The following is a 72089-nucleotide window of genomic DNA, read 5'->3' on the forward strand; positions in this document are numbered from 1 at the left end:
AGAGTCAATGTCACTGTTAGGGTCAGGGTTAGGTTTATGGTCTATGCCCGGGTCAGGTTCATGGTGAGGTTTAGCGCCAGTGTCAGGTTTACGGTCAGGATCAAGTATTGGTTTAAAGTCCACATTCGGGTCAGGGACAGTGTTATGTAGTGGTCATTGTTAGGGTCATGGTTAGGTTTAGTCTCAGGGCCAGGGTCAGGTATATGGTCAGGGTCTGGTATAGGCAAAGTTCTGGGTTAGGCTTATGATCATAGTCAGGTATAGGGTCAGGGTTATTGTGAAAGTTTAGGGTTAGTGTTAGGGTTAGCGTTTGGTTGACGGTTAGGGTTAGAACTTGTTAGGATCAGGGTCTGTTGTAGGGTTAGGGGTTACTCTTATGGTTAGGTTCAGCGATAGGATTCGGGGGATGGCCCGTGTTAGTGTCAGGGTCAGGGTTACATTTAGGGTTAGAGTTAGGGTCAGGCTCACAGTCAGGGTCAGGTTTGTTGTTCAGGTCCTGGTCGGAGTCACTGTTAGGGTCAGGGTTAGGTTTATGGTCATGGTCTGGGTCAGGGTCAGGGTGAAGTTTAGTGCCAGTGTCAGGTTTAGGGTCAGGTTCAGGTATTGGTTTAAAGTCCACATTCGGGTCAGGGGCAGGATTGTGTAGTGGTCAGTGTTAGTGTCATGGTTAGCATTAGGGTCAGGGTCAGGTCAGGTGAAGTTCAGGGCCAGGTTCAAGTTTAGGGTCAGGCTTTGGTTTAGGGTCAATGTTCGGTTCAGTGTCACAGTTGGGTTTTGGCGGTAGTGTTTGGGATTGGGGTTAGGGTTAGAGTTAGAAGTAGGGTTATGGTAAGGCTTAGACAGCACAAGGTCAGGGTTAGGGTTTGGTTTAGGGTAGGGGTTAGTTTTAGGGTCAGGGTCAGCGTTAGGTTCAGGTTCAGGGTCTGTATTAGGGTCATGGTTAGAGTTACCTTCAGGTTTAGGGTTAGGATCAGGTTCACAGTCACGTCAGGGTTAGGGTTAGGGTCAGATTTAGGTCAGCATCAGGGTGACGATTAGGGTCAGGGTCATGGTCAGGGTTAGGTATGATTCTTGGTTACGGTAATATCAACGTTAGGTTTAGCTTCAGGGTCCACATCAGAAACATTGTCAGGCTTAGGTTTAGGTTTAGGGTTCAGGTCAGGATCACAGACAGGGTCAGGGTCAGGTTCAGGGACAGGGTTTGGGATAGGGTTTGGGGCAGGCTCACAGTCAGTGTCAGGGTCAGGGTTAGTGGTTACTGTTAGGGTTAGCCCCGCTCCTGGGTCATGGACCCATCCGGTCAGGGTCTCAGGATAAACCCTGGGCAGAAGGGTGTAGACCCTCCACCCGATCCCACCTAACCAGCCTTAAACTTGGGTGTGAACATGACTTGCCCAACAGACACTTAACCCCTCATCAGCCTGATCCTGCCTGGGGCATCTCCACCCACGATTGCATGGCCAGGTCCTCTTTACACACAGACACACAGACACCAAGAGGAACACACACCCACACACATGCACACACACAGAGAGACGGGGAGGAGACCTAGGGCTACACCCGTGGATCAGAAGGTGTGGGACTCTCTGACTCTGAGCCCCCTGGTGTCACCTTTTGATTTTAGTAGCCAAAGGGCCTGAGGCGTTGGGGAAACCTGATATGACCGGCCAGGGAGGGGACGTGTCTGGCGGGCGAGCTCTCTTCTCCCTACATCCTCTCGGCTTCAGTACCTCAGAAGAACATGTCGCTTCCTTTAGGATGTGCCTAGAAATGAGTTGGGCAGGGGGTTTTTCTCTGTAATGGGTTGCCTGGATACGTGGGTTCCAATTCTGTTGGGCTCTGTCGTCAGGGAAGTAAGGTCACCACTGCCTGGGGGCTCCTTACCGAACTTCCTGCTGTACCAGAGCTCCCTGAGCCACCGGTCCCCAAGCTGCTCAATGCTCACCCTCCACTCAATGCAGTGCCAATCCAATGGCCCCCATACAGCCTCCCCCCAGCCCCTGGGAGGCCTGGGTGCAGCTGTTGTCCCCTCTGGAGGGAACAGAGCTGGGTTTAGACTAGGTTAGTGTTAGGGTTAGGGTTAAGAAAGACTTAGGATCAGGGGTAGGGTTAGACGTGCTTGGGGTCAGGGTTTGCGGAAGGCTTAGGGTATGGGTCAGGGTTAGGGTTAGGTTCATGGTTAGGTTTAGGTTCAGGCTCACAGTAGGGTCACGGTTACCGTTACCATCAGAGACAGGGTCAGGGTCAGTGTAGGGTGACGGTTAGGTTTAGGGTCAGGTTCAGGGTATGGTCAGATTTAGGGTCAGGTTCAAGTTTTGGTTTGGGGGCAAGGTTCATATCAGGGTCAGGGTTAGGAGTGGGTCAGGTCTAGTGTCAGGGTTAGGGTCAGGGTCAGGGTTAGGTTCATGGTTATGGTAAGGTCAGCTTTATGTTTAGGTTTTGTTTTATGAGTAGGTTCAGATTCAGGGTTGGCTTAAGGGTTAAGATTCTGTTCAGGATCACGGATTGGGTCTGAGTTAGGTTTTTATTCAGGGTTAGTGTCAGTGTTACAGTCAAGGCCAGGGTCAGGTTTAAGGTTAAGCTCTGACATAGGCAAAGTTCAGAGTTAGGGTTATGATCAGGGTCAGGGAGAGGGTCAGGATTATTGTTAAAGTGGGGTTAGGGTTAGGGTTAGAGGTAGGTGGAGGGTTAGACCGGTTTAGGGTCAGTGTCAGGGATAATGTTAGGGGTTAGTTTTAGGGTTAGGTTCAGCATTAGGTTTCGGGTCAGGGCCCGTGTTAGTGTCATGGTCGGGGTTACGTTTAGGGTTAGAGTAAGTGTCAGGCTCACAGTCAGGGTCAGGGTTAATTTTAGGGTCAGAGTCAATGTCACTGTTAGGGTCAGGGTTAGGTTTATGGTCTATGCCCGGGTCAGGTTCATGGTGAAGTTTAGCGCCAGTGTCAGGTTTACGGTCAGGATCAAGTATTGGTTTAAAGTCCACATTCGGGTCAGGGACAGTGTTATGTAGTGGTCATTGTTAGGGTCATGGTTAGGTTTAGTCTCAGGGCCAGGGTCAGGTATATGGTCAGGGTCTGGTATAGGCAAAGTTCTGGGTTAGGCTTATGATCATAGTCAGGTATAGGGTCAGGGTTATTGTGAAAGTTTAGGGTTAGTGTTAGGGTTAGCGTTTGGTTGACGGTTAGGGTTAGAACTTGTTAGGATCAGGGTCTGTTGTAGGGTTAGGGGTTACTCTTATGGTTAGGTTCAGCGATAGGATTCGGGGGATGGCCCGTGTTAGTGTCAGGGTCAGGGTTACATTTAGGGTTAGAGTTAGGGTCAGGCTCACAGTCAGGGTCAGGTTTGTTGTTCAGGTCCTGGTCGGAGTCACTGTTAGGGTCAGGGTTAGGTTTATGGTCATGGTCTGGGTCAGGGTCAGGGTGAAGTTTAGTGCCAGTGTCAGGTTTAGGGTCAGGTTCAGGTATTGGTTTAAAGTCCACATTCGGGTCAGGGGCAGGATTGTGTAGTGGTCAGTGTTAGTGTCATGGTTAGCATTAGGGTCAGGGTCAGGTCAGGTGAAGTTCAGGGCCAGGTTCAAGTTTAGGGTCAGGCTTTGGTTTAGGGTCAATGTTCGGTTCAGTGTCACAGTTGGGTTTTGGCGGTAGTGTTTGGGATTGGGGTTAGGGTTAGAGTTAGAAGTAGGGTTATGGTAAGGCTTAGACAGCACAAGGTCAGGGTTAGGGTTTGGTTTAGGGTAGGGGTTAGTTTTAGGGTCAGGGTCAGCGTTAGGTTCAGGTTCACGGTCTGTATTAGGGTCATGGTTAGAGTTACCTTTAGGTTTAGGGTTAGGATCAGGTTCACAGTCACGTCAGGGTTAGGGTTAGGGTAAGATTTAGGTCAGCATCAGGGTGACGATTAGGGTCAGGGTCATGGTCAGGGTTAGGTATGATTCTTGGTTACGGTAATATCAACGTTAGGTTTAGCTTCAGGGTCCACATCAGAAACATTGTCAGGCTTAGGTTTAGGTTTAGGGTTCAGGTCAGGATCACAGACAGGGTCAGGGTCAGGTTCAGGGACAGGGTTTGGGTTAGGGTTTGGGGCAGGCTCACAGTCAGTGTCAGGGTCAGGGTTAGTGGTTACTGTTAGGGTTAGCCCCGCTCCTGGGTCATGGACCCATCCGGTCAGGGTCTCAGGATAAACCCTGGGCAGAAGGGTGTAGACCCTCCACCCGATCCCACCTAACCAGCCTTAAACTTGGGTGTGAACATGACTTGCCCAACAGACACTTAACCCCTCATCAGCCTGATCCTGCCTGGGGCATCTCCACCCACGATTGCATGGCCAGGTCCTCTTTACACACAGACACACAGACACCAAGAGGAACACACACCCACACACATGCACACACACAGAGAGACGGGGAGGAGACCTAGGGCTACACCCGTGGATCAGAAGGTGTGGGACTCTCTGACTCTGAGCCCCCTGGTGTCACCTTTTGATTTTAGTAGCCAAAGGGCCTGAGGCGTTGGGGAAACCTGATATGACCGGCCAGGGAGGGGACGTGTCTGGCGGGCGAGCTCTCTTCTCCCTACATCCTCTCGGCTTCAGTACCTCAGAAGAACATGTCGCTTCCTTTAGGATGTGCCTAGAAATGAGTTGGGCAGGGGGTTTTTCTCTGTAATGGGTTGCCTGGATACGTGGGTTCCAATTCCGTTGGGCTCTGTCGTCAGGGAAGTGAGGTCACCACTGCCTGGGGGCTCCTTACCGAACTTCCTGCTGTACCAGAGCTCCCTGAGCCACCGGTCCCCAAGCTGCTCAATGCTCACCCTCCACTCAATGCAGTGCCAATCCAATGGCCCCCATACAGCCTCCCCCCAGCCCCTGGGAGGCCTGGGTGCAGCTGTTGTCCCCTCTGGAGGGAACAGAGCTGGGTTTAGACTAGGTTAGTGTTAGGGTTAGGGTTAAGAAAGACTTAGGATCAGGGGTAGGGTTAGACGTGCTTGGGGTCAGGGTTTGCGGAAGGCTTAGGGTATGGGTCAGGGTTAGGGTTAGGTTCATGGTTAGGTTTAGGTTCAGGCTCACAGTAGGGTCACGGTTACCGTTACCATCAGAGACAGGGTCAGGGTCAGTGTAGGGTGACGGTTAGGTTTAGGGTCAGGTTCAGGGTTATGGTCAGATTTAGGGTCAGGTTCAAGTTTTGGTTTGGGGGCAAGGTTCATATCAGGGTCAGGGTTAGGAGTGGGTCAGGTCTAGTGTCAGGGTTAGGGTCAGGGTCAGGGTTAGGTTCATGGTTATGGTAAGGTCAGCTTTATGTTTAGGTTTTGTTTTATGAGTAGGTTCAGATTCAGGGTTGGCTTAAGGGTTAAGATTCTGTTCAGGATCACGGATTGGGTCTGAGTTAGGTTTTTATTCAGGGTTAGTGTCAGTGTTACAGTCAAGGCCAGGGTCAGGTTTAAGGTTAAGCTCTGACATAGGCAAAGTTCAGAGTTAGGGTTATGATCAACGTCAGGGAGAGGGTCAGGATTATTGTTAAAGTGGGGTTAGGGTTAGGGTTAGAGGTAGGTGGAGGGTTAGACCGGTTTAGGGTCAGTGTCAGGGATAATGTTAGGGGTTAGTTTTAGGGTTAGGTTCAGCATTAGGTTTCGGGTCAGGGCCCGTGTTAGTGTCATGGTCGGGGTTACGTTTAGGGTTAGAGTAAGTGTCAGGCTCACAGTCAGGGTCAGGGTTAATTTTAGGGTCAGAGTCAATGTCACTGTTAGGGTCAGGGTTAGGTTTATGGTCTATGCCCGGGTCAGGTTCATGGTGAGGTTTAGCGCCAGTGTCAGGTTTACGGTCAGGATCAAGTATTGGTTTAAAGTCCACATTCGGGTCAGGGACAGTGTTATGTAGTGGTCATTGTTAGGGTCATGGTTAGGTTTAGTCTCAGGGCCAGGGTCAGGTATATGGTCAGGGTCTGGTATAGGCAAAGTTCTGGGTTAGGCTTATGATCATAGTCAGGTATAGGGTCAGGGTTATTGTGAAAGTTTAGGGTTAGTGTTAGGGTTAGCGTTTGGTTGACGGTTAGGGTTAGAACTTGTTAGGATCAGGGTCTGTTGTAGGGTTAGGGGTTACTCTTATGGTTAGGTTCAGCGATAGGATTCGGGGGATGGCCCGTGTTAGTGTCAGGGTCAGGGTTACATTTAGGGTTAGAGTTAGGGTCAGGCTCACAGTCAGGGTCAGGTTTGTTGTTCAGGTCCTGGTCGGAGTCACTGTTAGGGTCAGGGTTAGGTTTATGGTCATGGTCTGGGTCAGGGTCAGGGTGAAGTTCAGTGCCAGTGTCAGGTTTAGGGTCAGGTTCAGGTATTGGTTTAAAGTCCACATTCGGGTCAGGGGCAGGATTGTGTAGTGGTCAGTGTTAGTGTCATGGTTAGCATTAGGGTCAGGGTCAGGTCAGGTGAAGTTCAGGGCCAGGTTCAAGTTTAGGGTCAGGCTTTGGTTTAGGGTCAATGTTCGGTTCAGTGTCACAGTTGGGTTTTGGCGGTAGTGTTTGGGATTGGGGTTAGGGTTAGAGTTAGAAGTAGGGTTATGGTAAGGCTTAGACAGCACAAGGTCAGGGTTAGGGTTTGGTTTAGGGTAGGGGTTAGTTTTAGGGTCAGGGTCAGCGTTAGGTTTAGGTTCAGGGTCTGTATTAGGGTCATGGTTAGAGTTACCTTTAGGTTTAGGGTTAGGATCAGGTTCACAGTCACGTCAGGGTTAGGGTTAGGGTCAGATTTAGGTCAGCATCAGGGTGACGATTAGGGTCAGGGTCATGGTCAGGGTTAGGTATGATTCTTGGTTACGGTAATATCAACGTTAGGTTTAGCTTCAGGGTCCACATCAGAAACATTGTCAGGCTTAGGTTTAGGTTTAGGGTTCAGGTCAGGATCACAGACAGGGTCAGGGTCAGATTCAGGGACAGGGTTTGGGTTAGGGTTTGGGGCAGGCTCACAGTCAGTGTCAGGGTCAGGGTTAGTGGTTACTGTTAGGGTTAGCCCCGCTCCTGGGTCATGGACCCATCCGGTCAGGGTCTCAAGATAAACCCTGGGCAGAAGGGTGTAGACCCTCCACCCGATCCCACCTAACCAGCCTTAAACTTGGGTGTGAACATGACTTGCCCAACAGACACTTAACCCCTCATCAGCCTGATCCTGCCTGGGGCATCTCCACCCACGATTGCATGGCCAGGTCCTCTTTACACACAGACACACAGACACCAAGAGGAACACACACCCACACACATGCACACACACAGAGAGACGGGGAGGAGAACTAGGGCTACACCCGTGGATCAGAAGGTGTGGGACTCTCTGACTCTGAGCCCCCTGGTGTCACCTTTTGATTTTAGTAGCCAAAGGGCCTGAGGCGTTGGGGAAACCTGATATGACCGGCCAGGGAGGGGACGTGTCTGGCGGGCGAGCTCTCTTCTCCCTACATCCTCTCGGCTTCAGTACCTCAGAAGAACATGTCGCTTCCTTTAGGATGTGCCTAGAAATGAGTTGGGCAGGGAGTTTTTCTCTGTAATGGGTTGCCTGGATACGTGGGTTCCAATTCCGTTGGGCTCTGTCGTCAGGGAAGTGAGGTCACCACTGCCTGGGGGCTCCTTACCGAACTTCCTGCTGTACCAGAGCTCCCTGAGCCACCGGTCCCCAAGCTGCTCAATGCTCACCCTCCACTCAATGCAGTGCCAATCCAATGGCCCCCATACAGCCTCCCCCCAGCCCCTGGGAGGCCTGGGTGCAGCTGTTGTCCCCTCTGGAGGGAACAGAGCTGGGTTTAGACTAGGTTAGTGTTAGGGTTAGGGTTAAGAAAGACTTAGGATCAGGGTTAGGGTTAGACGTGCTTGGGGTCAGGGTTTGCGGAAGGCTTAGGGTATGGGTCAGGGTTAGGGTTAGGTTCATGGTTAGGTTTAGGTTCAGGCTCACAGTAGGGTCACGGTTACCGTTACCATCAGAGACAGGGTCAGGGTCAGTGTAGGGTGACGGTTAGGTTTAGGGTCAGGTTCAGGGTTATGGTCAGATTTAGGGTCAGGTTCAAGTTTTGGTTTGGGGGCAAGGTTCATATCAGGGTCAGGGTTAGGAGTGGGTCAGGTCTAGTGTCAGGGTTAGGGTCAGGGTCAGGGTTAGGTTCATGGTTATGGTAAGGTCAGCTTTATGTTTAGGTTTTGTTTTATGAGTAGGTTCAGATTCAGGGTTGGCTTAAGGGTTAAGATTCTGTTCAGGATCACGGATTGGGTCTGAGTTAGGTTTTTATTCAGGGTTAGTGTCAGTGTTACAGTCAAGGCCAGGGTCAGGTTTAAGGTTAAGCTCTGACATAGGCAAAGTTCAGAGTTAGGGTTATGATCAGGGTCAGGGAGAGGGTCAGGATTATTGTTAAAGTGGGGTTAGGGTTAGGGTTAGAGGTAGGTGGAGGGTTAGACCGGTTTAGGGTCAGTGTCAGGGATAATGTTAGGGGTTAGTTTTAGGGTTAGGTTCAGCATTAGGTTTCGGGTCAGGGCCCGTGTTAGTGTCATGGTCGGGGTTACGTTTAGGGTTAGAGTAAGTGTCAGGCTCACAGTCAGGGTCAGGGTTAATTTTAGGGTCAGAGTCAATGTCACTGTTAGGGTCAGGGTTAGGTTTATGGTCTATGCCCGGGTCAGGTTCATGGTGAAGTTTAGCGCCAGTGTCAGGTTTACGGTCAGGATCAAGTATTGGTTTAAAGTCCACATTCGGGTCAGGGACAGTGTTATGTAGTGGTCATTGTTAGGGTCATGGTTAGGTTTAGTCTCAGGGCCAGGGTCAGGTATATGGTCAGGGTCTGGTATAGGCAAAGTTCTGGGTTAGGCTTATGATCATAGTCAGGTATAGGGTCAGGGTTATTGTGAAAGTTTAGGGTTAGTGTTAGGGTTAGCGTTTGGTTGACGGTTAGGGTTAGAACTTGTTAGGATCAGGGTCTGTTGTAGGGTTAGGGGTTACTCTTATGGTTAGGTTCAGCGATAGGATTCGGGGGATGGCCCGTGTTAGTGTCAGGGTCAGGGTTACATTTAGGGTTAGAGTTAGGGTCAGGCTCACAGTCAGGGTCAGGTTTGTTGTTCAGGTCCTGGTCGGAGTCACTGTTAGGGTCAGGGTTAGGTTTATGGTCATGGTCTGGGTCAGGGTCAGGGTGAAGTTTAGTGCCAGTGTCAGGTTTAGGGTCAGGTTCAGGTATTGGTTTAAAGTCCACATTCGGGTCAGGGGCAGGATTGTGTAGTGGTCAGTGTTAGTGTCATGGTTAGCATTAGGGTCAGGGTCAGGTCAGGTGAAGTTCAGGGCCAGGTTCAAGTTTAGGGTCAGGCTTTGGTTTAGGGTCAATGTTCGGTTCAGTGTCACAGTTGGGTTTTGGCGGTAGTGTTTGGGATTGGGGTTAGGGTTAGAGTTAGAAGTAGGGTTATGGTAAGGCTTAGACAGCACAAGGTCAGGGTTAGGGTTTGGTTTAGGGTAGGGGTTAGTTTTAGGGTCAGGGTCAGCGTTAGGTTCAGGTTCAGGGTCTGTATTAGGGTCATGGTTAGAGTTACCTTTAGGTTTAGGGTTAGGATCAGGTTCACAGTCATGTCAGGGTTAGGGTTAGGGTCAGATTTAGGTCAGCATCAGGGTGACGATTAGGGTCAGGGTCATGGTCAGGGTTAGGTATGATTCTTGGTTACGGTAATATCAACGTTAGGTTTAGCTTCAGGGTCCACATCAGAAACATTGTCAGGCTTAGGTTTAGGTTTAGGGTTCAGGTCAGGATCACAGACAGGGTCAGGGTCAGGTTCAGGGACAGGGTTTGGGTTAGGGTTTGGGGCAGGCTCACAGTCAGTGTCAGGGTCAGGGTTAGTGGTTACTGTTAGGGTTAGCCCCGCTCCTGGGTCATGGACCCATCCGGTCAGGGTCTCAGGATAAACCCTGGGCAGAAGGGTGTAGACCCTCCACCCGATCCCACCTAACCAGCCTTAAACTTGGGTGTGAACATGACTTGCCCAACAGACACTTAACCCCTCATCAGCCTGATCCTGCCTGGGGCATCTCCACCCACGATTGCATGGCCAGGTCCTCTTTACACACAGACACACAGACACCAAGAGGAACACACACCCACACACATGCACACACACAGAGAGACGGGGAGGAGACCTAGGGCTACACCCGTGGATCAGAAGGTGTGGGACTCTCTGACTCTGAGCCCCCTGGTGTCACCTTTTGATTTTAGTAGCCAAAGGGCCTGAGGCGTTGGGGAAACCTGATATGACCGGCCAGGGAGGGGACGTGTCTGGCGGACGAGCTCTCTTCTCCCTACATCCTCTCGGCTTCAGTACCTCAGAAGAACATGTCGCTTCCTTTAGGATGTGCCTAGAAATGAGTTGGGCAGGGGGTTTTTCTCTGTAATGGGTTGCCTGGATACGTGGGTTCCAATTCTGTTGGGCTCTGTCGTCAGGGAAGTGAGGTCACCACTGCCTGGGGGCTCCTTACCGAACTTCCTGCTGTACCAGAGCTCCCTGAGCCACCGGTCCCCAAGCTGCTCAATGCTCACCCTCCACTCAATGCAGTGCCAATCCAATGGCCCCCATACAGCCTCCCCCCAGCCCCTGGGAGGCCTGGGTGCAGCTGTTGTCCCCTCTGGAGGGAACAGAGCTGGGTTTAGACTAGGTTAGTGTTAGGGTTAGGGTTAAGAAAGACTTAGGATCAGGGTTAGGGTTAGACGTGCTTGGGGTCAGGGTTTGCGGAAGGCTTAGGGTATGGGTCAGGGTTAGGGTTAGGTTCATGGTTAGGTTTAGGTTCAGGCTCACAGTAGGGTCACGGTTACCGTTACCATCAGAGACAGGGTCAGGGTCAGTGTAGGGTGACGGTTAGGTTTAGGGTCAGGTTCAGGGTTATGGTCAGATTTAGGGTCAGGTTCAAGTTTTGGTTTGGGGGCAAGGTTCATATCAGGGTCAGGGTTAGGAGTGGGTCAGGTCTAGTGTCAGGGTTAGGGTCAGGGTCAGGGTTAGGTTCATGGTTATGGTAAGGTCAGCTTTATGTTTAGGTTTTGTTTTATGAGTAGGTTCAGATTCAGGGTTGGCTTAAGGGTTAAGATTCTGTTCAGGATCACGGATTGGGTCTGAGTTAGGTTTTTATTCAGGGTTAGTGTCAGTGTTACAGTCAAGGCCAGGGTCAGGTTTAAGGTTAAGCTCTGACATAGGCAAAGTTCAGAGTTAGGGTTATGATCAGGGTCAGGGAGAGGGTCAGGATTATTGTTAAAGTGGGGTTAGGGTTAGGGTTAGAGGTAGGTGGAGGGTTAGACCGGTTTAGGGTCAGTGTCAGGGATAATGTTAGGGGTTAGTTTTAGGGTTAGGTTCAGCATTAGGTTTCGGGTCAGGGCCCGTGTTAGTGTCATGGTCGGGGTTACGTTTAGGGTTAGAGTAAGTGTCAGGCTCACAGTCAGGGTCAGGGTTAATTTTAGGGTCAGAGTCAATGTCACTGTTAGGGTCAGGGTTAGGTTTATGGTCTATGCCCGGGTCAGGTTCATGGTGAGGTTTAGCGCCAGTGTCAGGTTTACGGTCAGGATCAAGTATTGGTTTAAAGTCCACATTCGGGTCAGGGACAGTGTTATGTAGTGGTCATTGTTAGGGTCATGGTTAGGTTTAGTCTCAGGGCCAGGGTCAGGTATATGGTCAGGGTCTGGTATAGGCAAAGTTCTGGGTTAGGCTTATGATCATAGTCAGGTATAGGGTCAGGGTTATTGTGAAAGTTTAGGGTTAGTGTTAGGGTTAGCGTTTGGTTGACGGTTAGGGTTAGAACTTGTTAGGATCAGGGTCTGTTGTAGGGTTAGGGGTTACTCTTATGGTTAGGTTCAGCGATAGGATTCGGGGGATGGCCCGTGTTAGTGTCAGGGTCAGGGTTACATTTAGGGTTAGAGTTAGGGTCAGGCTCACAGTCAGGGTCAGGTTTGTTGTTCAGGTCCTGGTCGGAGTCACTGTTAGGGTCAGGGTTAGGTTTATGGTCATGGTCTGGGTCAGGGTCAGGGTGAAGTTTAGTGCCAGTGTCAGGTTTAGGGTCAGGTTCAGGTATTGGTTTAAAGTCCACATTTGGGTCAGGGGCAGGATTGTGTAGTGGTCAGTGTTAGTGTCATGGTTAGCATTAGGGTCAGGGTCAGGTCAGGTGAAGTTCAGGGCCAGGTTCAAGTTTAGGGTCAGGCTTTGGTTTAGGGTCAATGTTCGGTTCAGTGTCACAGTTGGGTTTTGGCGGTAGTGTTTGGGATTGGGGTTAGGGTTAGAGTTAGAAGTAGGGTTATGGTAAGGCTTAGACAGCACAAGGTCAGGGTTAGGGTTTGGTTTAGGGTAGGGGTTAGTTTTAGGGTCAGGGTCAGCGTTAGGTTCAGGTTCAGGGTCTGTATTAGGGTCATGGTTAGAGTTACCTTCAGGTTTAGGGTTAGGATCAGGTTCACAGTCACGTCAGGGTTAGGGTTAGGGTCAGATTTAGGTCAGCATCAGGGTGACGATTAGGGTCAGGGTCATGGTCAGGGTTAGGTATGATTCTTGGTTACGGTAATATCAACGTTAGGTTTAGCTTCAGGGTCCACATCAGAAACATTGTCAGGCTTAGGTTTAGGTTTAGGGTTCAGGTCAGGATCACAGACAGGGTCAGGGTCAGGTTCAGGGACAGGGTTTGGGATAGGGTTTGGGGCAGGCTCACAGTCAGTGTCAGGGTCAGGGTTAGTGGTTACTGTTAGGGTTAGCCCCGCTCCTGGGTCATGGACCCATCCGGTCAGGGTCTCAGGATAAACCCTGGGCAGAAGGGTGTAGACCCTCCACCCGATCCCACCTAACCAGCCTTAAACTTGGGTGTGAACATGACTTGCCCAACAGACACTTAACCCCTCATCAGCCTGATCCTGCCTGGGGCATCTCCACCCACGATTGCATGGCCAGGTCCTCTTTACACACAGACACACAGACACCAAGAGGAACACACACCCACACACATGCACACACACAGAGAGACGGGGAGGAGACCTAGGGCTACACCCGTGGATCAGAAGGTGTGGGACTCTCTGACTCTGAGCCCCCTGGTGTCACCTTTTGATTTTAGTAGCCAAAGGGCCTGAGGCGTTGGGGAAACCTGATATGACCGGCCAGGGAGGGGACGTGTCTGGCGGGCGAGCTCTCTTCTCCCTACATCCTCTCGGCTTCAGTACCTCAGAAGAACATGTCGCTTCCTTTAGGATGTGCCTAGAAATGAGTTGGGCAGGGGGTTTTTCTCTGTAATGGGTTGCCTGGATACGTGGGTTCCAATTCTGTTGGGCTCTGTCGTCAGGGAAGTAAGGTCACCACTGCCTGGGGGCTCCTTACCGAACTTCCTGCTGTACCAGAGCTCCCTGAGCCACCGGTCCCCAAGCTGCTCAATGCTCACCCTCCACTCAATGCAGTGCCAATCCAATGGCCCCCATACAGCCTCCCCCCAGCCCCTGGGAGGCCTGGGTGCAGCTGTTGTCCCCTCTGGAGGGAACAGAGCTGGGTTTAGACTAGGTTAGTGTTAGGGTTAGGGTTAAGAAAGACTTAGGATCAGGGGTAGGGTTAGACGTGCTTGGGGTCAGGGTTTGCGGAAGGCTTAGGGTATGGGTCAGGGTTAGGGTTAGGTTCATGGTTAGGTTTAGGTTCAGGCTCACAGTAGGGTCACGGTTACCGTTACCATCAGAGACAGGGTCAGGGTCAGTGTAGGGTGACGGTTAGGTTTAGGGTCAGGTTCAGGGTTATGGTCAGATTTAGGGTCAGGTTCAAGTTTTGGTTTGGGGGCAAGGTTCATATCAGGGTCAGGGTTAGGAGTGGGTCAGGTCTAGTGTCAGGGTTAGGGTCAGGGTCAGGGTTAGGTTCATGGTTATGGTAAGGTCAGCTTTATGTTTAGGTTTTGTTTTATGAGTAGGTTCAGATTCAGGGTTGGCTTAAGGGTTAAGATTCTGTTCAGGATCACGGATTGGGTCTGAGTTAGGTTTTTATTCAGGGTTAGTGTCAGTGTTACAGTCAAGGCCAGGGTCAGGTTTAAGGTTAAGCTCTGACATAGGCAAAGTTCAGAGTTAGGGTTATGATCAGGGTCAGGGAGAGGGTCAGGATTATTGTTAAAGTGGGGTTAGGGTTAGGGTTAGAGGTAGGTGGAGGGTTAGACCGGTTTAGGGTCAGTGTCAGGGATAATGTTAGGGGTTAGTTTTAGGGTTAGGTTCAGCATTAGGTTTCGGGTCAGGGCCCGTGTTAGTGTCATGGTCGGGGTTACGTTTAGGGTTAGAGTAAGTGTCAGGCTCACAGTCAGGGTCAGGGTTAATTTTAGGGTCAGAGTCAATGTCACTGTTAGGGTCAGGGTTAGGTTTATGGTCTATGCCCGGGTCAGGTTCATGGTGAAGTTTAGCGCCAGTGTCAGGTTTACGGTCAGGATCAAGTATTGGTTTAAAGTCCACATTCGGGTCAGGGACAGTGTTATGTAGTGGTCATTGTTAGGGTCATGGTTAGGTTTAGTCTCAGGGCCAGGGTCAGGTATATGGTCAGGGTCTGGTATAGGCAAAGTTCTGGGTTAGGCTTATGATCATAGTCAGGTATAGGGTCAGGGTTATTGTGAAAGTTTAGGGTTAGTGTTAGGGTTAGCGTTTGGTTGACGGTTAGGGTTAGAACTTGTTAGGATCAGGGTCTGTTGTAGGGTTAGGGGTTACTCTTATGGTTAGGTTCAGCGATAGGATTCGGGGGATGGCCCGTGTTAGTGTCAGGGTCAGGGTTACATTTAGGGTTAGAGTTAGGGTCAGGCTCACAGTCAGGGTCAGGTTTGTTGTTCAGGTCCTGGTCGGAGTCACTGTTAGGGTCAGGGTTAGGTTTATGGTCATGGTCTGGGTCAGGGTCAGGGTGAAGTTTAGTGCCAGTGTCAGGTTTAGGGTCAGGTTCAGGTATTGGTTTAAAGTCCACATTCGGGTCAGGGGCAGGATTGTGTAGTGGTCAGTGTTAGTGTCATGGTTAGCATTAGGGTCAGGGTCAGGTCAGGTGAAGTTCAGGGCCAGGTTCAAGTTTAGGGTCAGGCTTTGGTTTAGGGTCAATGTTCGGTTCAGTGTCACAGTTGGGTTTTGGCGGTAGTGTTTGGGATTGGGGTTAGGGTTAGAGTTAGAAGTAGGGTTATGGTAAGGCTTAGACAGCACAAGGTCAGGGTTAGGGTTTGGTTTAGGGTAGGGGTTAGTTTTAGGGTCAGGGTCAGCGTTAGGTTCAGGTTCACGGTCTGTATTAGGGTCATGGTTAGAGTTACCTTTAGGTTTAGGGTTAGGATCAGGTTCACAGTCACGTCAGGGTTAGGGTTAGGGTAAGATTTAGGTCAGCATCAGGGTGACGATTAGGGTCAGGGTCATGGTCAGGGTTAGGTATGATTCTTGGTTACGGTAATATCAACGTTAGGTTTAGCTTCAGGGTCCACATCAGAAACATTGTCAGGCTTAGGTTTAGGTTTAGGGTTCAGGTCAGGATCACAGACAGGGTCAGGGTCAGGTTCAGGGACAGGGTTTGGGTTAGGGTTTGGGGCAGGCTCACAGTCAGTGTCAGGGTCAGGGTTAGTGGTTACTGTTAGGGTTAGCCCCGCTCCTGGGTCATGGACCCATCCGGTCAGGGTCTCAGGATAAACCCTGGGCAGAAGGGTGTAGACCCTCCACCCGATCCCACCTAACCAGCCTTAAACTTGGGTGTGAACATGACTTGCCCAACAGACACTTAACCCCTCATCAGCCTGATCCTGCCTGGGGCATCTCCACCCACGATTGCATGGCCAGGTCCTCTTTACACACAGACACACAGACACCAAGAGGAACACACACCCACACACATGCACACACACAGAGAGACGGGGAGGAGACCTAGGGCTACACCCGTGGATCAGAAGGTGTGGGACTCTCTGACTCTGAGCCCCCTGGTGTCACCTTTTGATTTTAGTAGCCAAAGGGCCTGAGGCGTTGGGGAAACCTGATATGACCGGCCAGGGAGGGGACGTGTCTGGCGGACGAGCTCTCTTCTCCCTACATCCTCTCGGCTTCAGTACCTCAGAAGAACATGTCGCTTCCTTTAGGATGTGCCTAGAAATGAGTTGGGCAGGGGGTTTTTCTCTGTAATGGGTTGCCTGGATACGTGGGTTCCAATTCCGTTGGGCTCTGTCGTCAGGGAAGTGAGGTCACCACTGCCTGGGGGCTCCTTACCGAACTTCCTGCTGTACCAGAGCTCCCTGAGCCACCGGTCCCCAAGCTGCTCAATGCTCACCCTCCACTCAATGCAGTGCCAATCCAATGGCCCCCATACAGCCTCCCCCCAGCCCCTGGGAGGCCTGGGTGCAGCTGTTGTCCCCTCTGGAGGGAACAGAGCTGGGTTTAGACTAGGTTAGTGTTAGGGTTAGGGTTAAGAAAGACTTAGGATCAGGGTTAGGGTTAGACGTGCTTGGGGTCAGGGTTTGCGGAAGGCTTAGGGTATGGGTCAGGGTTAGGGTTAGGTTCATGGTTAGGTTTAGGTTCAGGCTCACAGTAGGGTCACGGTTACCGTTACCATCAGAGACAGGGTCAGGGTCAGTGTAGGGTGACGGTTAGGTTTAGGGTCAGGTTCAGGGTTATGGTCAGATTTAGGGTCAGGTTCAAGTTTTGGTTTGGGGGCAAGGTTCATATCAGGGTCAGGGTTAGGAGTGGGTCAGGTCTAGTGTCAGGGTTAGGGTCAGGGTCAGGGTTAGGTTCATGGTTATGGTAAGGTCAGCTTTATGTTTAGGTTTTGTTTTATGAGTAGGTTCAGATTCAGGGTTGGCTTAAGGGTTAAGATTCTGTTCAGGATCACGGATTGGGTCTGAGTTAGGTTTTTATTCAGGGTTAGTGTCAGTGTTACAGTCAAGGCCAGGGTCAGGTTTAAGGTTAAGCTCTGACATAGGCAAAGTTCAGAGTTAGGGTTATGATCAGGGTCAGGGAGAGGGTCAGGATTATTGTTAAAGTGGGGTTAGGGTTAGGGTTAGAGGTAGGTGGAGGGTTAGACCGGTTTAGGGTCAGTGTCAGGGATAATGTTAGGGGTTAGTTTTAGGGTTAGGTTCAGCATTAGGTTTCGGGTCAGGGCCCGTGTTAGTGTCATGGTCGGGGTTACGTTTAGGGTTAGAGTAAGTGTCAGGCTCACAGTCAGGGTCAGGGTTAATTTTAGGGTCAGAGTCAATGTCACTGTTAGGGTCAGGGTTAGGTTTATGGTCTATGCCCGGGTCAGGTTCATGGTGAGGTTTAGCGCCAGTGTCAGGTTTACGGTCAGGATCAAGTATTGGTTTAAAGTCCACATTCGGGTCAGGGACAGTGTTATGTAGTGGTCATTGTTAGGGTCATGGTTAGGTTTAGTCTCAGGGCCAGGGTCAGGTATATGGTCAGGGTCTGGTATAGGCAAAGTTCTGGGTTAGGCTTATGATCATAGTCAGGTATAGGGTCAGGGTTATTGTGAAAGTTTAGGGTTAGTGTTAGGGTTAGCGTTTGGTTGACGGTTAGGGTTAGAACTTGTTAGGATCAGGGTCTGTTGTAGGGTTAGGGGTTACTCTTATGGTTAGGTTCAGCGATAGGATTCGGGGGATGGCCCGTGTTAGTGTCAGGGTCAGGGTTACATTTAGGGTTAGAGTTAGGGTCAGGCTCACAGTCAGGGTCAGGTTTGTTGTTCAGGTCCTGGTCGGAGTCACTGTTAGGGTCAGGGTTAGGTTTATGGTCATGGTCTGGGTCAGGGTCAGGGTGAAGTTCAGTGCCAGTGTCAGGTTTAGGGTCAGGTTCAGGTATTGGTTTAAAGTCCACATTCGGGTCAGGGGCAGGATTGTGTAGTGGTCAGTGTTAGTGTCATGGTTAGCATTAGGGTCAGGGTCAGGTCAGGTGAAGTTCAGGGCCAGGTTCAAGTTTAGGGTCAGGCTTTGGTTTAGGGTCAATGTTCGGTTCAGTGTCACAGTTGGGTTTTGGCGGTAGTGTTTGGGATTGGGGTTAGGGTTAGAGTTAGAAGTAGGGTTATGGTAAGGCTTAGACAGCACAAGGTCAGGGTTAGGGTTTGGTTTAGGGTAGGGGTTAGTTTTAGGGTCAGGGTCAGCGTTAGGTTCAGGTTCAGGGTCTGTATTAGGGTCATGGTTAGAGTTACCTTTAGGTTTAGGGTTAGGATCAGGTTCACAGTCACGTCAGGGTTAGGGTTAGGGTCAGATTTAGGTCAGCATCAGGGTGACGATTAGGGTCAGGGTCATGGTCAGGGTTAGGTATGATTCTTGGTTACGGTAATATCAACGTTAGGTTTAGCTTCAGGGTCCACATCAGAAACATTGTCAGGCTTAGGTTTAGGTTTAGGGTTCAGGTCAGGATCACAGACAGGGTCAGGGTCAGATTCAGGGACAGGGTTTGGGTTAGGGTTTGGGGCAGGCTCACAGTCAGTGTCAGGGTCAGGGTTAGTGGTTACTGTTAGGGTTAGCCCCGCTCCTGGGTCATGGACCCATCCGGTCAGGGTCTCAAGATAAACCCTGGGCAGAAGGGTGTAGACCCTCCCCCCGATCCCACCTAACCAGCCTTAAACTTGGGTGTGAACATGACTTGCCCAACAGACACTTAACCCCTCATCAGCCTGATCCTGCCTGGGGCATCTCCACCCACGATTGCATGGCCAGGTCCTCTTTACACACAGACACACAGACACCAAGAGGAACACACACCCACACACATGCACACACACAGAGAGACGGGGAGGAGAACTAGGGCTACACCCGTGGATCAGAAGGTGTGGGACTCTCTGACTCTGAGCCCCCTGGTGTCACCTTTTGATTTTAGTAGCCAAAGGGCCTGAGGCGTTGGGGAAACCTGATATGACCGGCCAGGGAGGGGACGTGTCTGGCGGGCGAGCTCTCTTCTCCCTACATCCTCTCGGCTTCAGTACCTCAGAAGAACATGTCGCTTCCTTTAGGATGTGCCTAGAAATGAGTTGGGCAGGGAGTTTTTCTCTGTAATGGGTTGCCTGGATACGTGGGTTCCAATTCCGTTGGGCTCTGTCGTCAGGGAAGTGAGGTCACCACTGCCTGGGGGCTCCTTACCGAACTTCCTGCTGTACCAGAGCTCCCTGAGCCACCGGTCCCCAAGCTGCTCAATGCTCACCCTCCACTCAATGCAGTGCCAATCCAATGGCCCCCATACAGCCTCCCCCCAGCCCCTGGGAGGCCTGGGTGCAGCTGTTGTCCCCTCTGGAGGGAACAGAGCTGGGTTTAGACTAGGTTAGTGTTAGGGTTAGGGTTAAGAAAGACTTAGGATCAGGGTTAGGGTTAGACGTGCTTGGGGTCAGGGTTTGCGGAAGGCTTAGGGTATGGGTCAGGGTTAGGGTTAGGTTCATGGTTAGGTTTAGGTTCAGGCTCACAGTAGGGTCACGGTTACCGTTACCATCAGAGACAGGGTCAGGGTCAGTGTAGGGTGACGGTTAGGTTTAGGGTCAGGTTCAGGGTTATGGTCAGATTTAGGGTCAGGTTCAAGTTTTGGTTTGGGGGCAAGGTTCATATCAGGGTCAGGGTTAGGAGTGGGTCAGGTCTAGTGTCAGGGTTAGGGTCAGGGTCAGGGTTAGGTTCATGGTTATGGTAAGGTCAGCTTTATGTTTAGGTTTTGTTTTATGAGTAGGTTCAGATTCAGGGTTGGCTTAAGGGTTAAGATTCTGTTCAGGATAACGGATTGGGTCTGAGTTAGGTTTTTATTCAGGGTTAGTGTCAGTGTTACAGTCAAGGCCAGGGTCAGGTTTAAGGTTAAGCTCTGACATAGGCAAAGTTCAGAGTTAGGGTTATGATCAGGGTCAGGGAGAGGGTCAGGATTATTGTTAAAGTGGGGTTAGGGTTAGGGTTAGAGGTAGGTGGAGGGTTAGACCGGTTTAGGGTCAGTGTCAGGGATAATGTTAGGGGTTAGTTTTAGGGTTAGGTTCAGCATTAGGTTTCGGGTCAGGGCCCGTGTTAGTGTCATGGTCGGGGTTACGTTTAGGGTTAGAGTAAGTGTCAGGCTCACAGTCAGGGTCAGGGTTAATTTTAGGGTCAGAGTCAATGTCACTGTTAGGGTCAGGGTTAGGTTTATGGTCTATGCCCGGGTCAGGTTCATGGTGAGGTTTAGCGCCAGTGTCAGGTTTACGGTCAGGATCAAGTATTGGTTTAAAGTCCACATTCGGGTCAGGGACAGTGTTATGTAGTGGTCATTGTTAGGGTCATGGTTAGGTTTAGTCTCAGGGCCAGGGTCAGGTATATGGTCAGGGTCTGGTATAGGCAAAGTTCTGGGTTAGGCTTATGATCATAGTCAGGTATAGGGTCAGGGTTATTGTGAAAGTTTAGGGTTAGTGTTAGGGTTAGCGTTTGGTTGACGGTTAGGGTTAGAACTTGTTAGGATCAGGGTCTGTTGTAGGGTTAGGGGTTACTCTTATGGTTAGGTTCAGCGATAGGATTCGGGGGATGGCCCGTGTTAGTGTCAGGGTCAGGGTTACATTTAGGGTTAGAGTTAGGGTCAGGCTCACAGTCAGGGTCAGGTTTGTTGTTCAGGTCCTGGTCGGAGTCACTGTTAGGGTCAGGGTTAGGTTTATGGTCATGGTCTGGGTCAGGGTCAGGGTGAAGTTCAGTGCCAGTGTCAGGTTTAGGGTCAGGTTCAGGTATTGGTTTAAAGTCCACATTCGGGTCAGGGGCAGGATTGTGTAGTGGTCAGTGTTAGTGTCATGGTTAGCATTAGGGTCAGGGTCAGGTCAGGTGAAGTTCAGGGCCAGGTTCAAGTTTAGGGTCAGGCTTTGGTTTAGGGTCAATGTTCGGTTCAGTGTCACAGTTGGGTTTTGGCGGTAGTGTTTGGGATTGGGGTTAGGGTTAGAGTTAGAAGTAGGGTTATGGTAAGGCTTAGACAGCACAAGGTCAGGGTTAGGGTTTGGTTTAGGGTAGGGGTTAGTTTTAGGGTCAGGGTCAGCGTTAGGTTCAGGTTCAGGGTCTGTATTAGGGTCATGGTTAGAGTTACCTTTAGGTTTAGGGTTAGGATCAGGTTCACAGTCACGTCAGGGTTAGGGTTAGGGTCAGATTTAGGTCAGCATCAGGGTGACGATTAGGGTCAGGGTCATGGTCAGGGTTAGGTATGATTCTTGGTTACGGTAATATCAACGTTAGGTTTAGCTTCAGGGTCCACATCAGAAACATTGTCAGGCTTAGGTTTAGGTTTAGGGTTCAGGTCAGGATCACAGACAGGGTCAGGGTCAGGTTCAGGGACAGGGTTTGGGTTAGGGTTTGGGGCAGGCTCACAGTCAGTGTCAGGGTCAGGGTTAGTGGTTACTGTTAGGGTTAGCCCCGCTCCTGGGTCATGGACCCATCCGGTCAGGGTCTCAAGATAAACCCTGGGCAGAAGGGTGTAGACCCTCCACCCGATCCCACCTAACCAGCCTTAAACTTGGGTGTGAACATGACTTGCCCAACAGACACTTAACCCCTCATCAGCCTGATCCTGCCTGGGGCATCTCCACCCACGATTGCATGGCCAGGTCCTCTTTACACACAGACACACAGACACCAAGAGGAACACACACCCACACACATGCACACACACAGAGAGACGGGGAGGAGAACTAGGGCTACACCCGTGGATCAGAAGGTGTGGGACTCTCTGACTCTGAGCCCCCTGGTGTCACCTTTTGATTTTAGTAGCCAAAGGGCCTGAGGCGTTGGGGAAACCTGATATGACCGGCCAGGGAGGGGACGTGTCTGGCGGGCGAGCTCTCTTCTCCCTACATCCTCTCGGCTTCAGTACCTCAGAAGAACATGTCGCTTCCTTTAGGATGTGCCTAGAAATGAGTTGGGCAGGGAGTTTTTCTCTGTAATGGGTTGCCTGGATACGTGGGTTCCAATTCCGTTGGGCTCTGTCGTCAGGGAAGTGAGGTCACCACTGCCTGGGGGCTCCTTACCGAACTTCCTGCTGTACCAGAGCTCCCTGAGCCACCGGTCCCCAAGCTGCTCAATGCTCACCCTCCACTCAATGCAGTGCCAATCCAATGGCCCCCATACAGCCTCCCCCCAGCCCCTGGGAGGCCTGGGTGCAGCTGTTGTCCCCTCTGGAGGGAACAGAGCTGGGTTTAGACTAGGTTAGTGTTAGGGTTAGGGTTAAGAAAGACTTAGGATCAGGGGTAGGGTTAGACGTGCTTGGGGTCAGGGTTTGCGGAAGGCTTAGGGTATGGGTCAGGGTTAGGGTTAGGTTCATGGTTAGGTTTAGGTTCAGGCTCACAGTAGGGTCACGGTTACCGTTACCATCAGAGACAGGGTCAGGGTCAGTGTAGGGTGACGGTTAGGTTTAGGGTCAGGTTCAGGGTTATGGTCAGATTTAGGGTCAGGTTCAAGTTTTGGTTTGGGGGCAAGGTTCATATCAGGGTCAGGGTTAGGAGTGGGTCAGGTCTAGTGTCAGGGTTAGGGTCAGGGTCAGGGTTAGGTTCATGGTTATGGTAAGGTCAGCTTTATGTTTAGGTTTTGTTTTATGAGTAGGTTCAGATTCAGGGTTGGCTTAAGGGTTAAGATTCTGTTCAGGATCACGGATTGGGTCTGAGTTAGGTTTTTATTCAGGGTTAGTGTCAGTGTTACAGTCAAGGCCAGGGTCAGGTTTAAGGTTAAGCTCTGACATAGGCAAAGTTCAGAGTTAGGGTTATGATCAGGGTCAGGGAGAGGGTCAGGATTATTGTTAAAGTGGGGTTAGGGTTAGGGTTAGAGGTAGGTGGAGGGTTAGACCGGTTTAGGGTCAGTGTCAGGGATAATGTTAGGGGAAGTTTTAGGGTTAGGTTCAGCATTAGGTTTCGGGTCAGGGCCCGTGTTAGTGTCATGGTCGGGGTTACGTTTAGGGTTAGAGTAAGTGTCAGGCTCACAGTCAGGGTCAGGGTTAATTTTAGGGTCAGAGTCAATGTCACTGTTAGGGTCAGGGTTAGGTTTATGGTCTATGCCCGGGTCAGGTTCATGGTGAGGTTTAGCGCCAGTGTCAGGTTTACGGTCAGGATCAAGTATTGGTTTAAAGTCCACATTCGGGTCAGGGACAGTGTTATGTAGTGGTCATTGTTAGGGTCATGGTTAGGTTTAGTCTCAGGGCCAGGGTCAGGTATATGGTCAGGGTCTGGTATAGGCAAAGTTCTGGGTTAGGCTTATGATCATAGTCAGGTATAGGGTCAGGGTTATTGTGAAAGTTTAGGGTTAGTGTTAGGGTTAGCGTTTGGTTGACGGTTAGGGTTAGAACTTGTTAGGATCAGGGTCTGTTGTAGGGTTAGGGGTTACTCTTATGGTTAGGTTCAGCGATAGGATTCGGGGGATGGCCCGTGTTAGTGTCAGGGTCAGGGTTACATTTAGGGTTAGAGTTAGGGTCAGGCTCACAGTCAGGGTCAGGTTTGTTGTTCAGGTCCTGGTCGGAGTCACTGTTAGGGTCAGGGTTAGGTTTATGGTCATGGTCTGGGTCAGGGTCAGGGTGAAGTTTAGTGCCAGTGTCAGGTTTAGGGTCAGGTTCAGGTATTGGTTTAAAGTCCACATTCGGGTCAGGGGCAGGATTGTGTAGTGGTCAGTGTTAGTGTCATGGTTAGCATTAGGGTCAGGGTCAGGTCAGGTGAAGTTCAGGGCCAGGTTCAAGTTTAGGGTCAGGCTTTGGTTTAGGGTCAATGTTCGGTTCAGTGTCACAGTTGGGTTTTGGCGGTAGTGTTTGGGATTGGGGTTAGGGTTAGAGTTAGAAGTAGGGTTATGGTAAGGCTTAGACAGCACAAGGTCAGGGTTAGGGTTTGGTTTAGGGTAGGGGTTAGTTTTAGGGTCAGGGTCAGCGTTAGGTTCAGGTTCAGGGTCTGTATTAGGGTCATGGTTAGAGTTACCTTTAGGTTTAGGGTTAGGATCAGGTTCACAGTCACGTCAGGGTTAGGGTTAGGGTCAGATTTAGGTCAGCATCAGGGTGACGATTAGGGTCAGGGTCATGGTCAGGGTTAGGTATGATTCTTGGTTACGGTAATATCAACGTTAGGTTTAGCTTCAGGGTCCACATCAGAAACATTGTCAGGCTTAGGTTTAGGTTTAGGGTTCAGGTCAGGATCACAGACAGGGTCAGGGTCAGGTTCAGGGACAGGGTTTGGGTTAGGGTTTGGGGCAGGCTCACAGTCAGTGTCAGGGTCAGGGTTAGTGGTTACTGTTAGGGTTAGCCCCGCTCCTGGGTCATGGACCCATCCGGTCAGGGTCTCAGGATAAACCCTGGGCAGAAGGGTGTAGACCCTCCACCCGATCCCACCTAACCAGCCTTAAACTTGGGTGTGAACATGACTTGCCCAACAGACACTTAACCCCTCATCAGCCTGATCCTGCCTGGGGCATCTCCACCCACGATTGCATGGCCAGGTCCTCTTTACACACAGACACACAGACACCAAGAGGAACACACACCCACACACATGCACACACACAGAGAGACGGGGAGGAGACCTAGGGCTACACCCGTGGATCAGAAGGTGTGGGACTCTCTGACTCTGAGCCCCCTGGTGTCACCTTTTGATTTTAGTAGCCAAAGGGCCTGAGGCGTTGGGGAAACCTGATATGACCGGCCAGGGAGGGGACGTGTCTGGCGGGCGAGCTCTCTTCTCCCTACATCCTCTCGGCTTCAGTACCTCAGAAGAACATGTCGCTTCCTTTAGGATGTGCCTAGAAATGAGTTGGGCAGGGGGTTTTTCTCTGTAATGGGTTGCCTGGATACGTGGGTTCCAATTCCGTTGGGCTCTGTCGTCAGGGAAGTGAGGTCACCACTGCCTGGGGGCTCCTTACCGAACTTCCTGCTGTACCAGAGCTCCCTGAGCCACCGGTCCCCAAGCTGCTCAATGCTCACCCTCCACTCAATGCAGTGCCAATCCAATGGCCCCCATACAGCCTCCCCCCAGCCCCTGGGAGGCCTGGGTGCAGCTGTTGTCCCCTCTGGAGGGAACAGAGCTGGGTTTAGACTAGTTTAGTGTTAGGGTTAGGGTTAAGAAAGACTTAGGATCAGGGTTAGGGTTAGACGTCATTGGGGTCAGGGTTAGCGTAAGACTTAGGGTATGGGTCAGGGTTAGGGTTAGGTTCATGGTTAGGTTTAGGGTCAGGCTCACAATAGGGTCACAGTTAGGGTTACGGTCAGAGTCAGGGTCAGGGTCAGTGTTAGTGACGGTTCGATTTAGGGTCAGGTTTAGGGTCATGGTCAGATTTAGGGTCAGGGTCACGTTTAGGTTTGGGGGCAAGGTTCATGTCAGGTTCAGGGTTAGGTTTGGGACAGGTTTAGTGTCAGGGATAGGGTCAGGGTTAGGTTCATGGTTATGGTAAGGTCAGCTTTATGTTTAGGTTATGTTTTGTGAGTAGGTTCAGGATCAGGGTTAGCTTTAGGCTTAAGATTCTGTTTAGGATCATAGATTGGGTCAGATTTAGGTTTACATTCAGGGTTAGGGTCAGTGTTAAGGTCAAGGCCAGGGTCAGGTTTAAGGTTAAGATCTGACATTGGCAACCTTCAGAGTTAGGGTTATGATCAGCGTCAGGATTATTGTTAAAGTGGGGTTAGGGTTAGGGTTAGAGGTAGGTGGAGGGTTAGACCGGGTTAGGGTCAGTGTCAGGGATAATGTTAGGGGTTAGTTTTAGGGTTAGGTTCAGTGTTAGGTTTCGGGTCAGGGCCCGTGTTAGTGTCATGGTCAGGGTTACGTTTAGGGTTAGAGCGAGGGTCAGGCTCACAGTCAGGGTCACTGTTAGTGTTAGGGTCGTGGTCAGGGTCACTGTTAGGGTCAGGGTTAGGTTTATGATCTTTTCCTGGGTCAGGGTCAGGGTGAAGTGTAGCGCCAGTGTCAGCTTTACGAATAGGATCAGGTTTGGTTTAAAGTCCTCATTCGGGTCAGCGACAGGGTTATGTAGTGGTCAGTGTTAGGGTCATGGTTAGGTTTAGGGTCAGGGCCAGGTTCAGGTTTAGGGTCAGGGTCTGGTATAGGAAAAGATCATGGTTAGGGTTATGAGCATAATCAGGTATAGATTCAGGGTTATTGTTAAAGTTTAGTGTTAGTGTTAGTGTTAGCGTTTGGTTGACGGTTAGGGTTAGAATTTGTTAGGATCAGGGTCCGTGGTAGGGTTAGATTTTACTCTGAGGGTTATGTCAGCGATAGGATTCGGGGGAGGGCCCGTGTTAGTGTCAGGTTCAGGGTTACATTTAGGGTTAGAGTTAGGGTAAGGCTCACAGTCTGGGTCAGGTTTAGTGTTCGGGTCAGTGTCGGGGTCACTGTTAGGGTCAGGGTTATGTTTATGGTTATGGTCTAGGACAGGGTCAGGGTGATGTTTAGCGCCAGTGTCCGGTTTAGGGTCAGGTTCAGGTATTGGTTTAAATTCCACATTCGGGTCAGGGACAAGGTTATGTAGTATTCAGTGTTAGGTTCATGGTTAGGATTACGGTCAGGGTCAGGGTCAGGTGAAGGTCATGGACAGGGACAGGTTTAGCGTCAGGCTTTGGTTTAGGGTCAATGTTCGGTTCAGTGTCACAGTTAGGTTTTGGCGGTAGTGTTTGGGATTGGGGTTAGGGTTAGAGTTAGAAGTAGGGTTATGGTTAGTTATAGGGTTAGTCAGCGTAAGGTCAGTGTTAGGGTTTTGTTTAGCGTAGGGGTTAGTGTTAGGGTCAGGGTCAGCGTTAGGTTTAGGTTCAGGGTCTGTATTAGGGTCATGGTTAGAGTTACCTTTAGGTTTAGGGTTAGGGTCAAGCTCACAGTCTCGGTCAGTGTTAGGGTTAGGGTCAGGGTTAGGTCAGCATCAGCGTTAGGATTAGGGTCAGGGTCACGGTCATGGTTAGGTATGAGTCTTGGTTACAGTAATATCAACGTTAGGTTTAGGTTCAGGGTACACATCAGGTCAGTGCCAGGCTTAGGTTTAGGTTTAGGGTTCAGGTCAGGATCACAGACAGAGTCAGTGTCAGGGTCAGGGTTTGGGTTAGGGTTTGGGGCAGGCTCACAGTCAGTGTCAGGGTCAGGGTTAGTGGTTACTGTTAGGGTGAGCCCCGCTCCTGGGTCATAGACCCATCCGTTTAGCGTCTCAGGATAAACCCTGGGCAGAAGGGTGTAGACCCTCCACCCGATCCCACTTAACCAGCCTTAAACTGGGGTGTGAACATAACTTGCCCACTAGACATCTAAACCCTCATCAGCCTCATCCTGCTTGGGGCATCTCCACCCTCGATGGCATGGTCAGGTCCTCTTTACACACAGACACACAGACACCCAGAGGCACACACACACACACACATACAGAGATGAGGAGGAGACCTAGGGCTACACCGGTTGATCCGAAGGTGTGGGACTCTCTGACTCTGAGTCCCCTGGTGTCACCTTTTGATTTTAGTAGCCAAAGGGCCTGAGGCGTTGGGGAAACCTGATATGACCGGCCAGGGAGGGGACGTGTCTGGCGGGCGAGCTCTCTTCTCCCTACATCCTCTCGGCTTCAGTACAGCAGAAGAATATTTCGCTTCCTTTAGGATGTGCCTAGAAATGAGCTGCCAGGGGGGTTTTCTCTGTAATGGGTTGCCTGGTTACGTGGGTTCCAATTCCGTTGGGCTCTGTCGTCAGGGAAGTGAGGTCACCACTGCCTGGGGGCTCCTTACCGAACTTCCTGCTGTACCAGAGCTCCCTGAGCCGCCGTTCCCCAAGCTGCTCAATGCTCACCCTCCACTCAATGCAGTGCCAATCCAATGGCCCCCATACAGCCTCCCCCCAGCCCCTGGGAGGCCTGGGTGCAGCTGTTGTCCCCTCTGGAGGGAACAGAGCTGGGTTTAGACTAGTTTAGTGTTAGGGTTAAGAAAGACTTAGGATCAGGGTTAGGGTTAGACGTCATTGGGGTCAGGGTTAGCGTAAGACTTAGGGTATGGGTCAGGGTTAGGGTTAGGTTCATGGTTAGGTTTAGGTTCAGGCTCACAATAGGGTCACAGTTAGGGTTACGGTCAGAGTCAGGGTCAGGGTCAGTGTTAGTGACGGTTCGATTTAGTGTCAGGTTTAGGGTCATGGTCAGATTTAGGGTCAGAGTCACGTTTAGGTTTGGGGGCAAGGTTCATGTCAGGTTCAGGGTTAGGTTTGGGACAGGTTTAGTGTCAGGGATAGGGTCAGGGTCAGGGTTAGGTTCATGGATATGGTAAGATTAGCTTTATGTTTAGGTTCTGTTTTATGAGTAGTTTCAGGATCAGGGTTAGCTTTAGGCTTAAGATTCTGTTTAGGATCATAGATTGGGTCAGATTTAGGTTTACATTCAGGGTTAGGGTCAGTGTTAAGGTCAAGGCCAGGGTCACGTTTAAGGTTAAGATCTGACATTGGCAACCTTCAGAGTTAGGGTTATGATCAGCGTCAGGATTATTGTTAAAGTGGGGTTAGGGTTAGGGTTAGAGGTAGGTGGAGGGTTAGACCGGGTTAGGGTCAGTGTCAGGGATAATGTTAGGGGTTAGTTTTAGGGTTAGGTTCAGCGTTAGGTTTCGGGTCAGGGCCCGTGTTAGTGTCATAGTCAGGGTTACGTTTAGGGTTAGAGTTACGGTCAGGCTCACAGTCAGGGTCACTGTTAGTGTTAGGGTCGTGGTCAGGGTCACTGTTAGGGTCAGGGTTAGGTTTATGGTCTTTGCCTGGGTCAGGGTCAGGGTGAAGTGTAACGCCAGTGTCAGCGTTACGATGAGGATCAGGTTTGGGTTAAATTCCACATTCGGGTCAGCGACAGGGTTATGTAGTGGTCAGTGTTAGGGTCATGGTTAGGTTTAGGGTCAGGGCCAGGTTCAGGTTTAGGGTCAGGGTCTGGTATAGGCAAAGATCATGGTTTGGGTTATGAGCATAATCAGGTATAGGTTCAGGGTTATTGTTAAAGTTTAGGGTTAGTGTTAGTGTTAGCGTTTGGTTGTCGGTTAGGGTTACAACTTGTTAGGATCAGGGTCTGTTGTAGGGTTAGGGGTTACTCTGAGGGTTAGGTCAGCGATAGGATTCGGGGGAGGGCCCGTGTTAGTGTCAGGTTCAGGGTTACATTTAGGGTTAGAGTTAAGGTAAGGCTCACAGTCCGGGTCAGGTTTAGTGTTCAGGTCATTGTCAGGCTCACAGTTGGGTCAGGGTTAGTGTTAGGGTCGTGTTCAGGTGAAGGTCATGGACAGGGTTAGGTTTAGCGTCAGGCTTTGGTTCAGGGTCCATGTTCGTTTCAGTGTCACAGTTAGGTTTTGGCGGTAGCGTTTGGGATTGGGGTTAGGGTTAGTGTTAGAAGTAGGGTTATAATTAGGGTTAGGGTTAGACAGGGTAAGGTTAGGGTTAGGGTTTGGTTTATTGTAGGGGTTAGTGTTTGGGTCAGGGTCAGCGTTAGGTTTATGTTCAGGGTCGGTATTAGGGTCATGGTTAGAGTTACCTTTAGGTTTAGGGTTAGGGTCATGCTCATAGTCACGGTCAGGCTTATGGTTAGGGTCAGGTTTAGGTCAGCGTCAGGTTTAGGATTAGGGTCAGGGTCAGGGTCATGGTTAGGTTTGATCTTGGTTACAGTAATATCAACGTTATGTTTAGGTTCAGGGTCCACATCAGGGTGAGTGTCAGGCTTAGGTTTAGGTTTAGGGTTCAGGTCAGGATCACAGACATGGTCAGGGTCAGGGTTTTGGTTAGGGTTTGGGGCAGGCTCACAGTCAGTGTCAGGGTCAGGGTTCATGGTTACTGTTAGGGTTAGCCCCGCTCCTGGGTCATGGACCCATCTGTTCAGGGTCTCAGGATAAACCCTGGGCAGAAGGGTGTAGACCCTCCACCCGATCCCACTTAACCATCCTTAAACTGGGGTGTGAACATAACTTGCCCACCAGACATCTAAACCCTCATCAGCCTCATCCTGCTTGGGGCATCTCCACCCACGATGGCATGGCCAGGTCCTCTTTACACACAGACACACAGACACCCAGAGGCACACACACACACACACACACACACACACACACACACACAGGAATACTATGCAGCCATCAAAAATGAAATCTTGCTCTTTGCAATGACCTGGATGGAACTAGAGGGTATTATGCTAAGTGAAGTAAGTCAATCAGAGAAAGGCAATTATCATATGATCTGTCTGATATGAGGAATTTGCAAGGCAGGGTAGGGGGTCATGGGAGGTAGGAGGGATAAAATGAATCAAGATGGGATGGGGGGAGAGAAAACATAATAGACTTAATCTCACAAAACAAACCGAGGTTTACGGGGATGGAGGGTTTATGGAGAGGTTGGCTGGGTTATGAACATTGGGGAGGTTATGTGATACGGTGAGTTCTGTGAAATGTGTAACACAGATGAATCACAGACCTGCACCTTTGGGGCAAATAATACATTATATGTTAATTTTAAAAATTTCTCCTGTGCTTCTGCAGTCTGGAGGAGGATGGGCACACATATAAACCCATATAGTGACTAGTCCACCTGACACCAATAGGACCAATCAGAGTCTCCCTGGGATTGATATGTAAATGACAGGAAGACAATGTTCTCTCTTTAGGCGAGTGACTGGCCTTGCTGGATGGGATTCAGGAGCTGGCCATGGCCATCTTCCTGGACACTTGAAGAGTCTGACCAGAGAAGAAAGCAGCCATATGGAGACTAGTAAACATGAGACATGGACAAATAGAAAACTGTTTTGCCGGTTTCCAGTCCCTGTTCTTGATTCTGAAATTTTAGTTCTGCAGCTCTTCTTTTGATTTAAAAAAAAGTTTTTTTTTAATTTATCTGACAGAGATCACTAGTAGGCAGAGAGGCAAGCAGAGAGAGAGGAGGAAGCAGGCTCCCTGCAGAGCAGAGAGCCCAATGTGGGGCTCGATCCTAGGTCCCTGGGATCATGACCTGAGCCAAATGCAGAGGCTTAACCCACTGAGCCACCCAGGTGCCCCATCTTCTTTTGGATTTTTATGAACTTCTGTGGTATCCATACCTACAGGATCCTGGACATTCCTTTGTTTCGTGTTTGTTTGCTTGCTTTTCCCTTTTGGTTCCTCCAGTTTTCTTTGGATTGCTGCCACTTGCAAGCAAAGGGTCTTCTAAAAATACCACACCAAGGAAATTCACACGTCCTTAGGAGCTATTGAGTAAGTTCCTGTAGGGGAAGGACACAGTGAGATGCACATTTTAGAGTGATCATCTTTGAATAAGTTTAGAGGATGAATTGGTGTGAGGAGGGGAGGGAAAGGGGCATATTCCTGAAGATGAGATGACAGGTTGGAAGGCCGTTATGGTCATTCTGTCAAAGTATGGTGAGTGCCTGAAACAGAAGAGAAAAGGGGGAAAGATTAAACTTACACAAGGTGAGAAGACTAATGAGACTTTATGAAATCTGAGTTTGTGAAATCGGATATTGCTAGGCTTTTAGCACACTTACTTTGGGATCTAATCTTCAAAAATATTTAAATATCTCTGGTGGTGACAACACCATCATCCTTCCAGTGATTAAGAACTCTGAAATCTTAATCTGGCCTGGGCTGTAGAATGTCAGCTGCGGCTTGAGCACAACGAAAAGCCATTGAAGGGTTTTACACTGGTGGGTGGAGGGTGGTCACGGGATTCCTTTTGCATTTTTAAAATGTCATTTTTGGCTGCTGTGTAAAAAATGGATAGAGAAAAGGCAAAAATAGAAACAAATCATTCTCCAATATTTACGGAACATCTACTATGTGTCAGGTACTGTTCTAAACCCTAAAGACAGAATAGTTAACAAGAGACAAAATAAATTTGATGTCCTCTTGGAGTTTTCATTTTAGTTGTTGAGTGAGAAATGAAGCAAATAAATATACATACATATCAGGGGTTGATGTGGGGTAGGAAGGAAACTAAGCTGAGTGAGTGGACATGGGGTGTGGGGTTTAGGGGAGCAGGTTGGAATTTTCTATGGGACTGTGTCAGGGAAGTCTCCCTCATTTGAGGAAAGACTTGGAGGAAATTAAGGAACGAGCAGTTGTGCTGTTTGGAGAAGAGCATCCCACACAAAGCAAACAGTAAGCCCAAGGTGGGAGCACATCTGGTGTGTTTAAAGAATGACACAGCGACCAATAACGCTGGGCAAAAAATGAGCAAGACGGCAAGTGGTAGTGAAAGAGCCTGGAGCCGCACCCAAGAATCAAACAGCACGCCTCCACTAGATGCAAACTGCAAGAGGTTTATTGGTTACACAGGCGCCTGCGGATGCATCAGCCTTTGTGGTCTGAGCGCGCCAGGCTAAATTGGGGAGCAGATTATATAGGAAAGGTTGGGGTAGCGGGAAGCAAGCTTACAGAAGCAGATGCATGGTTACAGGGATCTGATTGGTTAATTAGTCAGGCGTTGGGTTTAAGGCAAGGACACAGCCGTTTGTTCTGGCGGGCCTTGCCTCAGCACTCTGGAAATTCCCAGGTACACTCTATTCCTCATTTGTCTTTTCTTTTGACAGACCGGGTGATCACAGACAATAGACATCCTGGTATGTGTTTCCATCTGGCTATGGGGACAATCAAGCCTTCAGCAAGGGGAGAGGGGGTGCTGTGGGGACTTCAGGTTATTTAAACAAGCCTTTAGCAAGGGGAGAGGGGTCTTTCATTCCCCCCTTTTTCTTTATCATGGATAGAATCCTATATACATTCGCTTTGTTTATCAAGTAAGTCAGTTTGAGAGCCGGTTTGTTTAATTAGTTGATATTGCTGTGTCAGTACCATTGTCTGGATTACTGACAAGCGATCTTTTACAAACTGTACGAGTTTATTTAAGATACAAGGGCCGATTGAAAATTGGGCTATTGATAAAGTAACTTCTTTGTTGTAATCTCAAGGACATTTGCAAACCAAGGGAGGATCCTATCTTGCAGGACTGTGATCTTAGCAAGTCAACTATTTATCATTTTATGGCAGTCAGGGGTGCCTGAGGAATGCTACACATATGGAGGGGAGCGGGTGAAGGGGGGATGCAAGGCGCCAGCTTTTAAAGACCCTTAAATTTTTAAGGTGGTTGAAGGTGGAAGGTCTCATCTTCTATAACTTCTTCGTGCTGAATAGGGGCGTAGAGCTGTCCCTACCTACTGGGGCTAATATTGATCAGGGTAGGAATGTATAAGGGAGTTTCAAAAGGTGGAGGCAGCTGAATCCAGCGCTGACAGTGAAGAGGTGTTCTTGCGCGCGACAAGGATCGTCTGTCGTGGTGTAGTCATTGTAGCAATGGAGTCTCGACACCAAGTAGAGAAACATGGAACAAAGCAACATATTAAGGTTAATAAGGCGATAAGAATGAGAAGCCCAAAAAGGAGATTCGGTCATAGTCCTCCTTCAAACCAGGAACTTAACCATTTACTGAGAGAGAGAGGAGGATCTTGTAGGCCTTAATTTGGGTATTCATATCCTTTATTAGTCCTGTGACATTTCTGTGATAGTCTGGGATATACACACAACATTCTGTCTTGATAATTGCACATGTGCTACCTTGGGCTGCTGTCAGGACATCTAAGGCCATCCTATTTTGTAGGACTGCCTTGCATATCTGTGACACTTTGGTATTAAGCTGGGAGATGCTATTTAGTGAATCATTGAGTGCCTTTGTAGTATATTTATTAAGGGCTTCTTCATGCCACATGATATCCCCTAGTCCCGCAGATGGAACAAAAATGGATGCTAAGTGATCATACCATTTAAAAACAGATCGTGTCCATCTTTGTCTCAAGTAGGGGAGATTAGCTGGAGTTGTAATGGTTTTAGTAATGCGCCCATGATTCCAGGAAAATCCCCTTTTCTTCCAAATAGCTCCATGGGCATGTGGTACCAGGAAGGCATATTTGGAGTCAGTATACATGTTAATTCTTAGGCTTTGGCAATTGCAAAGTGCTAGTGAGCACTATGGCACACCTAGCTTTTCTTCTTCTTTCTATGAAAACCATTTTCATCAGAAAACCAACTGTCATTTGTAATTTTAACAGGGGCATCTTAAACCTGGCCATATAGAATAAGCTAGATTAATAATCTCTGAACATTTTTGCTCTATAGAGAAAGATGTACAGTGGTCAGGTTCAGCCATACAGGTAACTAGGTTTAAAGTTTGACAAATTTTAAGTTTTATTTCTGGCATCTCTGTTAGTGTAGCCCAGTATTTAATAAGTTGGCCTCCATCATCCATTGGTGGCCTTTGGCTACTAAGACAAATCTGGACCTGATGTGACATTATTACAGTTAGGGACTGTCCCATAGTGAGCTTTGAGGCTCTTTTATGAGGGCTGTTTTAGGTTTTGCTAAAGCATCTGTTTGCAATTGCACCTCAATGGAGGTGGCCTCTAGATAAATATGACTAAGGGATGAAACCAATAAGAAGACCTTTGAGTCATCCAACCTTAACAATATCCTAATTACAGAGGATCATTGTCAAGTGGGAGAAGGGTGCGGTATGCTGGCTGTTAGGCAATTTCATTATTCCAGTTGTTTAATCATGTGCCGTGGGGTCTGCTAATATCCCCACAAAATAATAAGATTGACTAAAGAAGCTATTGTACAAGTTCCCTGAAGTTTACCTCAAATTGTTTAGCTTAGGTAAACAAACATTTAAAGACAATCAAATCTAGAATTTAACATCCATAAAGGTGTGTTACTAAAATAGAATTTTTCTCTCTAAAATAACCCTCATTTACAGAGATAGCCAAATCAGGACTAATTCACTTGTGAAACAAGTTTAGTTTTGACAAACTTGGCCTATTATTTACATAAGCTCAGCAAGAACAATAAGTGTGATCAATAGATCTTTTAGCATCTGCTTTGCTGGAACTTTTAATAAGGAATCTCTAGGTTGAACTTTTAGTAGCCTCTCTGGGCCAGAAGCCAAGCCCTGTACTGGCCATCAGGCATGCCTTAATACCTGTCGATTTGGGCGAATTTCTCATTGGGGAATTCCTCTTCTGAGACCGCACCTACCAAGGAGTGACATTCTTTACTCACCTGGTGAGGCTGCTGGGAACTCTGTAAGCAAGGTATCAGGCCAACAGTCCCAAGGGGCTTTATGGCTCTAGGTTTTATAAAGTCAACCTTAGTTCCTTTAAACTCTCTGGTTATATCCGAGTCTTTTTAAATATGACATTCCAGCCAAAGCCTTGGTAAAATAAACCGTGTTTCCAACTCTTTCCTGTTACAAGGAGAACAGATTCTTATTGGACTTATGCAAATGACTGACTGTCATGGAAGAATGCTTACTTACTGAGACCTTTTGGTTTCAGAGGGTTCAGATAGAGAGAAAAGCTTGAATGCTCTGAGCTCTTTTATAAATGAGCACTTTTACAACTCTATAAGTTACAGATAACTAGGAGGAAGTATCCCTAGTCTGGAAGAGCAAACATCAGAGAGAATCAGCAATGTTTAAAGTAAGACAAAACATTAAGAGATATAACATTATAATTTTTTAGTTCATTTAGTCCCGTGTTACCAAATCAAGTGAATGCAGCTTTAGTCAGATTTGGAAATTTTTACCCATTTCAGTTTTAGGATTTTCAAGTATATCAAATATCTGTATTTGTCCTGAAAGTCCTTTATAGGAATCTCCTTGAAAATAAAGCTCATTTTATAAGAGAATTAAAACAATTATAAATGACCAAAACTCAGAATGGATATGGTTAAAGCTAAAGAGACACGGGAGTTTACAATTTAGCTGCAAGGAAATCAGGTTATTTTTGTGATACATAACATTTCCATAATTACAGTATCAAGCGATGATCTCTCAAAACATTAAAACTTTAGGAAGTGCATAGAATCTCTAGAATAGTTATAGTATTTTCCCAAATGTAATCCAAGGTTTATCATCGGTTCAGTAGTATTTCATGAGCAACTTCATATATTAAGGAAAAGCCTGAGTTAAAGAGATTTTACAATTTAAATCTTGTTAACATTTACTAAGATCTCAGAAAGTTTTGAAGCACATGCCTAAATATAATTAGGGATGTTAAACACCTGATAAAACAAAACATAGAAACTGGTTTTTCTGGGCAGGCAAAGAGGAAATCACTTACATTCCCGTAACAGGAGATCAATTAATCTAAGAAAACTTTGTCCTTTGAACAGAGAATTTTAGTCCTGTACTAATGTAATGTACTTTTAAAACCCATTTATTTAGTCTATTTTAGTCTGTTCTGACCATAGCTAAAATTCCTTTTCTGAAGATTTCCCTTTATAAATCTTTTATAACTTTCCTTTGCATTCAGGTCTTGTCCTAAGCCATTTCTTTCAAATCAACCATCTCATTTAGGATAAAATTACCTTCCCTTACCTTCAACAAAATGTATTCCCATTCCTTAATTTTTTTTTACTTATCATCTACTTTCCTACAGAGTTTCCCTTATTTCCATCAGTCTTAGTTACACTAAGCAGAGTTTGATACTCTTAGAAACACCTTAATCTCTAGTGAAGACTAAGTATTAACCAATTGTGAACTGTTACAACAGAATTCTTCAGGTGGCAAATTTATGAATCAGTTAAGTGGCAAACAAGTTTACCAACAGATTTAAATAAAAAATAAAAAATAAAAAAAATATTTTTTAAAAGGACTTTTGTTTAAAGGACTTTAAACAAAAGTCCTTTTTAAGAGACAGTTGGCTGTTTAAACTAAAATACAACTCACTGAGAGAATCGCTGCATTATTTATTGGGGTAGAAAGGACCTGGAATGTAGAAAGACCCATTCTGCAGAGGAAAAAAAAAAATCACTAACAGGTCTCAACCTAGCACAGCCAGTGGCTAGAATCCCTGGCTCATGAGACCCTGTGCTAGCAGGCCGCTAGAACCATCTCAACTATGTTAGTCTATCTTGGAAGCCAACAAGTGTTTGCCCAGTTAAGAGCACGGTAACAATCAGTCACGTTATGTTATAATGATTGTCGATATCTTTAAAAGCCTTGTCAAGTTCCTTTTTGAGTAACCCTCACCCCACCCTTAGAGAAATTTATCTGTGGTTCACCTCTTTGAAATATCTACTGTTGTTCCACATTTACCATAGCCAAAAAAAAAAAAAAAAAAAAAAAAAAAAAAAAAAAGCTTTCTATTAACAAAGTGTTCAGAAGGGGGCGCCACTGGAAACAATGAGAGTTTTCGCAGCTGGGACAACTTTGTTGCAGAAACAGCTGAAAGCAATCAGGTCAGACAGAGCCAAGGGCTGGAGGTATTTTTAAAATTACAAAAACCGAACCAAATCAAACCAAAACAAAAATCATAACCAATGGCCAAGATTTCAAGGTTGCTACTAAAGGTATGACATTCTCCTAAGACATGCGTGTGACTTGATCAATATATTTCTATATTTATATTTGAAGAAGAAGGAACTATTTGATGCAGCAAATCCACATTGATTAAAAATTACCAGATAAGGGGCTCTTGGGTGGCTCAGTGGTTTAGGCCTCTGCCTTCCGCTCAGGTCATGATTTCAGGGTCCTGGGATGGAGCCCCACATCAGGCTCTTTGCTCAGCGGGGAGCCTGCTTACCCCTTTCTCTCTGCCACCTCTCTGCCTACTTGTGATCTGTCAAATGGGTAAATAAGATCTTTAAAAAAAGAATTACTAGGTGAGAAAAACATCGAGGGTATGGGAAGGAAAATGATTTCACCTGATCTGACTAGGAAGTGGTTGAAGCCTGAATTAAAGTGCTATCTAAAGAGTAAAGCCCTGGGAAATATATGGGGAAAAAATCCCTAGAAAAACAGCCATAATAACTGGCTGCTCTTTAATGATCCAGATCCTGCGGTAGGCAAAGAAGAGCTGGTTTTAGCCAGAGGATGATCTCCGTTTGTCTTCATGATCTGGCATTTCCTGCAAGCCAGGCATGGGGCTCTGCACTAGAGCTGCAAATGCTGGGGGGCCCTCACTGTCCCTTTTCTCTTCTCAGGGGGACAACCGGCATGTCCATGGTGCAGTGTGACAGGCTTTACCACAGGGAGAGAAAAGACTGCCAAGGGTAGGTTGGAGCTGGGAAAAGCCACTTAGGAACAGATTTTCAGGGGAGGTGATAGACAAGGGCAAAGCGAAGAATGAGGATGAGTGTGTCACGTTTCAAAGTGCCAGGAGGCAGCACAGTGCATTCAGGAAACTACAGCAAGTTCATGATAACCGACAGCTGATCTGGCAGCATCACCTGGGGATGGAGGCTGAGCCCCGGGGTTAACACTGGGGTGAGATGGTTTGTATACTATGCCGAGGAGGTGAGGTACTACACTGTGGGGGCACAGGGAGCTACCGGAGGATTTCAAATATCAGAATCGTAACCATAATAGAGTATTTAATTGCATCCTAGCTTTCATCAAGGATAAGATGCACTATAGTTTATGTTCGACTAAGAAAGAGAAATGCTGTCAGTTAAACTAGGATATGTCCTCAAGTGCAAGGTAAATGCCACCTTAAGAGATATTAAAATGGGGGGGGGGACAAATCTTAGAACAAGTAAACTGTGGTACTAGAATAATTAAGAAAGGTCGAACACTTGGATCAACAAAATAAGTGATTATTCCTTAACCATGTGCACCCAACTATATTAAGTCTTAGAACAAGAGACATTCTCATCTTGATGCCCCGCAGCTGTTAGGCCCAAGGTACAGAGGGCAGTAGCCAATGACCAGCAGGCCCCAAGTGCCATGTGCAGACTCTAAGAGCAACTGCCTTTGAGAGAGGAAACGGTTGAGAGTGGGCTTTCTGAGGTAGAGAAGTATTAGCTGGGAAAGTCGGAAAATTGACACAGAATCGGAATTGATGCCCCTACATGACAGAGTTGGTGAAACTTCCCTTCTCAGAGATCTTGAGGCTCCTCAGAAATGTATTTTTCATTTTGGCCGGAACATTCAGGATAAATATGATCTGTTCGAGTTCCTGGTTCTCTCATCAGGACTGTTTCTTAGGCTTCACTGGTACAAGAAAAGGGTTTTGATAGACCAGGGTAAATCCTGACAAAAGCAAAGCACGGTATCGATGAAAAACTAACCACTCAGAAGAGAACAACAGATAAAAGGCCAGGCCGACCTGACCCTGCAGGATAGGTAAGGTTGGTCTGGCAACAGGGGTAGAGGGGAAGTGCCCATCTCCTGCTAGAAGAGCTAGAGAAGTCCCCTTCCCGAGAGACCACACCAGGAGAGGAGAGCAGTAGGTGCTGATGATGAAGAATATTTTAATCAGCAGAGAAGGTCAAAATGACAAAGTTCCAGGATCAGAGTAAACCTATGGGATCAAAAAATAAAAAAAAAGATTTTTTTGAAACGACTTTTTTTTTAAAGGAATTTAAACAAAAGTCCTTTATAACAGACAGTTGGCTGTTTAAACCAAAAGTACAACTCACTGAGAGAATCGCCGCATTATTTATTGGGGTAGAAAGGACCTGGAATGTAGAAAGACCCATTCTGTAGAGGAAAAAATAGAATCACTAACAGGTCTCAACCTTGCACAGCCAGTGGCTAGAATCCCTGGCTCATGAGACCCTGTGCTAGCAGGCCGCTAGAACCATCTCAACTATGTTAGTCTATCTTGGAAGCCAACAAGTGTTTGCCCAGTTAAGAGCACGGTAACAATCAGTCACGTTATGTTATAATGATTGTCGATATCTTTAAAAGCCTTGTCAAGTTCCTTTTTGAGTAACCCTCACCCCACCCTTAGAGAAATTTATCTGTGGTTCACCTCTTTGAAATACCTCACTGTTGTTCCAAATTTACCATAGCAAAAAAAAAAAAAAAAAAAAAAAAAAAAAAGCTTTCTATTAACAAAGTGTTCAGAAGGGGGCGCCACTGGAAACAATGAGAGTTTTCGCAGCTGGGACAACTTTGTTGCAGAAACAGCTGAAAGCAATCAGGTCAGACAGAGCCAAGGGCTGGAGGTATTTTTAAAATTACAAAAACCGAACCAAATCAAACCAAAACAAAAATCATAACCAATGGCCAAGATTTCAAGGTTGCTACTAAAGGTATGACATTCTCCTAAGACATGCGTGTGACTTGATCAATATATTTCTATATTTATATTTGAAGAAGAAGGAACTATTTGATGCAGCAAATCCACATTGATTAAAAATTACCAGATAAGGGGCTCTTGGGTGGCTCAGTGGTTTAGGCCTCTGCCTTCCGCTCAGGTCATGATTTCAGGGTCCTGGGATGGAGCCCCACATGAGGCTCTTTGCTCAGCGGGGAGCCTGCTTACCCCTTTCTCTCTGCCACCTCTCTGCCTACTTGTGATCTGTCAAATGGGTAAATAAGATCTTTAAAAAAAGAATTACTAGGTGAGAAAAACATCGAGGGTATGGGAAGGAAAATGATTTCACCTGATCTGACTAGGAAGTGGTTGAAGCCTGAATTAAAGTGCTATCTAAAGAGTAAAGCCCTGGGAAATATATGGGGAAAAAATCCCTAGAAAAACAGCCATAATAACTGGCTGCTCTTTAATGATCCAGATCCTGCGGTAGGCAAAGAAGAGCTGGTTTTAGCCAGAGGATGATCTCCGTTTGTCTTCATGATCTGGCATTTCCTGCAAGCCAGGCATGGGGCTCTGCACTAGAGCTGCAAATGCTGGGGGGCCCTCACTGTCCCTTTTCTCTTCTCAGGGGGACAACCGGCATGTCCATGGTGCAGTGTGACAGGCTTTACCACAGGGAGAGAAAAGACTGCCAAGGGTAGGTTGGAGCTGGGAAAAGCCACTTAGGAACAGATTTTCAGGGGAGGTGATAGACAAGGGCAAAGCGAAGAATGAGGATGAGTGTGTCACGTTTCAAAGTGCCAGGAGGCAGCACAGTGCATTCAGGAAACTACAGCAAGTTCATGATAACCGACAGCTGATCTGGCAGCATCACCTGGGGATGGAGGCTGAGCCCCGGGGTTAACACTGGGGTGAGATGGTTTGTATACTATGCCGAGGAGGTGAGGTACTACACTGTGGGGGCACAGGGAGCTACCGGAGGATTTCAAATATCAGAATCGTAACCATAATAGAGTATTTAATTGCATCCTAGCTTTCATTAAGGGTAAGATGCACTATAGTTTATGTTCGACTAAGAAAGAGAAATGCTGTCAGTTAAACTAGGATATGTCCCAAAGTGCAAGGTAAATGCCACCTTAAGAGATATTAAAATGGGGGGGGGGGACAAATCTTAGAACAAGTAAACTGTGGTACTAGAATAATTAAGAAAGGTCGAACACTTGGATCAACAAAATAAGTGATTATTCCTTAACCATGTGCACCCAACTATATTAAGTCTTAGAACAAGAGACATTCTCATCTTGATGCCCCGCAGCTGTTAGGCCCAAGGTACAGAGGGCAGTAGCCAATGACCAGCAGGCCCCAAGTGCCATGTGCAGACTCTAAGAGCAACTGCCTTTGAGAGAGGAAACGGTTGAGAGTGGGCTTTCTGAGGTAGAGAAGTATTAGCTGGGAAAGTCGGAAAATTGACACAGAATCGGAATTGATGCCCCTACATGACAGAGTTGGTGAAACTTCCCTTCTCAGAGATCTTGAGGCTCCTCAGAAATGTATTTTTCATTTTGGCCGGAACATTCAGGATAAATATGATCTGTTCGAGTTCCTGGTTCTCTCATCAGGACTGTTTCTTAGGCTTCACTGGTACAAGAAAAGGGTTTTGATAGACCAGGGTAAATCCTGACAAAAGCAAAGCACGGTATCGATGAAAAACTAACCACTCAGAAGAGAACAACAGATAAAAGGCCAGGCCGACCTGACCCTGCAGGATAGGTAAGGTTGGTCTGGCAACAGGGGTAGAGGGGAAGTGCCCATCTCCTGCTAGAAGAGCTAGAGAAGTCCCCTTCCTGAGAGACCACACCAGGAGAGGAGAGCAGTAGGTGCTGATGATGAAGAATATTTTAATCAGCAGAGAAGGTCAAAATGACAAAGTTCCAGGATCAGAGTAAACCTATGGGATCAAAAAATAAAAAAAAAGATTTTTTTGAAACGACTTTTTTTTTAAAGGAATTTAAACAATAGTCCTTTATAACAGACAGTTGGCTGTTTAAACCAAAAGTACAACTCACTGAGAGAATCGCCGCATTATTTATTGGGGTAGAAAGGACCTGGAATGTAGAAAGACCCATTCTGTAGAGGAAAAAATAGAATCACTAACAGGTCTCAACCTTGCACAGCCAGTGGCTAGAATCCCTGGCTCATGAGACCCTGTGCTAGCAGGCCGCTAGAACCATCTCAACTATGTTAGTCTATCTTGGAAGCCAACAAGTGTTTGCCCAGTTAAGAGCACGGTAACAATCAGTCACGTTATGTTATAATGATTGTCGATATCTTTAAAAGCCTTGTCAAGTTCCTTTTTGAGTAACCCTCACCCCACCCTTAGAGAAATTTATCTGTGGTTCACCTCTTTGAAATATCTACTGTTGTTCCACATTTACCATAGCCAAAAAAAAAAAAAAGCTTTCTATTAACAAAGTGTTCAGAAGGGGGCGCCACTGGAAACAATGAGAGTTTTCGCAGCTGGGACAACTTTGTTGCAGAAACAGCTGAAAGCAATCAGGTCAGACAGAGCCAAGGGCTGGAGGTATTTTTAAAATTACAAAAACCGAACCAAATCAAACCAAAACAAAAATCATAACCAATGGCCAAGATTTCAAGTTTGCTACTAAAGGTATGACATTCTCCTAAGACATGCGTGTGACTTGATCAATATATTTCTATATTTATATTTGAAGAAGAAGGAACTAATTGATGCAGCAAATCCACATTGATTAAAAATTACCAGATAAGGGGCTCTTGGGTGGCTCAGTGGTCTAGGCCTCTGCCTTCCGCTCAGGTCATGATTTCAGGGTCCTGGGATGGAGCCCCACATCAGGCTCTTTGCTCAGCGGGGAGCCTGCTTACCCCTTTCTCTCTGCCACCTCTCTGCCTACTTGTGATCTGTCAAATGGGTAAATAAGATCTTTAAAAAAAGAATTACTAGGTGAGAAAAACATCGAGGGTATGGGAAGGAAAATGATTTCACCTGATCTGACTAGGAAGTGGTTGAAGCCTGAATTAAAGTGCTATCTAAAGAGTAAAGCCCTGGGAAATATATGGGGAAAAAATCCCTAGAAAAACAGCCATAATAACTGGCTGCTCTTTAATGATCCAGATCCTGCGGTAGGCAAAGAAGAGCTGGTTTTAGCCAGAGGATGATCTCCGTTTGTCTTCATGATCTGGCATTTCCTGCAAGCCAGGCATGGGGCTCTGCACTAGAGCTGCAAATGCTGGGGGGCCCTCACTGTCCCTTTTCTCTTCTCAGGGGGACAACCGGCATGTCCATGGTGCAGTGTGACAGGCTTTACCACAGGGAGAGAAAAGACTGCCAAGGGTAGGTTGGAGCTGGGAAAAGCCACTTAGGAACAGATTTTAAGGGGAGGTGATAGACAAGGGCAAAGCGAAGAATGAGGATGAGTGTGTCAAGTTTCAAAGTGCCAGGAGACAGCACAGTGCATTCAGGAAACTACAGCAAGTTCATGATAACCGACAGCTGATCTGGCAGCATCACCTGGGGATGGAGGCTGAGCCCCGGGGTTAACACTGGGGTGAGATGGTTTGTATACTATGCCGAGGAGGTGAGGTACTACACTGTGGGGGCACAGGGAGCTACCGGAGGATTTCAAATATCAGAATCGTAACCATAATAGAGTATTTAATTGCATCCTAGCTTTCATCAAGGGTAAGATGCACTATAGTTTATGTTCGACTAAGAAAGAGAAATGCTGTGAGTTAAACTAGGATATGTCCTCAAGTGCAAGGTAAATGCCACCTTAAGAGATATTAAAATGGGGGGGGGGACAAATCTTAGAACAAGTAAACTGTGGTACTAGAATAATTAAGAAAGGTCGAACACTTGGATCAACAAAATAAGTGATTATTCCTTAACCATGTGCACCCAACTATATTAAGTCTTAGAACAAGAGACAGTCTCATCTTGATGCCCCGCAGCTGTTAGGCCCAAGGTACAGAGGGCAGTAGCCAATGACCAGCAGGCCCCAAGTGCCATGTGCAGACTCTAAGAGCAACTGCCTTTGAGAGAGGAAACGGTTGAGAGTGGGCTTTCTGAGGTAGAGAAGTATTAGCTGGGAAAGTCGGAAAATTGACACAGAATCGGAATTGATGCCCCTACATGACAGAGTTGGTGAAACTTCCCTTCTCAGAGATCTTGAGGCTCCTCAGAAATGTATTTTTCATTTTGGCCGGAACATTCAGGATAAATATGATCTGTTCGAGTTCCTGGTTCTCTCATCAGGACTGTTTCTTAGGCTTCACTGGTACAAGAAAAGGGTTTTGATAGACCAGGGTAAATCCTGACAAAAGCAAAGCACGGTATCGATGAAAAACTAACCACTCAGAAGAGAACAACAGATAAAAGGCCAGGCCGACCTGACCCTGCAGGATAGGTAAGGTTGGTCTGGCAACAGGGGTAGAGGGGAAGTGCCCATCTCCTGCTAGAAGAGCTAGAGAAGTCCCCTTCCCGAGAGACCACACCAGAAGAGGAGAGCAGTAGGTGCTGATGATGAAGAATATTTTAATCAGCAGAGAAGGTCAAAATGACAAAGTTCCAGGATCAGAGTAAACCTATGGGATCAAAAAATAAAAAATAAAAAAAAAATTTTTTTGAAACGACTTTTTTTTAAAGGAATTTAAACAAAAGTCCTTTATAACAGACAGTTGGCTGTTTAAACCAAAAGTACAACTCACTGAGAGAATCGCCGCATTATTTATTTGGGTAGAAAGGACCTGGAATGTAGAAAGACCCATTCTGTAGAGGAAAAAATAGAATCACTAACAGGTCTCAACCTTGCACATCCAGTGGCTAGAATCCCTGGCTCATGAGACCCTGTGCTAGCAGGCCGCTAGAACCATCTCAACTATGTTAGTCTATCTTGGAAGCCAACAAGTGTTTGCCCAGTTAAGAGCACGGTAACAATCAGTCACGTTATGTTATAATGATTGTCGATATCTTTAAAAGCCTTGTCAAGTTCCTTTTTGAGTAACCCTCACCCCACCCTTAGAGAAATTTATCTGTGGTTCACCTCTTTGAAATACCTCACTGTTGTTCCAAATTTACCATAGCAAAAAAAAAAAAAAAGCTTTCTATTAACAAAGTGTTCAGAAGGGGGCGCCACTGGAAACAATGAGAGTTTTCGCAGCTGGGACAACTTTGTTGCAGAAACAGCTGAAAGCAATCAGGTCAGACAGAGCCAAGGGCTGGAGGGATTTTTAAAATTTCAAAAACCGAACCAAATCAAACCAAAACAAAAATCATAACTAATGGCCAAGATTTCAAGTTTGCTACTAAAGGTATGACATTCTCCTAAGACATGTGTGTGACTTGATCAATATATTTCTATATTTATATTTGAAGAAGAAGGAACTATTTGATGCAGCAAATCCACGTTGATTAAAAATTACCAGATATGGGTCTCTTGGGTGGCTCAGTGGTTTAGGCCTCTGCCTTCGGCTCAGGTCATGATTTCAGGGCCCTGGGATGGAGCCCCACATCAGGCTCTTTGCTCAGCGGGGAGCCTGCTTACCCCTCTCTCTCTGCCTGCATATATGGCATCTGTTTGCCATTTGTATGTCTTCTTTGGAGATGTGTCTGTTCATGTCTTCTGCCCATTTTTTGACATGATTATCTGTTTTGTGTGTGTTGAGTTTGAGGAGTTCTTTATAGATCTTGGATATCAGCCCTTTATCTGTAATGTCATTTGTGAAAATCTTCTCCCGTTCCGTGGGTTGTTTCTTCATTTTGTTGACTGTTTCCTTTGCTGTGCAGAAACTTTTGATCTTGATGAAGTCCCAAAAGTTCATTTTTGCTTTTGTTTCCTTTGTCTTTGGGGACATGTTTTGAAAGAATGTGCTGTGGCCAGTGTCCCTGAGGTTACTGCCTATGTTCTCCTCTGGGATTTTGATAGATTCCTTCCTCACGTTGAGGTCGTTTGTCCATTTCGAATTTATCTTTATGTATGGTATAAGAGAATGGTTGAGTGTCATTCTTCCATACATAGCTCTCCAATTTTTCCTGCACCATTGATTGAAGAGGCTGTCTTTTTTCCACTGTATAATTTTCTCCTCTTTGTCAAAGATTTTTTGACCATAGAGTTGATGGTCCATATCTGGGCACTCTACTCTAACCCACTGGTCTACATGTCTTTTTAACCCACTGAGCCACCCAGGTGCCCCTTTTAAGCTATTTTTTAAAAGTACAGTCATTCTTTTTTTTCAAGATTTTATTTATTTATTTATTTGACAGAGAGAGAGATCACAAGTAGACGGAGGGCAGGCAGAGAGAGAGAGAGAGAGAGAGAGAGAGAAGCAGACTCCCTGCTGAGCAGAGAGCCTGATGCAGTATTTGATCCCAGGACCCTGAGATCATGACCTGAGCTGAAGGCAGTGGCTTAATCCACTGAGCCACCTAGGCGCCCCTAAGCTATTTTTAAAATTCCTGTTCCAATAACACTTGGATTGCCATATAAAGTTAACCACATCATCTTTTTTAGGTAAGTAATTGTACTTTTTATGTGCATAGTTATTTTGGTCCATGAGTTCAGCTCCTCTTACGATCATCAAATCTCTGTAAAGTCTGGGTATGCTAGGATTTTCTTAGCAACAATAAAATACATTGAAACCTGGTAGCTTAATTATAATAATGTTTTCTTTATCAATCATTCACAATAGCATTACATTTTGAGTAGCTTCCTTCTATTTTGCAGCTATAGTGTTTGGAAAAACTTGAATTGTGATATCACTGTGATAATGTGAATTAGTCAGGGTTTTTCAGAGAATCGGGAAGAGAAAAAAAAAAAAAAAAGGAAGATATTCTCCAGGGCCAACTCTAGAAGTAACTATTAAAACATCTGTCCAAATTAAATTGAACAAAACTCAGAAATGCCATCTCCAGTGAAATACAAAGAAGATTATATATAGTTCTGGGCACACACATCTCATTTGACCCAATGATGTACATCAATGAAAGACTGAAGGCCAATCACCACTCCATGGGAGAATTTAAAAATAAATTTACTAATGAGGCCAAGAATTCAGAATCACAAATACTTCAGAACTAATAATAACTGCCTTCACTTGATGTTATTCTATAAGATAAATCCTACGATCAAGTTTTAATTTTAAGTTCTTACAATTTTAAATTCTTAAATCCTTATGAAGAAGCATCATTTGGAGGGAGCAGTTTACATAATTTATCATCCATCAGCCTTTTTTTAAAGATTTTATTTATTTATTGGACACAGAGAGAGAGAGCGAGAGAGAGAGAGAGAGAGAGATTACTAGTAAGCAGAGAGGCAGGCAAGCAGGGAGGGAAGCAGGCTTCCTTTTGAGCAGAGCCCGATGTGGGGCTGGATCCCAGGACCCAGAGACCATGACTTGAGATGAAGGCAGAGGCTTAACCCACCACCCACATGATGAGAGAGCCCCTCAGGTGCCCCTCATCCATCAGTCTTAATTGTTTGGAGGAAAATGTGTGGATGAATAATGCCTTAGGGAGCTGATCTCTCTAAAGAATTTTCAAGTCTTTACCCCTTCAAGGTTTTTGCACAGTTCTGATAGCCTCTAAACATCCAGCTGATTTCTACAGTGACAGGCCTGTTAAAAACTGTCCTCAAACCAGGAATAGAGCTTGAAACATACCAGTCAAGAGCAGCTTTGAGTCTTTTAAGGAATTTATCATCATTTCTTTGTTTTTGGTTCATATCCGAAATAGTTCTATATTACACTTGCATAATTTCTCCAGAGCTGACTTTGAAGGAGGCATTCAGTTCCAGCTAGTTCCATATTTTGACAAGAACTATAATTCTATAAAAAAAAAAAAGAACATATTTTAGAGCGCCTGGGTGGCTCAGTGGGTTAAAATCTCTGCCTTCGGCTCAGGTTATGAATCCAGGTTCCTGGGATTGAGTTCCACAGTGGGCTCTCTTCTCAGCAGGGAGCCTGATTCCATTCCTCTCTCTCTGCCTGCCTCTCTGCCTTCCTGTGATCTCTGTCAAGGAAATAAATAAAATAAAAAAAACATATTTTATACCAGTTATTCATGTTTATTAACTAAGATATCACAATACAAATAATACAAACAGTTGCTCTTTATTAATACCTTCAACCAAGATCAAAAAAATATGTCCTATTTTCTCCAAAAATTTTATATCATCTGATAGGTCAGATATTTATAAAATTACATTTAAAGTTTAAAAAATATCAGCAAATATTTTCATTTAAATGCAAATTTCAAAGAAAATCTACTTTTCCAAACACGACTTTTTATCCTATTTTTTTTTAATTTTGTCGACAACTGATAAATTGTTTAGCGAGACTATAAATGTTAGATCGAAAAAATGATTGATAGATGTAGGTTCAAAATATTATGTTCCATTAAAAATGATTTAGTCTTTGATGAACATCTGTTTGGTAATATGTTGTATCTAGATATTGTAAATTAATGACCTATATAAAACTATAGGGAAATGACACCTTCCGTTCCATTATGAGTAGAGCTTTTAAAATGCTATTTGTCACAACCTGTCATCTTGTCATTATGTAGCATTATGTAACATTTAAAAAATGTATATTCTATGCAGCCATCAAAAGAAATGAAATCTTGCCATTTGCAACAACATGGATGGAACTAGAGCGTATCATGCTTAGCGAAATAAGTCAAGCAGAGAAAGACATCTATCATATGATCTCCCTGATATGAGGAAGTGGTGATGCAACATGGAGGCTTAAGTGGGTAGAAGAATAATAAATGAAACAAGATGGGATTGGGAGGGAGACAAACCATAAGTGACTCTTAATCTCACAAAACAAACTGAGGGTTGCCGGGGGGAGGGGGTTTGGGAGAAGGGGGTGGGATTATGGACATTGGGGAGGGTATGTGATTTGGTGAGTGCTGTGAAGTGTGTAAACCTGGTGATTCACAGACCTGTACCCCTGGGGATAAAAATATATGTTTATAAAAAATAAAAAATTTAAAAAAAAAAAAAAGAAAGAAAGAAAGGAGACTTCTGAATACTTTGGAGGAAGACATGATGGGAATAAGAGAAGGAAGCCAACAAGAAAGTTTTGGGATGTGTGATATGCCCTTTCTCCCTCTGCTAGGTTCACAAATATTCATTGAATGGATCTCTTGTGGACACCAGTGAAGGGCTGAATTGTGTCTACAGCTTGAATCAGAATGGCTTGCACAGTTGCAAGAGCCCAGAGGCAGAAGCACCAGAATTCCCAGCAGACTTACTTTGGACTTGCCTGGACTGTGGAATTGAGGATTGGGAGCAAACTTTTCCAGAGTTCAAATACTAAGGAGGCCCCAACTAACAACTGAGTTACAGAGACCCAGGAAAGCTTGTGTGAGGAGAAGGCCAAATGCTTAACCAAGACTTCTGTCAGTAGAGCTACAAAAATTCCAGACAGTGTGAAGAAAAAGGAAAAAAAAAACAAAAACAAAAACAAAAGTAAAACCTGATCCAATGTCGAGAATTTGAGGAGTAGGATATCCCTGCAAAGTGGAGTAGCTAAGGGTAGTAAACAAGTATAGGGCCATTCCTGCAGAACCAGCAATCTTTTAACTAGTAAACATGGGAGAGTGTGAGCCCAGATACCATGGCCTCTGGGAGAAGGGGTGGTTGTTGTTCTTTTGTTCTGCCCTGGCCTGGGCCATGTGCCTGGACCTTGCATCTAGGATGTAATAAGTGTATGCTGAGGTTGTCCAAACCTGCACCCCACTCCCCATTCCTGCTATCTCATGGAAAGAGCAATGGAAAGTGAGTTAGAAGAGACTGAAGAAGAATCTCTAGGGATATCAAGACCCTAAGGGCACAGTACCAGTACTTTCATATCTTCTTACAAGGGGACGTCTGGGTCTTGGAAAACATGAGAGGCTTTGAGGGAGAAGCTCTGGCTACAGGGATCAGGCCAGAGGGTGGAATTTGCAATTCTTGGACTCTAATCCAAGGGCAAACATGGAAGGGCAAACACAGAAAGGTAAACATGGAATAAGGGCAAATAAGCGCAAACATGGAAGACAAGCTCTCCCAGATACTTGCTTATCTGTCCGAGCCCTGAGTATGGACAAGAATGGAGAAAGTGCCCAGTCAAAACACACAATGAGGCAGGATCCATAACAGAACTCTTGGCTTTAGGGCAACTGCCAAGAATACCAGCTATTGTAGACTTGGGCTTTCCCATCCTTATGCTCACCACCAACTTACTTTAGACTCATGCTATTGAAGGACATGAGACAATTGCTGCTTACTCCTTGCTTACCACCTATGCCAGTCAGAATCCTCTGTGTCACTTCCTCCAGCACCTGCCCAGCTTGGGATAGGAGGGGCTTTCCTGGTCCCCAGACTCTCCTGCTCAACCTGGTCTAACTAAGCATTCATCCACTCTGACTTCTAACCTGTGAAACCCACCCAACCATCTCTTTCCTAGACCATTGCACCAGCTTCAGGTTTGCATTCCCCTCCCCCCGCCAAACCTGCAACCTCTACCACAAGAATTCATAGCTACAGAAAGCTACCTGATCAGTCTTATTAAGATACAATTTGGATCAGGCTGTTGATTTGGTCAGAGCATCTTCAGTGTCATCCTCATCACTTATAGAACAAAAGCTAAATCCCTTAGTAAGACATCTAGAATCCTACACAATCTAGATACAACTTTCTAGTTTCATCTCCTATTCTATTCCCAAATAAACTTTCTACCCCATTCTCAGCCAAACTTGTTCTCCCATAATGCTCTACATGTTCTGACCTTCCTACATTTTTTCAATCTGTTCTTTCTACTCTGAAGCCCTCCTCCCTCTCTGCATCCATTGAAATTCTAGCCATTCTTCAAAGCTCAAGACAAATAACACCTCTACCACGAAGCCTTTCTAGTTGGAAGTAAATCCTCATTTCTCTCTGCCTCTTAGCATCTAAATAGCCGTCCCTTGTACCTATGAATCACATCTTCTTTATCCATTCATCTGCTGAAGGACATCTTGGCAATGTCCATATTGTGGCCATTGCTGCTATGAGCATTGGGGTGCAGGTGCCCCTTCACTTCACTACATCTGTGTCTTTGAAGTAAATACCTAGTAGTACATTTGCTGGGTCGTAGGGTAGCTCTATTTTTAATGTCTTGAGGAACTTCCCTACTGTTCAGAAAGGATGAACACCTACCATTTGCATTGACATGGATGGAACTGGAGGGGATTATGCTAAGTGAAATAAGTCAAGTGGAGAAAGACAATTATATGGTTTCACTCATATGTGGAACATAAGGAATAGTGTGGAGGACCACAGGAGAAGGGAGGGAAAACTGAATGGGAAGAGATAAGAGAGGGAGGAAAAACCATTAGAAACTCTGGACTCAAGGAAACAAACTGAGGGTTACAGAGGGAGGGGGGTGGGGGGATGGGGTAACCAGGTGATGGGTGGCATGTGTTGTGGTGAGCACTGGGTGTTATATGCAACTAATGGATCACTGAACACTACATGAAAAACTAATGATGTACTATATGTTGGCTAATTGAACATAATTTTAAAAAATAAAATAAAAATAGAAAAAAAATGTATATTCCTCACTTTGAAGTCTTTTAGAAATCTAAAATATGACATTCTATGGTTTGTGTTTCCATATTCCTTTATTGCCACATGCTTTGATTCAAAGGTAATAAATTCCTCTTATTTGGAAAAATGATGTTTATTTTTGTTCTCTCACCCTTAGCAGGTGGTTTCATTTTAGCACACTTCAGAGTTATAATTTCATGCTTATTAAAAACATTTATTATGATCTACATAGATGAATGAAACTTTTATTTTATTAAATTATTTGCCAAAAAATCTGTTAATTTAAAAATGTATTTCCTTTGAAGGGTTATTTTAGAGAATTCAGAGAGGATCTAGGAGTGTGGTATTATGCAATATTTAAGTAGGTATGAAATGGTTATTTATATGATTGTTTCTTTAAGGCTTATGTATATTGTCCATTATATGCTACAAAATATTTTGAAAGTAAATTTAAGGTATGTTTTACATAGTTTATTTTTTGGAAAAAAATATTGAAATGACTTATGAAATTCAGTATACTCTCAGCATATGTTTTTCTGAAATTTACCTATTGTGTCTTGAACCTATTATATGGCAGATATTACTTCAGACTACACTGGTAAATGAAATACTTGGCTTTGTAGAACGTTTATTTTAATGGGTGAGACAATTAAAAGCTATAAAACTTAATAAAAATTGCATAGTGCATTCAAAAATGATGAGTACAATGGGGAAAAAGAAAAATTAGATCAGGGTGAGAAATATCAAGGTTGCTAGGCAGGGGATGGGGAGTTAAAAATTTTAACAGGAAGATCAGGGTAGTTACAATGAAGCTGACAATTGAACAAAGGTATGGAAAGGTGATGAATTTGCCCAGAACTATCAGCAATAAGGTCACTCCAGACAAAGGAATTGGCTATCTTGAAGGCCATAAGGTTGGATCGTGCCTGGCATATCTGAGGAATAGCAAGGAGGCCACTGTGAGGGACTGAAGAGTAGCAGGGAAAGAGGTCACAGAGGTTAAATGAGTGGCTAGATCATGTAAAAGCTTAGAAGTCATTGTAAAACTCTGGCTTTTATATTTGGAAATTTACTGTATGATAGAATTTCTGCTAATAACTGAGAGTACAAATGTCCATAAAATTTCAAAGATTCTTTTACTTGTAAGACAGAATAAAGAAAAAGAGTTCATATTTTCACATGGTGTAACAAATGCTCGGAGATCCAAGTGTAGGAAGCTATGGGAGCACAGAAGAAGGCACTAAAATCACACCAATATATTTGATGACTGTGACTATATATAAATTTGTCTTTTCTAGATTTTTTATAGTCATGGAATCACACAGTATATACTATTCATTGCCTGGCTTTTCTTTTCTCAGCATGATTACTTTGAGAATCTCCAATTGTAAATAGTTCATTTTGATGTTGAACAGTAATCTCTTTAATGAGAGATCATAATTTGTCTTTGCTCTATTGATGGACATTGATGAACATTTCCACAGTTTTCAATTCTTAAAAATAAAGCTGCTATGAAATTCATATACAAGTCTTGTATGAACATAGGGTTTGTTTCTCTTGGTTAAAAGCCTAGAAGTAAAATGGCTATTTGTGTAACTGCAACATATTTTGCATTTAAAAAAATTTTCAAACTATTTTCCAAAGTGGTGGTATCATGATATATGCCAACAACAGTTGAGATTTTTTGTTGCTTCTCAATCTAGCTCAGACGAAGTAAATTAGCCTTGATAATTTTAGCCATTCTAATAGATATGTAAACATGTCTCATTATGATTTTAATTTGTATTTCTTTAATGTCTAAATGTTGAGAAATTTGTCATGTGCTTATAAGCCATCCATATCCTTTTGGTGACATGTCTCTTCAATAAATTTCTTCACATGTAAAATTGGTTACTCTGTTTGGTTATTAGTAAAGTTTTTTATTTTTATTCATTTTTTAATAATCAGAGGAGATGTCCATTATCAGATATATAATTTGCAAATCCCTTTTCCATCTTTACGGTTTCTCAATGGAGCTTTGATAGCTGTGTCTTTCAAGAAATATGCTACTTCTTTCCTGGTACACGGAGGTATGACTAGAACATTATCAATGTTGACCTTTGCAAAGAAAATCATGGCTTAAGATATATGTAGTCTGCGGTTGTTGGGAGTGTTCTGTAATATCAAGCATATCTAATTAGTTGATAATTTTGTACAAGTCTTACATATCTTACCAATTTGATGACTATTTGTCTATATAATCTTAAAATAAAGGTATTGAAACTTTTTTCCGTTTCTCTTCTAAGGTAGAAGTTATGATTTTTGTTCTTAGTTTTTCCCTATATATCCCCAAATCTGTTATTAAGTATTAAAAGTCAAGAATTATTATACTCCCTGATAAATTCATCGTTTTAGTCTTCTGTAATTTTGACTTGATCATTATGTCTGATAATGAAATTTGCTTTAAAATCACTTTTCATTATCTTGATATAACCACCAAAGTTATAGTGTGATTAGTGTTAATATAGCATAGTTTTTCTTTTACTTTATAAAGCACTTCTATATTTAATCCTGAAAAAAAAAACAGATTTTTAGCTCTGGAAGCATCTTTCTAAATTATCTTTTTTTTTTTTAAATGAAGCAGTAGCAATTTTTGTTAAGGGACCTATTTAGTAAAAGATTTTATTTTGTTTATTGACAGCAAGAGAGAGAGAGAGAGAGAGAGAGAGGAAGCGCACAAGCGGGAGGAATCACGTGCAAAGGGAGAGGAAGAAGCAAGCTCCTTGGGGTGCAAGTAGTCCCATGCAGGGCTGGATCCCTGTACACTGGAATCATGACCTCAGCCAAAGGCAAATATCTGCTTAAACAACTGAGTCATCCAGTCACCCCTAGGGAAAAAAAAAAAAAAAAGACCTTTTAAAAACATTTTGTTTCTTTTTTTTTAATATTTTATTTATTTGACAGACAGAGAGACAGGAAGAGGAAGTATAAGCAGGGCAGAGGGAAAAGGAGAAGCAGGTTTCCCAGTGAGCAGAGAGCCTGATGTGGGGCTCCATCCCAGGACCCTGGGATCATGACCTGAAAGGAAGGGACACTTATGGAGGAAGCCACCCAGACACCTCTTTTCTTTGTTTTTAATATATGGCAACTGATGCTTCCCAGCCACGAGGAGCATATTACCCATTGATTAAATCTTTGATAACAACCTATTTAAAGAGGTGTGTAAATATATACTTACTCAGATTTATACACTTTGTGTTTTCTTCATAGTTTGGGGCTGGACCCCATGGTCACAACACTGCTTCCAGTCTTTGCCTTCCCATCTTTTGATACCAGGTATTTGGTCAGCAAAGCAAATTAGTATCAAAATTAATAAGCCCTTGGCACCATATCTCTGGAGCAGGGGTTGCTCTTAGCCAAGGCCCAGAGCAGTGGACCTCCCCTCTCTAGTGCTATAGCCCCAAGGACTAGGTCCCTGCCACCAGAACTCAGTCTTACATGTTATGCTAAGCAGACAAAACCAAAACAGGAAAGCTCCCACACCTTTCACTGGCATGCCTCATCTCCCACTACCTCGACGTCCAGTCAGTACCAGATGCCAGGGAGGGGTCTTGGTCCAACATATGGGAGGGAAGGAAGTAGCCACGAGCAAGTACCTGCCTCTCTGTGCCTTTCTTTCATGAGCAGGTTGTAAGGAGGAGTAAGAGGAAGGGGAAGAGAGGTGAACTTCAAGGGGTGAAGGCCTCAGGTAGGCAGCTGGCTCCTGCCAGTAGGAAAGGGACAAAGGAGAAGGCAGTGAGTCTTGCAGGGAGGGTGGGGGGTAAGGGTTACAGCTTATGACGGAATCTGGACAGGAGTAATAGGTATACTAGTCATTTGAGTCCACCATTGGCAAGCTGGGCTGGGTGTCAGGGCAGATAGGCCTCCCTGGGCAACGGCACATGAGAGAAGGTGGAATTCTTCTCTGAGGAGCAGGTGGAGCTTTGGGTGTTGGGAAAGCATAGACAGTATTGTTCCAGGGCCAAGGACAGGTCCGGGTACTCGTGGTTGGAGGTCAAGGCCACAGTATGATCCCGGTCTTCTACCAGCAGCTTGAAGGTACCACATGCCAGCCACCCCTCATTATTGTGTAGAACTCTCTGGTGCACTTATTGGCTTATCCATCAAATGACTCCTTCAGCAACTTGAAAACCACCTCCACAGGCACTCCAGGATATGGGAGGCTTCCAGAGTGAAGATTTTGCACAGGATCACCCCAAAAGACCAGAAGTCACTCTGGTGGATGTAGATCTGGTCAAACATGGCCTTAGGGACCATCCACTTCACAGGCAGTCCACTGTTGGTTGTCTTTTTATAGTAACTGATGTGGTGATATCTCTGGCAAGGCTGAAGTCTGAGATCTTCATCATGTTGTCCTTTGTCACCAGCAATTCCCTGGTGGCCAGGTCTTGGTGTATGCAGTTCTTGGAGGCAAGGTACTCCATGCCTCAGGCTACCTGATAGGCACAGGATACCAGGTCCTTGGAGGAGAGTTGCTCTGCTGCATTGTGGCTGATATTGTAACAGTACTCCAGGTCAGGAGGCCTCTGGGCCTGCAGGTACTCCTGTATGTTGTCTTTGGAGGCATATTCCATGAGAGTGTACAAAGGACCGTCCTGTGTGCAGGACCCAGCAGGTTGATGGTGTCCTTGTGCTGTCCAATCATCTTCATCATCTCCATTTCTGAGATTAGGTTTGACAGGTCTTTCTCTGTTGCATCTGACTTCAACATCTTCACAGACACTTTAGTCAAATGGTTGGATTTGTCTTTGTCCAGCCCAATGGCCTCCTCCAACACCACCTGCCCAAAGTAGGCCTGTCTTAGGGGTCTGCCTAAACTGCCTGCAACTAGCCTGTCTCCAGGCAGTTATGAACTCTAGATTATCCTCAAAAAACATTAAACCACAAGCTAAAAGTTCTCTTCACTAGGTCTCTGTCACAGGTCTAATTTTCTTATCTTTCATCATTTATCTTTTTCCTAATTCTTATTTTCAGTATAGTTTATTTTGCTTCCAGGTGTTTCCCCTGGTTTCTGTATGCTGTTTCATAGGGAAGAATTATCCTGTCATAAAATTATTTCTTGAGCATTCATTACACCTCTCAGTTAAAATGGGTTCTTTTATGGTATTGATTCATTTGGGTTTTCTCAAAATGGGAAGAATTTTCAAAATGGTGTTTTCCTCAAGGTTCAGAGTATGTCTTAGCCTCATCTTTACTCTTTTTGAAATTCACTTTTCAAATTCTTGTCCCTCTTTTTATCTTTTTAAATTAAAATGTTTTATTTTTACTATTCTTTTATTTGAGTATAGTTGATATTCAGTGTTACATTGGTTTCAGGTTTTCAATATCTCCATACATTATTCTATGATCACTACAAATATAGCCACCATCTGTCACCATATAACACTATTATAATATCATTGACTATATTCTCTACACTGTCCCATATCTCTTTTTAAAATCTCTGATTTTTATGTTTTCTGTTTTTCCAATTTTCCGCCATCATTTTACTTGGTTACTTTAATAAAATATGCCTGATTACACACTCTTTGCTGAAAACCATAGCATTTGATTTATAGTAGTCTTCTTCTTCTTTTTTTTTTAATTAACATATAATGTATTATTAGCCCCAGGGGTACAGGTCTGTGAATCGCCAGGTTTACACACTTCACAGCACTCACCACAGCACAGACCCTCCCCAATGTTCATAACCCCACCACCCTCTCCCTACCCTCCCCACCCCCCCCGGCAACTCTCAGTTTGTTTTGTGAGATTAACAGTCTCTTATGGTTTGTCTCCCTCCCGATCCCATCTTGTTTCATTTACTCTTTTCCTATTCCCCCAAACCCCCCATATTGCACCTCCATTTCCTCATATCAGGGAGATCATATGATAGTGTCTTTCTCTGGTTGACTTATTTTGCTAAGCATAATACCCTCTAGTTCCATCCATGTCATCGCAAATGGCAAGATTTCATTTCTTTTGATGGCTGCATAGTATTCTATCGTATATATATATATATACCATTCATTTGTTGATGGACATCTAGGTTCTTTCCATAGTTTGGCTCTTGTGGATATTGCTGCTATAAACATTTGGTGCACGTGCCCCTTTGGATCATATAGTAGTCTTCTTTACCTCTATCAGAACCCCAGGAAGCTTTATTTATTTATTTACTCACATAAACAGATGATCCAACACAACGTTTTTTGATGTTCAAATGTATTATAACGTCTTACCGCTTAACATTATGCTTACTGCTCTCTTTCACTGTCTGACTAAATCCTCATCATCACTATGCCATTTAATCAGAAAGAACATTTGAACTCAGAGTTCTCTCCATATCAGGGAATGAAGACTCCACACTTTTGTTTGTGCAGGTAAAATAAATGTTGATATTGTCTGTCCTGCACATACTCCATCCTGTTCACCAGAATATTCACCATCAAAATATATACAAAATAAATACCATACCTCACCACTTCTATTACCACCCAGCATGCTAAAAACACCATCATATGTTCCTGAATTATTGACTTGATTGATAACCCCACTTCCACACATACTGCACTCCTTTCTCCCTGCAAATTTATTTTGGTACAGCAATTTAACCTAAAAATCAAGTCAGATGATTTTATTCTGCTGTCGAAAGTCTTTTGGTATCTTCCCCTTTCATATTAAACAAAAACTGAAGGCGTTTCAATGTACTAGAAGGTCACGCATCAATACGTTCTTCCTCTCTCCACCACTATGAACTCCTCATTGGCCTCCTTGCTTTTCCTCAAAAGTAACAGACCAGCTGTTCACACAAAGTCTATATACTTACTTGCTCTGCCTAGAGCAGTCTTTTCCTTTAATATGTGTATAACACCCTCCTTCACTTCCTGGGTCTTTGTGCAAATAACATCTCATAAATGAGATATAACCACCCAACACAAAATAAAATTAACTTTCCTCCCAGCATTCTCCAATGGCTTTTACCTTTCTTGTATTTCTTTGTAACACTTATCACCATCAACCATCAATCATTATTCTAATACTGGTTATTTTCTTATTGGAGACAGAGAGAGAGAGAATTGGGAGGGGGTGCAGAGGAAGAAGAAAACACCCCACTGCCTAGAAAGCCTGCTGGGGAGTTACATCCCAGGACCCTGAGATCATGACCCAAGCCAAATGCAGTCACTCAATGGACTGAGCCACCGAGGTGCCCCTCTATTATTGCTGTATTTCACTATTATATTTCAAAAGAATGTAAGCTCTTTGTGGTCAGGTATTTTATATGTTTTATTAATTGAAGTATTCTCAGAAAGGTAGCTGGCAGATTGTAAGGGCTCACTAAACTCTATTTTGTTGTTATTATTGGGCTCCTTTATGGGCTTTACCTCTTACGCTAGAAGTCTATCCTTCAGATGTAAGCAATAAGAATAGAGCCCTGCTGCCTGTTCAAATGAGTAAAAAGCCTGTATTAAGTGGATATTTTAAAAGCTAAATGAATGGCTTAATAGTTGTATATAGGGGGAAAGGGAACATATTTTCCACGGTTTAGAAGTGGAGTTCTTTTATAGAGTTCTTGTACAAGCCGACACTATTGAACGATAATGGGCAGTTGTACATTACAATTATACAAACACTTTGGTAATTTATATCCTTTTCTTGTAATTCATGACTGGATCATTTAATTCCTTAGGAGCATTATAGCATTTCAACATTTCCTGTTCAATAAACTTATTGGGGTTGCTACCTTTTTTATTCAAATGGAGAAATAGTCATGATGTCATCTAAATAATGTGTTATTGACTGTGTTGTTTTCTAGGAATGAGTCGCACATGCTAGTTTAAAAGTTTTGTTAAATTCCCAAGTCTGTCACCGATAAAAGCCTTTTGTAGATTAGTAACTTGATCAAAACAGAAAAGTTATGTAACACTCAATTGTTATACTATCTTTGTTTCCATCTTGCATTGTAATAACACCCATCTTAACTCTATTTAAGACAAGTCATCGCCAGATGGCTTTCTGGCATTGATTGCATGATATGAAATCTAATATAACTAAAAGTTTTTGGTTTTAGTAGCATATAAATCAATTTAGAAAAATATATGTATTTGATATAAGATAAAGTTTTAAATTATTTGGCAATAGTAAACTAAACTTTTTTTTGTAAATTTTTATTTTCTATAATTTCATTGAGCTCTATTGCAATAAGAAACAAGTTACAAAAAATTAAGGTTTATTTACCCCAATTCAAAATTATTAGGAATATAATCATAGAGGTTGAAGTATTTAAAATATTGAACCCAAAACATTTTATTACTGAAATTCATGAATGCTGAGCATTCACTGTTAAAATATACTAACACTATTGATAGACTGGTAGAAGCCTAAAATCATATATTTATTAAATATTTATATCCATATCTTTTCATGGTGTGGAAATTCATTTCTCTAGCATTAAATAATATTCCATTGTTTGCATGTACTACACTTTATTTGACCTTTCACCTATGGAAGGATATCTTGGTTGCTTCCAAGCTTTTGTCAGTTATGAATAAAACTGCTATAGACATCTTTGTGGGTATAGATTTCATCTTCTTTGGATAAATACCAGGAACTGCTACTGCTGAATCATCTGGAAGAATATGTTTAGTTTTGTAAGAAACTGCCAAGTTGTTTTCCATTCTTTATTCTCAATAGACATGGAAGAACATTCCTGTTGCTCCACATCCTCACCAACATTTCATGTTCTGTTGTCAGTGTTCTGGATTCTGGGTATGTACTGGTGTCTCTTTTTTGTTTTAATTTGCATTTTCCTGATGACATATGATGTGAAGCATCTTTTTATATGCTTATTTGCCATCTGTAATATTTTCTTTTGTGAGGTATCTGCTAATGTCTTTGGCTCATTTTTAATCAGGTTTTCCCCCATTGTTGAGTTTTAAGGGGTCTTTGTGTATTTTTGATTAACAGTCCTTTGCCAGATGTGTATTTTGCAAATTTTTTCTTAGTCTGTGCTTTGCCTTTTCATTCTCTTGGCATTGTTTCACAGAGTAGACATTTTTAAATTCAGTGCTTGTGCTTTTGTAGCTAAAGTTATTTCCAAAACCAAGGTCATTTAAATTTTCTTCTATATTACCTTCTACATGTTTCATGTTTAGGTTTATAATCCAATCTGAGTTAATTTTTGTGAAGAGTGTCTGATATCTGCCTGGATTTATTTTATTTTATTATTTTATTTTATTTTTATTTTATATTTTTACATTTAGCTTCACCATTACTCCAGAACCATTTGTTTAAAAGATTGTATTTTGCTCTCTTGTATTGCTTTTGCTTTTATATTAAATATAAAATATAATTGATAATATATATTCTGTTCCTTTATTCTAGTCTTTCTGTGATATTACAATATCTTGCTTACAATTATCGTTATGGTATACTTTTTTAAAAAAGATTTTATTTATTTATTTGACAGAGAGAGAGATCACAAATAGGCAGAGAGACAGACAGAGAGAGAGATGAGGAGAAGCAGGCTCTCTGCTGAGCAGAGAGCCCTATGCGGGACTCAATCCCAGGCCCCTGGGATCATGACCTGAGCCAAAGGTAGAGGCTTAGCCCACTGAGCCACCCAGGCGCCCTATCGTTATGGTAAACTTTGAAGTCAGTCCTCAGTCTTTGTTCTCCTTCAACACTATGTTGAATATTGTGAGTCTTTGCCTCTCCATATAAACTTTAAAATAAGTTTGTTAATATTAAGCAAAATGAGACCTCAAGGATCTGAGAGATGTCGAAGAAGTACTTGATACATCCCTTGGGTATGGTTTATTGAAGTGTCCACCTGTCTGAAAGCTGGGGAATCTAGATAAGGGAGGGAAAATTAGTTATGATAAAACATATCAACAAACTTGAATAAATTTTGTAAAACTTATTGTCATGGCTCATATACAATATGACCAACAGAGGGACTATCAAAAGGAAAGCATTAGTTATGTTTATTGTGAAATTTTTTATTCAAAATAAAGCAATGAGAGGGGAAGACACAATGAGAAAATTACCATTTTTTAAACGGTAAACTTCTTACCAACTGGAATAGGTTTTATATTCTAAGTAGTATATTGAAAAGTAAAACATTGGGGCGCCTGGGTGGCTCAGTGGTTTGGGCTGCTGCCTTTGGCTCAGGTCATGATCTCAGGGTCCTGGGATCGAGCCCTGAATCGGGCTCCCTGCTCCGCAGGAAGCCTGCTTCCCTCTCTCTCTCTCTCTCTCTCTCTCTCTGCCTGCCTCTCTGTTTACTTGTGATCTCTGTCTGTCAAATAAATAAATAAAACCTTTAAAAAAAAGAAAAGTAAAGTAAAACATTAAAAAATAAAATTTTAATTTAAAAAAGTTATGTAATTTTTTAAAAAGGTTAAAAATAGCAGAACCATTTTTCTTATAACTGGAAAATACATTGTATATATATCTATCAAAAATAACTTGTCATGGGGGCGCAGGGTGGCTCAGTGGGTTAAAGCCTCTGCCTTCGGCTCAGGTCATGATCCCAGGATCCTTGTATCAAGTCCCACATCGGGCTCTCAGCTCAACAGGGAGCCTGATTCCTCCTCTCTCTCTGCCTGACTCTGCCTACTTGTGATCTCTGTCAAATAAATAAATAAAATCTTTTATAACAAAAATTTTAAAAAATAACTTTCATGTCTGGAATCAGGAGCATATGGAAAAAAATAATATCTGAGGACAGTACTTCTGCCATGTTTTGTGCCTTGTTAATATTTTTAAACAGTCAGGCAACTTTTAGCTTTATTGAAATACCTGCGAAGATACTAGCAGTGCCTTTTGGAGCCCTATGACTATAAAAATTAATTGCAAATATTCAAAATGTTTACTATGGTGTCACTATTTAGGGCAACCACCAAGTATGTTTCAGAAGTAAGCATAACTGTTACTCTTCCATAAGGCAAAAGGGCATATTTTCAGGAGTTCCATTTGCTGTACCAGGAGGTGAATCAAGTAATGATTTTTGTCTATAAAATAATTCACTTTTCAACCTAACATTCCTCATTCTACATTAAAATAATAAAAACTAGGAGGAGACTAAAACAAACAAACAACTACAACTACAACAACCAGCTTTTCCTTCAGTGGAAAAGTAAATATAACCTTATGAGTACCCAGAAATTTATTTTTAAATTTTTTTTTTTTAATTTTTTATTTTTTATAAACATATATTTTTTATATACATATATTTTTATCCCCAGGTCTGTGAATCACCAGGTTTACACACTTCACAGCACTCACCAAATCACATACCCTCCCCAATGTCCATAATCCCACCCCCTTCTCCCCAACCCCCTCCCCCCGGCAACCATTTGCAACAACATGGATGGAACTAGAGCGTATCATGCTTAGCGAAATAAGTCAAGCAGAGAAAGACAACTATCATATGATCTCCCTGATATGAGGAAGTGGTGATGCAACATGGGGGCTTAAGTGGATAGGAGAAGAATAAATGAAACAAGATGGGATTGGGAGGGAGACAAACCATAAGTGACTATTTTTAAATATTTTTAAGATAAGCGTTTTTGTTAGAAAACCAAATATTTTATATTGCTAAGAAATAACAGGCAAAGTTTTATTAACTTCTAAAAAGTCTAGTTACTTTTATTTATCTATTAACTCATCTCTTTATGAAGTAGAACATGATCACACCTATTGTATCTACCCAAGTTTGTATGCTTTGGTTATTTCATGTTTGCTACTTCCTTGCTTAATTTTTACAATATTTGATACATAATAGTATCTTTAAGTCCATCTACGGTTTCACAGAATTTGTTTGAACTTCATAAAAATGTACCATACTTTTTGCACTGTCCTTGTTTAAATTCTCTATTAACTTTCCAAGATTTATTCACTTTAGAGGGTGTAGCTATCATTTATTTTTATTCCTCCATAATGCTATGTTTACAAATTTGTATTTATCTGTACCTTTAAAAATATCTTAATTATATACCATTTCTCATCTCACGTAACACTCATGTTACTTCTACACTTATCAGATATTATGTAACTGAAAACCACAACTCAGCAACAATATAGAACCATTTTTCAAAATTCAATGGCTTACCAGAATTCTTTAATTCTATCCTTTATTTGTATTAGATGACCCTTTATTCTGGTATTTGGCATTGTTCATATGGAGGAAAGCTTATAAGTTGATATTTCATAAATAGAAGGATTTATTATGATTGATTAATTATTTTCATTTAGAATGCATAGAATATGGTTGATTTAATATTTGTTTCTTACTCTCTGCCTGGAACATAGTGCTATCTATGTAATAGCCACTAAAATATTAAGTTAATTACCTAGACTTTAAACTTCATATGAATAGGAATAACATACAGAACTCTTCACAGATTGGGACACCTGGGTGGCTCAGTCAGTTAAACGCCTGAGCCTTTAGCTCAGGTCATGTTCTTAGGGTCCTGGGACTCAGTTCTGCAACAGATTCCCTGCTTAGCCGGGAGTTTGCTTCTCCCTCCCCCTGCTGCTCCCCATGCTTGTGCTCTCACTCACTCTCTCTATTACAAATAAATAAAATTTAAAAAATGAATTCTTCTCAGATAGCTAATATAGAATATCATCTTTGTATTCATCAAAGGGAAAGTGCCATATAATAATGAAATTCAGACTACTTCAAATTCATTTTTTAACCAGTAAGAAAGTACTGGAAACAAGCCAAAAATGTCTTTAATGAATTAAAGAAATAGATTGATTTTCAATATCCTAATGTTTCTAAAATAAATTGCAAGATTTTTATACTAGATATCAGTGTAAATATTCATTATACAAGGATATTCTAAAAATAAACCTGAGAAAACTATTTGACATACATGATGACAAAAACGAGTTTGACAAAAGTCAGTTTGGGTAAAACTTACAACACCTACCACCTGAAACTCTTGTTCTATAATTTAATTATTTTAATTTACAAAAATACAAAAATAATATATCAGAGTAAGTATATTGATAGCTTTGAAGGTATGCTCTGGTTGTGCACTCTTTACTATTGAAAGGGGAATCAAATATGTGATGCTTATGGTGTGACTATATTAAAATTCAACAAGTTCAGAAGCATACAAGGAATAGAATAAAGATAAAAGATGACCCTTACTTATCCTAAAGATAGACAATGGTATATATGTGCTAGTTGGGGAGACAATCCAGTCAGTAGATGGAGGATGTAGTGTTGGAAAAAAAAAGACACAACTTTTTGGTTAAACGTTTAGCACTATATTTAACAAAGTGAAATTGTGTGTTAATAGCCTTGAATAAAATCCAAAAAATATTTTCAATTCATTGAAGATTATTTAGGAAAAACTTGAAAAATACAACTTGATAAGGATTCCAATAAAAGATTCATAAGCAATACAAGTTTCAGAATTTTTAGTATATTTTCCCTAAAAAGCCATTTGATTTAATTAAAAAGAATTCTATTTACCTGCCACTTAAATAAGAGGAAATTATTTGGTTTTGTAATAAGTCAATAAAATAAATTAACATATCTTCAGAAAACAGATATGCACACTAATTTTAAAATAATAGTGCTTAAGCTGTTCAGCAAACATTTGCAAAATTCCTTGCCATCAGCTGGCTCTGGAGTTCTGCTAGGTGAGTAAGGCCATGTATGTTACTGCTCAGAGTACTGACGCAAAGCAATTGTCCCCTTCACCTCCATTTTTTGCCGTTGATATGTCATGCTATGTTGTTTAGAGATCCATAGATGGCCCTACATGAAGGCCTTTTTTTGTGTGTATAAGGGTGACTGTGATTTAACTTTCAAATCAGATGGCTCCTGATTTACAATGATTCAACTTATGATATATTTGGCAATGATGTGAAAGTGAAAGTGATTCAGTAGAAACTGTACTTTGAATTTTGAATTTGGGTCTTTATAAAAAGGGCCAGTGACATATGGTATGGTGCCGTCTTGTGATGCTGGGCAGGGGCAGTGAGCCACAGCTCCCAGTCAGCGAGAAGATTACAGGGGTGAACACCTGATATTCTTACAACCATTCTATATATAAACATTCTTCTTTTTTTTTAGTGTAATATTTAATAAATTGCATGTGATATTTGATACTTTGTTATAAAATAGGCTTTGCTTAAGGTGATTTTGCCCAAATGCAGGCAAATGTAAGTGTTCTGAGTATGTTTAAATAAGCTTAAGGTAAGCTATGATATTTGATAGTTTAGGGGTATTAAATGCATTTTCAATTTTTTATGTGTTTCTCTGTACATAGCCCCCTTGTGAGCTGAGGAACATCTCTATATGTATATGTAGCCTTGGTATGGCTTACATATTATTGGCATGAAACATCTAGAACAGTACATGTGCCATATAATTGTCTACAACATCAAACAAGTTTCTTGAAAACTTGTGCCAAAGGGGTTATGTCTTTAAGGATTCTTATTTCAGAAGGGTTCTCTCAAATGTAAGATTTTTAGAAGTTAAGTGAAAATCTGACCAAACTAAACATTTTTCCATTTTCCCTAGTGAGCAAAGATAGCTAAAATCTATCTGCCATTTTCAACACTGTACTCAACGACTGTAATTCTAATTTAAGAACAGATTATTTATATCAAAACCACATGTTGGCCTAATCTTACACAATATTCATAAATCTCACTCAGAGCCTTGGACACTTTTATTTGTTGAGTCTATATGTTACTATGGACATTCATCTTTTTTGACCTCATAGCTTCGTGTATGTCTATACTTTTGAAAATACATGCATCATAGTTCCATTGTAAAATGTCTGGGTTATAAAATGTGCTATGCTAGCAAAATGGTAATAAGAACATACAAATGACCTGATGTAATGAACTGGACCAGATTGCCAGATATCACTTTTCATACCAGAAAGATTCAGTGGTAAGTTTTAAAATGGCCAGCTATACTTCGACTGAATTATAACTCATTTAACTTCTTTCTTTGTGTACAGTATTATACATTACTCAGTACTATAGTAAATAAGTACTTTGGACAGATGTAAGTATGCTGTAATAAAAAATGTTTTTCTTCTTTCTTTTAGTCCTTTTTACTTGTAAGACTAGCCACAAATACCATGCCTCTCCCAAAATAATTTGCAATCCAAATTTATCTCTAAATGACTTTATTGCACAGAAAAAAAATATATATATACACTTACAGTAGACATGTTCAAAAATAGTTACACAACAGCAGGGCCCTAAATGTAAGCAGTATACTTGTTTTGTTTTGTTTAGTTTTGTTTTTTTCTTTAAAAAAAAGAGGTTATGTGAAATATTGGAATTTTATTTCGAGGCGTAGTATTTCAAGACAGTTAACTACACTTATGGTGTCAACAGCCTCTTGTTGGCAGTATGATTTTATTGGCTCCATGGAATAACAGCAAGAATTTACTATTGCTTCTTTCTTTTATGACACACACAGAAAAAAAAAAATTGACACATTTGCACAAGACCAACCAGAATCATTTTAACCTATCAAAATTGATGGGAGGCCTTCACTGCCAAAGTCACTGCTGGGTTTTCACAATTCATTGCAGACAATCTGCTACTCCCATTATGATAAAGGAGAGAAGAGTCATAATCAGGGAAGAAAGCTAGATTAATACTTGTAATTATCATTGAATTATTTAGCCTGCTATAGGATTATTATTAGTAGTGTCATTTGATAATTTTCTCTCATTTTAGTAAACACAACTGTGAGTAATTACCCTACCTAATATTTCTCTGTATTGGCTGACTAGCTAGCAAACATTCATGAAAATATCCATTAGCCACACATATAAAATGCTTCATTATGATGCTGTTGAATCAGAACCTACCACTACCTGATCCTGTAGCTCTTTGAGGATTTGCAAATCAATTAATTCTATGTTTATTGGATTCTTCCCATACAATTAGAAAATTTATAATAGAGTCCATGAACATTATTAGTTTTACCATTTTAAACCAGCAATCACACTTTGATTTTTACAACAAAAGCAGAAATATAAACACACACATTTGGATCAGTTTTCTGTTAGTCTGTCTGGACTTCAAAATCCTATTCCTCAAGATAATGCACACCAAAGTTCTGGATTAAACAAGAAATTAGATGGCACCTGAACACTTGGTTTAATATTCTCCAAAGGACTATGCAACTTATTTCTTACATTATGACATTGTTTTACAAAGATGCACACTTTTATAATGTTAGTATTTGTAATAATCAGTAAAGTCAATTAATCATGATTAAAAACCAAACATAAAAATTTCTACTTTTTGCTTTTGCCCCCTCCATTTAGAACTTATTTATAGCCTGATAATTCAAAGGTCCCTATGTTTATGAAAATCTGGACAGAAATAGCTCTAAGATCCCATTCAGAACTTGCTATTAATCTAAGTCTTTTGGCTCCATTTATCCTGAGGGCAAAGAGTAGGACAAAGGATTTGAGTACTGTTAGTTTATCTGGGAGATTATCCAAGGTAGAAAAGAATGGGAAAGTGATACAGTGAAGAAGCAAATTTGTCAAAGAGGTACGTTGTTGATATAATTGTTGTTGAAAGAAAATGAAGGCTTGCTTTTACTGAAAGGTCCTGAGAAACTTCTTTAATTGTCCTCATGAAGAATTGAAAACTGACAATTTTATCTATGGTTCTTATTTCCACTTCACTGAGAGCTGTCCTCAGAGGACATTTACTCTCCTACACTTTGGGGTTGTGTTGGACAGACACATTCTAAAATGAGAGAGAGAACATGAGATGCTATCAGTGTTAAGTAACTGCAATTTCCCATGGAACTATCCACCACAGGTTTGGCTATAATCAGGTGTTGGGCCTTGATATCAGAGGGATTTGAGGCAGAATCATTAGGTTAATCATTATATCTGAAATTTCCAAAAACTTCAACTGATGAAACTTTGATTATAAATCTATAAATATATCATTAAATCTACAGTATTCAAATTATTTTCATAGAAATACACAGACAACGCATCAATTGATTAATATTTAAATGTTACAAAATACTGAACTGAAAGAATTTGGTCATATAACAACGTGTAAGAAGTAGAACTTAGGTTTAGGTTAGAGCTCAGGATGCATTGGAGACTCAGTTAAGAAATTGAATGGAGGGACGCCTGGGTGGCTCAGTGGGTTAAGCCACTGTCTTTGGCTCAGGTCATGATCCCAGGGTCCTGGGAACGAGCCCCAAATCGGGCTCTCTGCTCAGCAGGGAGCCTGCTTCCTCCTCTCTCTCTGCCTGCCTCTCTGCCTGCTTGTCATCTCTCTCTGTCAAATAAATAAATAAAATCTTAAAAAAAAAAGAAATTGAATGGATGTCTGACAATCTTATAGGTTTGCTAAAACTCAGTGACTTTGAGTTCACGTGTGGCTATGCAGGAATTTTTAACTTTCTCTAATAAGTTATTAGATTTGATTATCTAATGGCAGTAAACGATGGGCAAAAGCAAAGTACAAACCCCATAAAGACAAAGACACTCAGTATGAGAAAAGAGTAATAGATAAGAAGAATCAATGCATTTGAGGAAAGTGGGAATTGAAATACACAATGATTGTTGATTTTGTTTAGATGGAGAAAACAAAACTAGCTTGCAAGAAGGAAATAACAGAAGACATGTTGTGATGTGAGACAGAATCCTGGAAAAGGCAGTAACGTGGAATAAAGGAGTAGGGAGAGCATATCAGGTAATTTGGATAGGAAGGAGTTAGGAGATAATTGCTTGATAAATTTTATATGGCCCACGTAAATGCACAGATTTCTCTTCTTTAATTTATATGGAGAACAGGGTGTCCTTTCTCTTCCCTTTCAGAGCACCAGAGGTGTACTCTTTCAGACTGAAAACCTGAAAAGCTCAGGACTCAATTGCTTAAGCACAGCTGAGAGGACATATTTCAATTAAGATTCACATTTTGCTGTATGTAGTAGACTTTCAAAAGTGGTTTAACCATATTTTTTCATTTAACAAGAAGATTACAGAGAGTGTTTTCTGGTGTTGGTTCAGAGTCTTAAGAAAGTCAAGTGAACTATCTTAGAGGTTTTCATGGCTTTTTATTCACAGTTGCAAAAACTGCTGTTGGAGTTCTCACTATTAAGCCCACATTTCTGGCAGAAAGATAGAGGTAAAAGAGCATGATAGCTTGTACGACTGATACTTTGTCATATGGTTACAATATCACTAGAAAAGAGACAATAAAATATTTGATGTTGTTTTAAGTTTCCTTGTTGTCAATCCCTCAGTGCTTTCTGATATTAAAGGAAAAAGTAGATGGATATTGACCTGGCAACTATCAACACCTGTCAGTCTCTCTTGGATAACCAATATCTCTATAATCTCTTCTTCCCAGTAAAAAAAAATATATATATTCATAACCCACACTGTGCGATCTCAAGTTACTGCACCAAGATAAAATTACAATGATTTTCAGTTGTTCCAAATGGACAGAATACACTTCCTTATGATATCATGTCTTATAAGATAGATAATTGGCTTGCTACCAATATACCCAGATGTGACTGTGGAAGAGACAGGAAAAAAATAATAATATTTATTTATTCCTTGGGTTGACCCTGTTTACACAGATGCATTACTATTAGAAAAGGTTGGTTTGGGACATTGGAATGAATTTACTTAATGGGTCTGTATGTAATTGGGTGGGAGGAAATTTTTAATTTCTACAAAAATTATTAGAATTCTATCTTATTCTCTTTTGTTAATTTTCACATGTTAACAAAGCCAACGTTTTTTTCTAGCAGACAAGATCTTAAATCCTAACGAAACTCAATTATTTCCTTTTTTTTTTTTTTAAAAAAAAGCCTCATCTTCTCTCATGCTGCTTTAAATACAACTCAAAAAAAAGGAGCTAAGTGGGGCAGTAAGACCAGACTTTTTATTTTATTTCATTTATCTTATTTTTAATTAAAAAATTAAAGATTGTATTTATTTATTTGAGAGAGAGAGCATGAGTGGGGCAGGGGGAGGTAGCTGCAGAGAGAGACTGTGAAGTATACTCCCTAATGAGCAGGAAGCCCGATATGGAGCTCGATCCCAGGGTCCTGACTGAGATCATGACCAGAGACAAAGGCAGATACATGTGCAAAATCCCTTTCTTTCTGGGAAACAATACTTTACAAGAGATGTTTGAAAAAGTACTGGGGAATCAACTTTAATAGGAGGCACAAAAATTTAATTGACTTTTGTAAAGCTACAGGGATTCAAATGATGGGAATCCCAGCCCGTTTAGGTTGTGGACCACAGAGTATTCTTCTCTGTAATATTTTATTTTCTTCCATGTCTACTAACTCCAGTCCAAGTTCACTGATCTCTTTTTAGATAGTGCAAAACATGGCAAAGAATACCAAACGAGTGCCCAATATTCTACATTTATTACATCATTTCTAACATATAGAAGTGTGTTATCAAGGCTGGTTCTGTGAAAGAACATAGTTATGCTAAAGTGTGTTTTGTTCTCCAAGAAATTAAAAGCATGATTATCACGCAATTATAAAATACTTGTGTCAAGAATTTTTATTCAAAAATTAATAAAAGAAGCAGATATTAAAACTAGTTCACATGGTTATTTGGGATATAAGCAGAGTTGTGCAGCAGAAGTGCTCTGGGCCCATAATTTGGGATATAGCATTTATGTTTTCTAATGAAATATCACTAATTTGCATTATTGTTAACAAGAATCTTGTGCATTACCATCAGTTTTCTACATTATAACATTATAACTTCTTGCTCTACTGTTTGTAAATAACTTTGTCAATAGCAAGCTAATAAACGGGGTGACTCCAATGGATTGAGATCATCTCCAGAGTTTCTGCTACAAAATGCCCAGGACTCCATTGAAAGGACACCTAAGAATTTATTTTGCCCAAAAATTTGATCATTTTTTTCACTGTCCTTACCTATTATCCAAACCTAGTCCTTTTGCTTCACCTTTCAGTCTATGGACAACCCTGTATCTGAGTGAAAGGGGAGACTGATCACCTCCCATTAGCCAGAGATGCCCAGAAGGGGAGGGTATCCAACCTGTTTGAATCTGAAGAGTGCCTGACTGTGTGAATGTGTCTGTATGGCTCCACCACTTCTGCTACGGAGTCTGAGTGGGCTGCACCTTGAGTCTCGCAGGGCGTCATATGGCATAACGGTCATCTACTCCACGGAGTAGCCTGGTCCGGGGTTTATACGGACAGGCCTTAGCTAAGACGCTCCTAAATTCCCATGAGGGATGGGAACAGGACAGCAGGGGAAAGATCCCCCTCCTTTGTCTGCGACATCATTCATGATGGGAGGGAAACCCAGGAAACTCCTATCTTAAGACTGCACACTTAGAAATAAAATAAAAAAGGGAAAGACACTGGTATAAAAAGCTGGTTTTCTTTCTGTTTAAAAGGGGCAAAGTTTTCTTAGCTAATTGATCTGTTAAAGAGTGTAAATGGTTTTCTCTTTGCCTGCCTGGAAAATTCAGTTCCTATGTTTTGTTTTATCAGGTGTTAAACATCCCTAATTATATTTAGGCATGTGTTTTTAAACTTTCTAAGGTTTTAGCAATT

The sequence above is a fragment of the Mustela lutreola genome, chromosome 3, assembly GCF_030435805.1.
Source record: "Mustela lutreola isolate mMusLut2 chromosome 3, mMusLut2.pri, whole genome shotgun sequence".
NCBI lineage: Eukaryota > Metazoa > Chordata > Mammalia > Carnivora > Mustelidae > Mustela > Mustela lutreola.